Here is a 54,260-nt window from a genome sequence, read left to right as displayed (position 1 = left end):
ATGGGGGAGAACAAAGGTAGCTGGTGGGGTGGTGAGTGCTGAACCACATCAAGAGGTGCTGTTGGTCTTCATCAGCCAAATGAGGGTCTCCTAAATCACCTGGCAGAGTGACCAGGGAAGATCAGGGAAGAATGACCAGTGCTCGTCTCTGTCTGTGGCCTCCTTCCGTTAGATCCTCTTAGAGGAGATGGAGTGCGCAGCAGCTCACCACCTCTTTATTCACAGAGGGAGCTGTGGCCACCATCTCACAGCTCCAGACCTTTACAGGAAGCCCCACCAGTGTCAGAGATGAACCGCTGAGGTGGGGGTGGCATTGCCAGGGGATGCTGAGGATGGAAAATCTAGTTGACAGTGCCTGTGCTGGAGATGCCACCGGCCCTCCAAGACTTGGAGGCTCTCCCTGGAGACACAGATATACTGGAGGTGGCCTCTCAGCCCCACTAAGCTCATTTGTTCCTGTTCTCTCCCACAGATCCCTTTGACTTTGCTGACAAAGACCATGGCCTGGTTCTCACCCGGGAAGACATCAAGAAGCAGGGGCTGCACTTGATTGAAAGCAAGATGAAAAGTGGCAAGAGGAAGTAGTGGTCACTCCCCCAGAGCTCCTGATGCCTCAGACCCCCCTCTGTGCCATTTTCCCAGCATGTTTAATAGAGCAGAGCTTTTTCATCCCTCCCAGGCTTGTGGTAAGGCTGGAAGGGGGCAATCTGGGAGGTGGTCTTGTCCTGCTGCCCTCACCTGCTGCTCACCCTGCAGAGCTGGGGACATGCTGTGGTGGGAACAGCTTTCCCCCCGGAGCAAAGCCATGGGCAGGCTGGCTTTCTTCACCCTTGATTCTGTAGGGCCAGTTCCACCGTGGGGCCTCTGCCCCCCACCCCAAAAGGCTATGCAGAGAGTCAAGGCCACGCACTGGTGGGACAAGAACAAACAGGTAGAGACACCTAGGCATGCATGCAGGTGCCCAAGAAGGCAGCATGCCTTGAAGTCATGCACTGAAGCATGGAAGAAAGCTGCCTGTGATTGATTTAATCCCATGGTGGCTCCTTGCAGGAGGCTGGGTGGTGGCATGGCAATGATGGATGGGGACACGGCAGCTCAGGAGGGTTAGTACCACCTACAAAGAGTCCCAGAGCTGCAAAGCACCACGTCACACTTCTGTTTTTTTTTTTTTTTTTTTTTTTGTTTTTTTTTTTTGTGAGGTTCCAGAGTAGGAGCTGACCTAGCCACTGGGTTAGATTTAATGGGATTTTACTAGTCAAAAGGCCACCATGCATGGACCTGTTTGTAAGATGTTCTCACTGTCCCATGGGTCTGAGGCAGCTGGAGGGAAGCATACAGGTGGTGGGACAGCCTGGGTGGGCATGGCACCTCTGGACAGGTGCATGGGAAAGGAGGGGCAGATCCTGCCTCGAGAAGGAGGAACCAAACATCAGATGAAGCCCCTAGACTGGAGCTGTCCAACCTCTTCTTGGACCTCTTGTGCCTTTTCCCTCCCCCGTTGCTTGCACACACATCATTCAGCCCCTGCTGACAGCCCTGAACTCCAGGCATCAGCTCTGGGCTGCAGGGAGGTGCCTGGAGATGGCTTCGAACCCAGTGGGACCTGGAGAGCAGAGGATGCCCTGCCAAGTGGTGGTGGGTCGTAGGCACCTGGCCCTACCAGGACACATCATCTCTGCAAGCAAAGGCACACATAAAACAATGCTGCAAATAGATGGTGCTGTTTCCCCAAATACAGCCAGCACCAAGGGCTTCTGGCAGGGACCTGTAGTCCCTTCTGGTGACCCAGAATCTGGTGACACCACATCCCAGCCCACAGGGGGACAGCGGCACTGTCATTTCCACGTGGTGCCTGCACTTGGTGCTGACATCACTTGTGATTTCATTGCTGTGCAGAAGGGAATGACTTGTTTTGCTGAGCCTCCCAGGGGACAGGCAGGTCAGACCAAGTGTTCTTGGTGGGTTTTGTGAGACTGCAGTTATAGAGAATATATTGCAAAAAGCACAGTCTATTTTGCCTTTAAAAGGAAGCTCCAGAAATAGCACAAGTTGCCAGTGAAGGCATCTAATGGAGCTTTTCAGAATCAATAGCCACATAGGCACGCACTTCTGCATAATTACACCTGCCCTGTTCTCACGTGCTCACCACAGCCAGGGTCTGTGGTTTGGGGTCTGGACCAAAAAATAGTCTGCAATCTAGGGGCCAAGCAAGCGGCAGGGATGGATGGTGCTGGATCACTGAAACCATGTCCACGATCTCCACACCCAGGGGTCTGAAGAGCTTTAGCCAGGCTGTACTGGTGGGCTCTATTCAAATAGAGAATTAGGAAGCCAAATACTTGCACAACAGCCCCAACTTGAGCAGAAAACGTTTCTGCTTTTTGTGTAGGGCCCTGTCTCCAGAGCCCAGCAGGCTGGTGTTGAGATTGGTCCGCACCCCACAACACTGGGGTGACACAGCTGCAGTGGTGGCATTGTTGATGAGAAATCACGGAAAATCCACCCACCCGTGGGCTTTTGTGCAAAGCGTCCATTCCTTCTCTCTTTCAAGGCCGTGTAAGTGGCTGCCCAGCAGTTTTAACTACAATGGGGCTTCAGGAACCAACAGGAACTCCAGTGTTTGTTTTACAAGGTCTAGCACAGCACAAGTATGGAACATTAATTCTGTCTCAGCTGGCTTAGAAGCAGCACCTCCAGGAAACGTCTGTTAGACAGCAGGCACCCCGCCACTCAATAAATGGGAGTGGTTTGAAGCTATTTGGTAAAAATAACTTAAACGGATACTTCAGAATTATGCACATAGCTGCTGGGGGTGCTTTCCTCTCAAGAAGCTCCTGATAGCCTCAGGTCCTCCTCAAGGAACTTCCCCCTCCACCCCCCCAGCCGTAGCTCCCCCAGAAATAGGTGTACATCTATTAAATGGGTGCTGCAGGAGGAAGCAAAGGCTTCCACCTCTCCTCTTGCCAGAAACACCAGGACAAGAGGCGATGAGCCCATGGACATCTGCCAAAGCCTCAGGCAGCTGAGCAATGCCCCTCTTGGTGGTTATACCACTGAACCCAAGACCCAAAACGAGGTACTGAACAGTCAGGAATGTCCCAGTTCCAGGTGATCTGGTAGCCTGGAAGCTGAGGAGGAGAGGAGCAAACTGTAAGTGTTTTGTAAAAGTGAAGGGTGGCTTTTTAGAGCACAGTGATGGTGCTTTGTCCCTTGCACTCAGTCCTGATGCACAAAGGAGCAGGAAAGGGCACTGGAAAGCTCTGGAGAAGATCTCCCATAGCCTGACACATTTCCTCTCCCTCCTCTTCAGCCTCCAAAAGGTATCTGGTGAGGGGCAGAGCCATACCACTCAGCTAGGCCAGGGCCTTCCTTCAGTTGGGTTTAGTGCTGAGGAAGAGGATTCAAGCTCTTGCTCTGGTTTTTCTATTCTGGATGTGAGAAAGAAAGAAACCACAGAACATGTTGAACACTTCTTCATTTTCTGGAGAACCGGGGCTGTGTCCCGCCCTGAGGAGTGCGAGGCGGTTCTGGGGTGTGACGGCACGCTGCGGCTGCAGGGCTACTGAAACCACCAGGTCTGGAGAGGAACTTACAGAGGCAACCAGACTCATCACCAGCATCTGTTGGCTGTGTTCAGATGCAGCATCCCAGACCTTTATCACAGCCGAAAAATAAGGGGAAGGCATGTGGTGCTTGCAAGCCAGCAGCTTGTAGGCACGGAGACAGACCTCAGTGCCACCATGGATGGAGCTGGAGATGGGCTGGGCACAGATTGGACAGGTGGATCCCAGCCCCCCAATTTTAAACCCCTTCTGCCAAAGCAAAGGTGCGAGAGGGAGTGGGAAGGAACCAGAGCAGTGGCTTAGTTTCTGGGTTCAAGATCTGGATGCCCCAGGGCACTGTCCCCACCCCACAGAGGCCATGGGGCAGGAGAACCACGCAGGGGTGCTCCTGGGGGGACAATGTGCCCACCTGGCCACTGGGAGGGAAGGGCTGGTGCTGGCAGGGGGTCCAGCAGGCATGGAGATAACACAGCCCTGGAAGGAGCAGAGAGATTTCCTCTGCCTCCCTGAGAAACGTTTCCTCCCACCACAATTATTGCCAAAGGGCTGGAGAGCTCCAGCATGATTGTCTGCAGGCGGTGCCAGTGCTTGTGAGGGACCTAAAATAGGACATCAGAGAATGCACATCAGAGAATTCACCACACTAAAATATCTCTGCCCTGGAAACACTTGTGGGAAGGCTGGGTTTTGGGTGGGATTGTTTTTTCTTTCAAGGATGTGATCAAAATCAGATGGAATGAAGCAGAACCGAGGGTAGGCACAGGCTGGAGCTGTTATCAGAGCCTGAGCACTGGGGTTTTCCTGCTGAGGATGCCAGCAAAGAGCCGGGGCAAAGGGCGCAAGGCCAAGTCAGCTGGTTTGGGGCCACAAGAGGCTGTGCTGGCTGCCCTGGGCAGGGCCACCAGGGCAGGGCTGCTGGGGAGCTGCAGGAGGCAAGTTCCTGCATCCAGAGGAACTCAAGCACTTCTCCCTTTCCCTTTCGTGTTATAACGACTGCCATTTATGAAGATGACTTTTGAACTTTTTTGACTTTTTTGCCTCCTGAGTAGTGACGTGATGGCTTCCCCCTGCATCAGGTGTCGGTGGGGTCGCGGTGCACCCTGCAGCTCCTGCTCCATGGCAGGGAGGCTCTGGCCCGTGGCCCCTCTTGCTCCTGGCTGGTGCTGCCTGGGGTAGCCCAAGGTGGCCCCAAAGAGCACGATAAGAGGGGAGAGATCAATCTTGGCAGCACCAAGCATGTATCCAGGACACTGTCACCATCCAGGAGGAATTGCTCCGTTGTGCACCCCTCCTGCAGCACCAGAGCCTCGTGCCCTACAGAGCGGGTTTGCATCACCTGGGGCTTTGCTCCCAAAGACCCCTGTGGGGATACAGCAGGCGCAGCAAGGGTGTGGCACAGGCTGGGGTCTGGCACCATTTGGGGCAGTATTGGTGGGGAATGTGCCACACTCTGTGACTCAGGTGGTCTGAAAACTGCAAGCAAGGAGGAGAGTGGCTGCCAGAACCTCAGCCCTGACCCCATCTGCGTGGTCCCACCTTGGGGCAGGAGTGGCTGGTGCATGCCCCAGCCCTGGCCAGGCTGAGGATGACCAGAAGCAGCCAAAGGACCTGCAGCAGCTGAGGAACAGCAACAAACATCCAAAGGCAGAACCTCTGCCTGGGCTTCTCCCCCAGCTGGACCACAGAGCTGAGTCCCACCTGTGGGGAATCTGGGGAAAAGCCCACCCAAGCTCTCACCCATCTCCCCTGCTAGTAGCTGTGGTCCTTGGGGTGCAGATACAGAGGCAGGAGGGTCTGGATGGCAATGGAGCATGGCTGGGGACAGGGCTTGGAGCAGACCAGAGTGGGGACACCCAGCAAGGGTCCTCCATGCACCAGGCAGAGGGGTCTAGAGAGAAACCTGCTCACACTGAAGCCAAACTGGCATAACTGGTCACGCGTGCTCATAGGGGTGATCCAGCCACCATGTGCCATGGGGGCAGCGGGGCAGAGCAGGCCATGTGGGGTAGATGCCCCCAGCTCAGGCCCCAGGGGGTCCCAGAAATGCCTGGTGCCAGCAGCACCCACAGCACAGTGTGAGAGGGGGATGAGCCAGCACTGGGCACTGGTCTTTGTGTCCTGGAGAGCTTGGGCAGCTTCCCACCCCCCGTCTGGGTGCCCTGTGTCTGCTTCAGCAGCATGGGGGTGGCAGAAATCCCCCTGAAATCCATTCTGACACCTTTCCAAGGAAAAAGAAGCCAGGAGTGAGAGGCCATCCTCATCATCCTGATGCCTCGCCTACCCGCACGCAGCCCATGGAAGCGAGACGTGGTTGCAGACAAGCCAGGTCAGCCGTATTTATTGAGAACATTTGTGGAGGGGTTAAAAATATTTCCACTAGCTCTATAAGAATTTATAAACCTATACTCTTTGTATACTTTAATAAATGCATCTATGACTGTCATGCAAAGGTAGGTACTTCTGTAAGAAAATAGCAAGATAAAAAAAGGAAAGCGCTAACACAGCCTGCAGGTCCTTGCTCACGGGGCGGTGACAGAGGGAGCCCTCAGGCTGCAGTCGATATGGGGACACGGGTGGTACCCACCAGGCACTGCCCCAGCAGCCTGGGACACCTCCAACCACACCGTGGGGGCTCAAACCCACCCTGAGAGGGTGGCCAGGGCCCTGGCAGGGAGGGAACATGGCCCTGTGCCCCAGTTGTGTCCCCACCCCGCAGCCTGGCCGTCCCCTTCAGCCTTTCCCCACTGCCCACGGGGAAGCAGGGAGCTGGGGGGGCTCCCCTGGGGCCAGCTCTCTGCCTGCGAGCAGCACAGGCAGGGACGTCCTGGGAGGAGGGGGGGCACGGGGACACAAGAGACAAGCGAGCGGCACCAGGGGCCGAAATGGCAGCGAGGGACGATGCTCTTGCCAAGGGCAGGGATGGCGATTATTGCTCTATAGGGCCAACATCAGGGGGAGGGGGGAAGGTCTCTGCTCATGGGGATTTAGGGTTCAAGGGATTTTCTACAGGGACAGTGATGCCCCAAGGCTCCTTGTGCACCAACTGGGGATACTCCCGTTGGACGATGCTCACTGGGGAGAGGGAACGTGCCCAGGACATGGGGCTGGGCACCATCAAGCTTCAGGCCCTTCTCTGCTGGCACAGAGGTGCCACAGGCCCAAGTGGTGTCTGTCCCTCCAGCCCCTCAGTGCCCCGCTGTCCCCCTGCTGTCACATTTTCCCTTCTGTTCCCAAGGTGGGAACCAGCAGTGGGGCGGCCCCTGTTTTGTAGGGCTGGGACTGTCCCCTCCTTTCATCCTCTTTTACACTGAGCAGACAGCCCTAGGTGACACAGGGACAAGAGCCACAAGGCGGGGAGCTGGGTGGTGGCGGCCTCCTGGGAGACACCCGGGGCTGGGGCGACAGAGGGGGAACCGAAGCACTGGGGACAAAGCTGCACCGGGGGGCGCAGGGGTGGCCGGGACAGGGCTTGGGGGACCCCTGGGCTGGGCACCCCGTCCCCTCGCGGTGCCCAGGTCCATAAGGCGATACCGCAGCAGCTTAAGGTGAGAGGTGTTGTTGGTACCGAGTCTCGCAGCTTGGCTGGGATGGAGCGTGATGTAAACATCTCTGATCCGCGTGGCACACGGCCGGAGGACGAGGAGGAGGGGGCTAGTGGGAGTCCTTCATCTGCTTCTGGATCTTCTGCAGCATCTCCTGCATGCGCCGCAGCTGGGACAGAGCAAAGGGGTGACAACCAGGGAGGTGGCACCTCTGTGGGCTTCCCCCAGCCACATCACCTCCCCTGCACACAGATTTGGGTCGAGCATCCCAAGCAGGTCTGGATCATCAAGAGATGTGTTTTGTGGAGAAAACCTCTGATTCCCCTCAAATGCTTCCCCAGCTCACCTGCAGGATGTACCCTGCTGGGTCTGGGGGCAGAGCAGGGGGACAGCAGGATGCTCGGGGGGCCCTGTGCTCACCTCCTCGTCCTTCTCCCGGATGAGCTTCTCCGTCTCCGAATCGGGCACCGGGGGGATGACAGGGATGGGGAAATCTGTCCCGCTCTCCCGCGTCAGTTTGCTGTGGGGCAGAGAGAGGAGATGAGGTTGTTCCTATCCCCACCTCCAGAACCGAACCCTCCTCCCCCGACTCAGAAAATATCTCCCAGACCCATACAAGAGCTGGGGCCAACCAAAGGGGACGGTGCTGGCCCCCTGGTGTCCCCTAGCCCCTGAAGACAGCCGGGCTGTGCCACAGCCCCTGCTCCCAGCAGCACTGCGCTGCTTTCCCAGAGCATCATCCGGGAAAGGCACTCATGGTACAGCGCATCCTGCCCGCGGCCACCCCATCGCAGCGGGCTGGATCGATGGCTTCTCCCATGGCAAGGACACGGGGAGGGACCAGCTCTGGTGGCTGGGTCCCTGCGGGAGCCACGCGCTGCCCCAGCAGGAGACCACGTGGCTGTGACACCGCTGCCGCTCGCAGCAGTCACGCGTGTCACCTCGTGCCCCTGGTGCAGGGACATGCGGGAGCCGTGCTGGCTGTGGCAGAGCTGATGTGTGGGGAGGTTGCCCCTGGTGCTGGGGTAGTGCAGGCATGCAAAGGCAGGGGATGGTTTCTGGTTGAGTTTTGCTCTGTTTGGGAGATCCCCGCCTGTGCTCCTGACAGTGGCAGGGGGAATTCTGGAGCCACAGGGATGGTGGTGAGCTCCAGCCCCAGCCCCAGCAGTGAGACGAGGTTGGAGCTGGCACCAGGCACAGGCCAAGCGGCTTCACCAGCCCTGGGCACCCACCTGAGGGACCTTCTTAAAACAGGCACCCACACCCCGAGCTAGCATCACCCCAGTTTGGCGTTGCCTCCCTTTGGCTGGGAAAGCTGGGTGCCACCAGATGGGGACACAGCGGGGCCGTGGCAAACACGAGCGCCTGCAGACCCCTTGGGCACTGCTGGAGGTGGGTGCTTGGGTGACAGTGCCGGGCAGGGTCCCTGCAACCCCACCATGCCTGGGTGAGGTGGGTGGCCCCAGTGACACAGATCTGCAGGGGAACTGCATCCTCCCAGTGCTGTGGGCACTGCCAGCACCATGCCCCTGCCATGGGAAGCTTGACAGTGGGCAACTAGATGCTGATCTGGGCAATGGGCAGGTGGTCTGGGGCTGGCTGTCCCCAGGAGCCCCCCAGGTACTTTCCTGCAGGGCCCTTGCAGGCACAGAAGGACCAAGACAGCATTGGGTACCAGCAAGCACTTTATAGAGGGGCTGGGGGACGCAGGCAGCGGTGGCAGCAGGGGACGAGCACGTCCCTGGCTCAGTCTGCAGAGCAGTCGGCGCAGCACAGCCGCAGCGTGGAGGGCTGCCTCCTTCTCCCACAGCATGCATGGAGAGACGAGCTTAGGGCACCCATTGTCACCACCAGCCGTCCCCGACTGCCACCCGTGACCACCCCCCCAGCCAAGGACAAGCCACCCGCCAAGCCCCCACACTGCGCCGGCAAGGGCTCTGCAGCCAGCTCCGTGGGGCACCTGCTTTTTGGGGTCACCCCTGGAATTCTGGGGATTCTGAAGGGGATGCAAGTACCACGAGTCTGGTGGGCATTGAGGGCAGAGCCTTGGCACCAGCTGCTTGCTCTGCTCTGGCCCCAGAGCCCGTGGGGACAAAGGGTCCCCACCAACCCCTCCAGCCAGCAAGGAAAGGGCCACCCCAATGCCACCCCAGGGAGAAGAGAGGCTGCCCCATCCCTCCCCACAGCCCAGCCCCACTCCCAGCCCCGTACTTGCGGTTCCTCTCCTTCACCACCATGCGGGTCATGCTCTGGATGCACTGCGTGCGGTAGTTCTCGTAGTGGGTCTCCCGCGTCACGTCCTTCAGGTCCTGCATGTGTGTCCTCACCAGCATGGTGCGCAGCTTCACGAAGTCGCAGTGGGACGGGTTCTCCACTGCAGGGGAGCCGGGGGTCAGGGGGCCCCACCAGCCCCCCCCCTCCCCAAACCCGCCAGCGTGGGGACCACAGCATGGAGAAGGGGTGCGCAATGGTTGGACTGTGCCCTTAGGCGCATGCTCTAAAATTTTGGGCACACCTGTGCGGTGCCAGGAGTTGGACTTGATGATCCTTACGGGTCCATTCCAACTCGGGATATTCTATGATTCTATGACTCTATGTCCCCGTCCCTGCAGGGACAGGTCCCCCCATGCCGTTACCTTCCACGATGCCCCAGGGGTAGAGGCGCCCGCGGACGCGCCGGCCCTTGGCCTCCACGACCGTGTTGCTGCCGATGACAGCGAAGGGGATGCTCTCCTGCAGGAGGATGGCGAGGGTTATAGCAGGGCTCGGTCCAAATCCCCCCACCCACATCTCCCCGGCCGTATCCAGCACAGCTCTGCCAAGATGCCCCGGAGCCCTGGCTGTGGGGTGGTGGAGCTCGCAGCAGGGTTTCTCCATCCCACTGAGCTGCAGGTGGCAGCAGCTCAGGGAGGCGTCCAGCCCCGTGCCATACATCCCAAACGCACTGTGCCTGGCACCAGGGATGGTGTGCTCCCCACGGCCCTGGGGCTGCAGGGGTCCAACCCACCTTCAGCGCCTGGTCCTGCAGCTTGAACTCCTCATCCTCGTCTGAGTCACACTCCGGGAACTGGTAGATGCGGATCCCGTAGTGGTCGATCTCCTCACGGATCTGCGCACACAGTCCGGGTGAAGACTGGTCTCTGCCCCTTGGAAAGGGGGTGAGGAAGCGCCACGGGCAGGGCACACACCCGGTGTCCCCCAGGGACCAGCCACACACCCAGCAAACCTTTCTCCCACAGGAGGGGGGCAGGATGTCACGGACACCCCTACCCCCCAGAGAGAGGACCCTGGGGACCATCAGTACTGGGGGTCACGGGGGATGCTCCACGGCAAAGCCCAGGCAGGGAATGGGAAGGACCACCAGGCAAGAGGGGACCACAGCCCCCGGATGTGAGGGGACAGCCCCAGGCAGGATCAGCTCCCCCTCACCTTGTTCTTCATGCGCTCCACCTCAGAGGGTGTCAGGGTGTCCGCCTTGGCCAGCACAGGCACAATGTTCACCCGCTGGTGCAGGGCTCGCATGAACTCCACGTCCAGGGGCCGGAGGCTGCAGGGGAGCTCTGTGAGCCCCCAGTCCCTTCTCTGACCCCCCGGTGCTGCTGAGAGCCCCAGGTGGGCAGGGAAGGGGGGGTGATGCTCCTACCCATGGCCGAAGGGCGAGATGAAGTAGATGCAGCAGTGGACGCGGTTGTCCTGGATGTTTTTCCTGTTCAGGCCACTCTCATCACGGAAATACTGCTCGAACTGCTGGTCGATGTAGTCAGCCACCGGCTTCCAGCTGGGGGAACAGGAGGGCTGGCAGCAGGGGTAACCACTGGAGCCCCCATGGGCTTTCCCCAGTCCCAACCCCAACATCCCCGGGCCCAACACCTCTTCCCAGGGCTCAGCGTCCCGAGGACGGGGGCTGCACAAACCACAGCACCGTGGGGCGTCCCTGCCTCGGAGCCGCTCGCACCCACAGCAGCACTCCCTGTCCCCAGGGCCACCCCAGCACACCCACGTCCCTCTCCCCGCACCACTCGGTGTTGTTGACGGCGTCCCCGAAGCCCGGCGTGTCCACAATGGTCAGGCGCAGCTTGACGCCCTTCTCCTCAATGTCCACCACGTGCTTGGTGATCTCCACTGTCTGCGTGATGCGCTCTGCGAGGGCAGGAGAAACGGGGATGGTGCGGGCACCCCGGGTGAGGGGCAGGGACGAGCAGGATGCACTCATCTCCGCACACGGTGGGCACAGCCGTGGTGGCACCACGCTCACCCTTCCCCAGTGGCCATGCCATCACCTCCTGTGACAGCATCTGTCCAGCACCAAGCAGGGCACCCACCCCAGCTCAGCCCCAGCCTGCAGCCACTGCTCTCCCTGTGCTAGAACAGAGCCTGGGGTCACATCCAACCCCTGGGGGCACAGGATGCCTCCCAGCTCCCAGTGTCCCCACGCTTCTGGTCACCTTGTCCTCCAAACCCAAGCACTTCACTGCCCACAGCTGCTTTTGGCTTTTGAACTCAGAAGGAGTTCAAAAAGAGGAGTTCTCAAAAAGGAGTTCACAGGAGCCCTCCTTCTGTGAACACAGCCAGGGCAGCGTGAGGATGAGGAAGGTGGGCTGCCGGAGCATCACCTTGGGAGTATTTTCAGCTCCCTGCACCCCTGTGTGACTCCACAGCCCCACCACTGTGTGTTTTAATAACCCTTTACCCCCAGCCCCCCTGCACACACCGTGTCTCTGCATCCCCATGCCCCAGGGATGCTCTCATCACTCTGTGTGTGTGCGGCTGCGTGTGTTCATTTAGGCTGAAAATTGCTCCTGGCAACCCAAACAAACCCAATAACCCCCCCGGACCGCGGGGATCTGGACCTTTCGGGCTATTTTTAATTAGCGTGGCCACCACAGCTGAAGTGGAGCCGTCCACGTGGCACCGTGTCCCGGACCCCGACTGTCCCCAGCCCAACAAGCCAGGCTTTGTTCCCCCTCTGCTTTGCAGCCCAGGACAAAGCCTGGTGGGGGGGGGCACCGTGCTGGGGGACCCCGCTGCCTTGGCAAAGCATCGCGCCTGCTTCTGCCTTTGGGGAAGCCCAGAAGGGACAAACGCGGGTGTGAGGGACCGGAGGAGCCCAGCTGGGTGCAGAGAGGAGCTGCCAGCCCCTGGGGGTGGGGCACAGATGGAGATGTCCCTCCAAACCCATCTGCATCCCCTCCCCGCAGCATCGGGGTGTTCACGGCTGCTGCCCAGTGCCCGGTGCGGGCTGATCTTACCTTCAGCATTCAGGAACTTGCGGTCCCTGTACATGTCCGTCAGAAAGAGGCTGTTGACAAGGGTGGATTTCCCCAGCCCAGACTCCCCTGGGGCGATGGGGAGCAGTGAGGGGACGCCCAGGTCACCGTCCCCACGCCAGCCACCGCGCCAGGCCCCTACCTGCCACCATGAGCGTGAAGTCGAAGCCCTTCTTCACCGACTTGCGATGGACCTGGTTGGGGAGCGTGGCAAACCCCACGTACTCCTTGTCATCCTGCAGGGAGAGGGGATGTGGAACAGGGGACGCTGCTTTCCCCACCGGGGCTGTGCCCCCCCAGGCAATCCAAGGGGTCCCCTTGGGCTCACTGGGCAGGCACATCCTCTGGGGACAAAGGGACACCCCTTTGCCCCCCCTCCCAGCCCGCCCACAGCCCAGGGACCCACCGCACCTCGGAGGAGTCGTAGGGGTCCAGCTGCCCCCAGGGGCTGCGCGGCCGGGAGGGGCTGGGCGGCGGGGGGGCCGTGATGAGCTGCTGGGCATCCAGGGGCCGAGGACGAGAGAAGGGCCGCGCGTCCCTGTCATCGGCGGGCTCCTCGGCGGGGACCCTGCCACAGAGGGGGTGGCCGGGCTCCCGCCTGCCCTCGGGGGGCTCCACTTTGCGGGGGGTGTCGGTGGGGGGGCAGTCCCGGAGGAACTGGGTGAGCTCGGCCTCCTCCGAGTCCTCCTTCAGGAAGCGCTTGATCTGGGGGGGGAAAAGGGGTGAGGAAGGAGGGGACGCCCGCAGCGGCACCGCTCAGCATCAGGACCCCCAAACCTCCACAGCCAGCCTCATGCACCCCCAAGGCGCGGGTGGGGGGAAACCTTGGGAAAAAAAAGAAGAGGGGGACAACAGTGGCAGCCCCAGGACAGGCGTGGGGGGAGCATGGGGACAGCAGGGTCCATGCACCCCGCGGCGCGGGCGCTTACAGCTTGTTGCATGGGGGGGTCGGACGGCTCCTGGCGCTCCGGGGGGCAGGGATGGGGACTGTCCCCCCTGGCCCAGGGGGGGAGCTGGGCACCCCCACGCTCCTTGGGGTCTTCTGGGCTTGGCAGAGCCCCCGCATGCGCCATGGCCTGCAGGGAGCATGGGGAAGGAAGGAGGGGGGGAGAAGAGAGATGAGAGGCAACAGCCACGGAGCTGGGGGGCAAACAGGGGTCTGCTCGTGGGCTCCCCATGGAAACTGCCTCGGGAATCCCAACCCACAGGGGGACTCCCAGACTGGGGGCAAGGCTGAGCCCCCACCCTGCACAGTGGCACCGAGGTGAGAGCCCCCCATGGGGACACGTGTGTCCCCCTGCACCCCGTGTCCCCGTGGAGGGCGGCTGTGCTGGAGGCCAGGCGAGAGGTGCCGGGTGAGCAGGCTGGAAACGAGGTCACGCTGCTGCTCTGCCCGGCACCCCCACGGCCACCAGGATGGGGGATGGCAGTGCCAGGCTGGTGGCACCGTATGTCTCCCCCTCATCCCCCTCCCTGTCCCCGTCCCCAGCGGGTCAATAGCACTCGCCAGGTCCCTGACACCGCAGCATCCTCCCCTTGTCAGTGTGCTCAGCACACCCTGCCCAGCTGGGGACAGGTGCCCACTGCCACCGAGCATTTCCAGCCCCACTGCCCCAGCTCTGTCCCATGGGGCTGCAACCCTTTGGGGCCAAGCCCCCCACACCCCAGCACAGGGAAGCTCCGCAAAGCTGGATCGCATCCTCCCTGCAGTGAGCGTGTCCCTGGGGACATCGGCTGTGGCACCTCCTCCAGCCCCCCTCCAGCTGGGTGTGGGGCTCCCCCCATGTCCCCCACCCATGTCTGCCCCCTCTCCCCCGATGCTCCCCCCGTACCTCCTGCAGAGGCTGCAGCTCAGGGCCGGTGGCCATGGCCGAGCCGGTGTCACCGCGGCTGGGAGATGCTGCGAGTGGCACCGGCTGCGCCGAGGCTCAGAGAGGAACAGGAGCACATTAGCATAACTCCACCCTGTGCAGGCACCGGGGCACCCAGGCACAGCCCTCCTGGGTGCGGTGGGGCAGGGGCAGCGTGGGGGGCACAAGACGGGAGCCTCCAGGCACAGGGAGCAGAGTGAGCCCAGCTCCTGGCCAGCTACAGAGCAGGAGAGCAGCTCTGGGAGGTGTCAGGGACCAGCGAAGCGTCACTGGCCAGGGAGGGGACAGGCAGACAGGGGGAAATGGGGCTGCCTGAGCCCCCCAGCCCTTGGGCTGAGCATGCAGCTTGGAGGACGTTCATCCCAAGAGAAACAGCTCCATCCCCAGAGAAACACGGCTCAGCTGCCGGTGTTCAACCTCAAGGGTTAACCAAAGCATTAACGGCCCATGGAGGAGCCGGAGGCAGCGGCCGAGCTGTCAGTGCTGGGGGGTCTCCCCCCTCAGCCCGACGGTGATTCGCCTTGATGCATGTCAAGATGCATCGAAGCAGCTCAGGCGCGGAGCCGGGCAGGCTTCACTTGCCTGAGCTACCCAGGGAAGTGCTAAAAAGCCCCAGAGCACTGCCCTGTGCCATGGAGGGAGCTGGGAGATGAAGCGCGAGGGGCCAGCAGAGGCTGATGGTCCTGTGCTGGGCCCCCGCACCCCATAACCCATAAATCCAGCACGGGCTCTCAGGCTGAGCCCTGGCAGCGCACACAGCACCAGTGCCGCTGCTCCCTGACTGTCCCACGCTGGCGCCCACCTGCAAGCTGGGATTTATGTGTGCCGTGTCCTGTAAGCGGATTACACACCCCGCTGCACATGCGAGTCGCTGCCGGCTGCCCTGTCCCCGCCTGTCACCCTGCATCACACCATCCCGCACGGTGACAGCTCGAGGGTGCCACGGGGTGAGGTTGGCGGGGCACTGGGGCAGCACAGCCTGAGCTGCGGAGCCACCGTTGGCATCTCCACGCCTGGTTGCTCCCCGCAGCCTCCCCCGGCTGCTGCAGGGAGGCTTCGCACCCAGGACGTGGGTGAGGGCTGCCAGGGCACCTGCAGCATCCCCAGCCCCACGTCCCCAGGGGCAGCACTGCACCCTGTCCCCACGGGGATGGGAAGAAGTGTCCCAGCCAGGTGCTGTCCCCACAGCTGTGCCCCACCTGAAGGTGACATCCCAATGTGCCACCCACGGCACTGCACACACCACAGCTGGGTGTCCAAGGCAGACGGGGCCACAGATGCCCTCATCCCCACCACGTGCCACCCCCTCCACTCCCCAGCATCCACATCCCCTGGTTCTCCCCACGCACTGCACTGCAGCGAGAGGCTTCCCCTCCCCGTAACCACCCCCCACCAAAGCTCGGTTTTCCAAGGAGCAGCCCGGGGGGCTCGGCTGTCCCAGCGCCCCTTCCCTGGGGCAGCCAGCACCTGGGCTGCTCATGCTGCGACCTGCCTGCTGCCGCCCTCTTGTAATCGGAGTTTCTCGCTCCCGGCTCCCACCCCATCAGTGCCGTCCCTGTTGGGAAACCAAGTCCCCGAGCTGCGTCGCTCAGCCTGAGCAGCCTGGGAAGGCTGTGGGGGAGCAGAAAACACATGTTGCTGGGACCTGCAGGGCTGGAGCACCCCTGAATGTGTGTGGGGGAACCATGGGTGAGGAGCAGGTTGCTGGGCACCCTACAAACAGGGCGCAGGGTCAGGCGTGGTACCAGGCCTGGGCAGGGTGGCCATGCAGGGTGGCCATGCACACAAGAGAAGAGCTTCCCAGTGCGCCCCTCGGTGCGGGAGCTGCAGCCCCTTCCCTTCGGGGCACCTTTTAGGAGCAGGTTGAGTTACTTGAGGGGGGACCCAGGCTGACAGCGTGCACGGCAGCACCCCGGGTGCTGCAGCCTGCAAGTGACAGCGGGGCCTGCCCGGACTGGAATGGGGGCAGCGTTTCGACGCATGCCATTAACCACAGGAACAGCCACCGAGCAAACGAGATGATTCGGGGCACTGAGAGCCTAAAGCGGCTCCGACACAGGCGGGAGCAGCCTGCCCGCGGGGGACAGGGGTGTCCCTTGGGTCCATCCATCCCCAAAGCCAACTCGGGGGCTTCTGGGGACGGCGCTCCCCAGGAGCGGTGCCGCCACGCTCTGCCGGCCGCCCTCTCGTCTGCTTTCGCCGTGTCCCGCTCCCAGGAATGCGCCGCTCCCGTTCCCACGGCGGCCGCTCGGGGCGGATCGGTCCCACCGGGGGTCCCTCCGTGGGCACCGCGGCCCCCTGGGGACCCCGCGGGGGGGATGCGCGGGGCCGGGGCGCAGGACGGGGCGCGGCGGGGGCCGGGGCCGGGGCCGGGCGGGCTCCTGGCGGCTCCGCACCTCGCCGGGACCCCGCTCCGAGCGGCCCCGCGGGAGGGTCCGGCCCGGCCGGCAGCGCCGCGGGCACCGCAACCGCGAGCGGCTGCCGGGAACCGGCCGAAGGCCCCGGTAAGGGAGGGGGGAGCACAGAGCCAGCCGCTGCCTCCCCCCCGTCCCTTACGGCGGTGCCCGGGATGGGGGCCGCAGATGGGGGGCGCAGGTGCCGCTTTCCGGGGATGGGGTAGGAATGGGGCGCCCCGATGCCACGGTGTGGGGGGCGATGTGCAGCTCCCCCCCCACCCCCTCCGTGCCCCCCGGCCCCGGGCAGGTGCGGCCGCGCTGTGCCCCCCCCGGCCCCGCTGCGGCACCGGCGCTCCCAGCCCGCTCCGCCCCCGCGGCGCCGTCACCTTCACGGAGGGCACCGGCAGCGGGCAGGGGGCCCCGTGCGGCCCCCTCCCTGGCCCCGGCCCCGGCCCCGGCCCCCCCCGGCCTTACCATGGCTACCGGGCGCCGTCCGGGAGCGGCGGCTGCCGAGCGGCACGGCCGGGCCCCGCCGCCGGGATGAGCAGAAATAGCAGCGGCGGGGGCGGGGCGGGGCGGGGCGGCACCGGGCACCGCCACCGGCATCGGCACCGGCATCGGCACCGGCATCGGGCACCGGAAAACGGGCACTGGCAGCACCAGCAGCAGCACTGGGCACCGGCACCGGCATCGCACTGGTATCAGCATCAGCACTGGTATCAGCATTGGCACCAGCACTGATACCAGTATCAGCACTGACTTCAGCACCAGGCACTGGCACTGGTACCAATGCTGGCACCAACACCAGGCACTTGCATCAGCACCAGCACTGGGAACTGGGATCTGTGCACCAACCCTGCTACAGGGCATCGGACACCAGTACCAGCGCCAGCATCAATACCAGGCACTGGGAACTGTGAGCCAGCGCCAGCACCATGCACAGCACACCGACAGCATGGACTGGGCATCAGCACCACGTACTGGGCACAGGGCAGCAGAACCAGGCACTGGCACCAGTACCAGGCATTGCCCAACTGGTACCAAGCACTGGGCAGGAGGCACTGAGCGCTGGGGAACACTCACTGGTCACTGCACGCCAGCTACAGGGTACTGGCCACTGGGTACCAGCACCGGTACCAGTCTGCATACTGGGAGCTGTACATCTGTCGCTGGGAGCTGGCACCACACATCACACACCAGGCACCAGGCACTGGATCCCGTGGCTCTGCCTTGCAAAATCACAGCCTGCTCTGTGCTGTCCCTGTCCCTGTCCCTGTCCCTGTCCCTCTCCCTGTCCCTGTCCCTGTCCCTGTCCCTGTCCCTGTCCCTGTCCCTGTCCCTTTCCCAAAACAGTGCTGGGGTTGGAGGCAGCTGCTTTTGGGGACATTCCCGGCCATGGGACCCTGCAGTGAGTGCTGGTGGCACGTGGCTGTGTCCCTCCTGTCCCCATGGAGGGCAGGGGAGGACACTGGCACAAGACAGCGGCCAGGGCATCATGGGGTGCTTGTGTTCCCGGCCGTGAAAGGGGCAGCGGGGGGCTTGGCCAGCAGCAGCTGGAGGCAAAGCCGGAGCCAGCCCCAAGCAAAGGCTGGGACCATCTCGCTCCCACAGCTCTGCCCCCAGCACCGTCAATGCTCAGAGCCTCATCCCCTCCATGCCGCGGGGCCACGGCCAGATGGCTCCGTGCACCGTGCTCGCTTTATTCCTGTAAACAGCCCACGGAGGCGCCATCAGGCACGTGGGAGCCTGAGCAGCACCCGGGCCCCGTCCATCTGGGGCAGCGGGCAGCGGGTAGGAGTGGGGCAGGGGCAGGCAGGGGCAGGTAGGGGAGGATGGATGCTTAAATCCCTAATCCCCGCAGCAGTGCTTTCCTCTGAGAGGCAGCATTACTGGGGATTACTCACTTACACGTTCCAGGAGCTCATCCCTGTCTCCCGGTGCCCTTCAAGGAGCAGCTGCTCCCATGGGGGGGCACTGAGCCAGGCACTGCTGTGATGAGCTGGCTGTGCTCAGCCAGGCCAGCAGGAGATGTGTGCAGCCTCCAGCAGTGGGAATTTGGCCAGGGCCTCGCTCAAGGAGCCCGGTGCCTGGCAGGGGCTGTGGGATGTGGCTGCAGAGCTGCAGCCCGGGCTTTAAATAGAGCATTAAAAGCTGAAGGGATCAGCTGCGGAGTGGGAGGGGGATGCAGGGGGGCAAGCCCAGGCTACGTCGTGGCAGCTGGAGCTAAAGGGGGTCACGCTCTGTCCGTGCCTGGCTGAGGAAGCGTGCTGAGTGTGCCCAACACAGCCACATCACAGCAGGGAATGGGGCCTTTTGGGTTGTCCTGTGCATTTTCCCTGTGAGAGCAGGGCAGCTCTGGGATGCAGCAGTGGTGTCCCCATCCCTAGGGGTGCTGCACTGGCTGACCTGGGCCAGCTGCGTTTTTCTTGGTGGGGAATGAACCAGGAGGAGCAGCAGTGACATGGAGGGAAGCTGGCGGTCCCCAAGGCACCCTGAGCACCCCGGCCTCCCTCGCCCCGGCCAGCAGCAGCAGCCGGGTGCTGGCTGGGAAGGGAAGCTGCAGCGAGCCTCTACCAGGGGCCAGCGCTCTATAATTATCATGGGAGGCTGAGTTATTTTGGGAAGAGGCTATGCGCTGCCAAAGCTTTTATTCCTCCAAACCAAAACAAGATGGAAAGAGCCCATCCCAGGATGCTGCATCCGGCGGGCGCGGGGCCGTTAACCCCTTGCCTGCCCGCTCCCCCCCCCACCCACACCCTCCTCTCTGCTCCCATTCCCCCAGCACCGCACCGAGACGGGTCCTTGGCTCCTCGGTGGGCTTCCCAAGGGGGAGCTGCCCCCAGCCCACCCGTGCACAGCACATGGGGCCAGGGCTGAGTGCCCACACCACAGGGTCAGCCCCCTCCTCTCACAGTGGCAGGTTCAGAGGCTGCGAAGCCGCTCACAGCATCCTCCGTGAGAACCACTATTTTTAGCTATTTTGGTTGCAACGGGTCCATTTTTTGGGGCCTCGCCAGCACGGAGGCTCGGCAGAGGAATGCCTGCCGGGGTCACCACCTAGCCATCCCTGAGGGCTCAAAGCAAACTTCCCAGCGCTTCCCACAGGACACAGCCTTGGAAAGACGCCGACACGTGCCCTCGGCACTTTGCAGCCTCAGAAGACCCCCTGAGACAGCCAAGCAACTTCCAGGCTGGGAGCAAACTCATTTTTCCCAGCGTGAGGAGGATGAGCCACATTGTGCACCCCGGGGTGCCACCCAAGTGCCTGGGTCACCCCCTGTGCTGGATCCCTGCAGGCAGCCAGCAGTCCCTGAAACGCTGCACCAGGGTCTCGCAGACACCCAAACCCACACACCAGCATCTCCGCATCCTTGTGCCAAGCCCCTCAGGCTGCCCCTCTGGACCAGGGTATGGAGGCCTCCAGGGGGCTCAGGCATGGGCCTTCCCACACTTCATCACATGCCATCGGCCCCCAAAAACCCTTTGCAAAGTGTTCAGCAGATGGTGCTGACCCCTTCCCTCCCCAGCCTGGGGACGCGGTGGCAGTGGGGAATTGGCAGCACCCGCTGTCACCTCAGCCAGGCCATCACTTACCTCCACGTCTGGAGCCACAGCCAGAGAGGGGTCAGCACCGGAGCAGGCAGAGGACAACAGCCAGAGCAAGGAAAAGCAAGTTTTTCCATCAGTAGCGGCTGAGGATTTCTAGGGCTCCTTGGATGTTCCCCCAGCTCCCCCCAGACCCCCCACTCAGGCCAGGGCCAGCACAGGGCACGGTTCGGGTGGCACAGTGTGTCGGTGTGTCCCTGCTGCAGAGAGGGGCAGGGCAAGGGTGGCAGCAGCGTGGTGGGGAAGCTCAAATGGCAGCGGAGGGGGCCCTGCTGCCTGCCCAGGCCTGGTGGCCAAGGGACCTGAGCTTATACAGTTGGGATCGAAACGCTGTGTTTACATAGGCCCTACACAAACTGCCACAAGGGGCCGGCCTCACCTTTCAGGGACCAGAGGTGGTCGGTGTGCCTCCCGTCGGCCAGATCTGCAATGGAGAGGAAGGGCAGTGAGTGATAGCTCCAGCTAACACTGGTGACCACTGCCCCCATGCAATGTCCCCTCCGTGGTGTCCCCAGGCTGTGCCCTGGCTGGATCCCTGTCCCCAGTGGAGGGGACAAGGACATCCTTGACGTCCTTCCTGGGGCCCTTCTTGCTGCATTCACAACTCCCTCCTGCTCCAACCGCAGCAGGTTCAGCCCAAACTCACCCATGAAGAAGGTCCTAAATCCAGAGGCCTCTGGCTCCCTGCCTGCCATGTCCCCATCATTGGTGTCACAGCCAGAGGGGAAGCTCTTGGGCATCACCTCCTGTGGGACAGCGGTGGCAGGGGCTCTGCCGCATGGTGCCAGCTCAGCCACATCCTCACTGAAGCCACCTCTGCCCGCTGTGACCTCCGTGATGGCACCTAGCTCCAAGGAGCCAAGCTCAGTGGCATTCGGCCTCATCGATGGGGACATGGGGCGCAGGGCCACCTGCTGCTCCGAGTGCACCAGGGGCCACCAAGCCGAGTCGGGGTCAGGCTTGGGCAGGGCCCTGGCAGTGGGGACATCCCTGGCGAGCACCAGGGGCGGGGGGACAGCTGGGCCCTGGCGGTCCCTACCAGGGGCATGGGTGTCCTCGGGGGAGTGCTCAGTGGGGCGTGGGAGCACGGGCACGGGTTTGGTCTGGGTGCCCTTGTCCCTCTTGAGAGGTGGCGGCGGGGAAGGTGCCATGGGCCAGGAGCCCCCGTGGGCCACCTCCGCCTCCACCACTCGCCGCAGCCGCTTGGCCATGCGGTGCAGGGCGCAGTGGTACTCCTCCTGCTCCTCGGCACGGGCCTCTGCCCTCTGCACCCCCCTGCTCTCCCGCAGGGCTGAGGCCCCCATGCCGGGCTGGGCTGGTGGGGGCTCCAGGGGCGAGGAGCCCAGCGTGGTGCCAGGCTCCGGGGAGGCCCGGTGCAGCACGCACCGGTAGCTGGATTCGTCCCTGGGTTGTTGCGGGGCCCTGTGGGATGGCTTGGTGTTGGTGATGGCTGCGGGGCTGCGTGGTGCCGGTGGTGGGGACGGGGAGCTGCTGGTGGGGTGGGCAGCACGGGGGGCTCGCTGCGGGGCTGGGGGTGCGGGCAGCTGGGTCTTCACATCGACCCATGGGGGTGGCAAAACCTCCGTGCTGGGCTCGGTCTGGGTCATCTGGTCCCTAAGAACAGCCCTGCTGCGGCGGCGCTGGGGCCGGGCCGGGGCCCTGCGAGTGTCCTGCGGGGGGCAGCCCCCAGCTGGTGGCTCTGCCTGGGACAAGTTGCTTGTCATGGGGGTGACTGAGTGGCTGCCGCTTTGTCCCTGCCCTGGTCCAGGCTGCGGCCGGCCGCTGGCCCTTGCTTGTACTCCCACCCGCCGGGCACCGAGGGGACTCTGTAGGGCCACCAGCAAGCGGCTCGATGTCACCGGCTGCACCAGGCACATCCCGCTCTGCAGCTCCATCACCGTGCAGGGCAAGCAGCTGCGGGGGGGCTCAGGGACCCGTGGGGATGGGGTGGAGGCGCTGCCAGGCTGGGGGGCAGCAGCCGAGGGGTCCCGCGGGGTGTCACTGTCTGGCGGCAGCAGAGGGTTTGGGGCCATGGGGCTGCGCAGGGCACGGCCGCGGCTTGGCTGAGATCGGTCCCCAGGGAGGAGGGCACGCACGAGCCCGGCTGCCCGCGGCGATGGTGTCCTGTGCCCGGAGTGGAGAAGCGGCGCAGCGTGATGTCACCAAGGGCACCGGGCGCTCCTGTTCCTTCACCAGGGTGACAAGAGCACGGGGGTGGTGCAGGACCTGGCTGGGGGTGCACTCAGGCTGCTCCATGGGGTGCAGCCACCATCTCCCCCAACTCCCCCAGGTGCCCCTTTAGCAAAGGAGTGGCCAGGGACACAGCAGAGGGGACAGGCTGCTGGCGTGGCCCTGAAGGCCCTGACTCCGGGCAGCACTGGAGCAATAAACCACGAGGTTTTCCTTGTGATGCACATGGATCCAGCCTGGATCTGATTCCCTTTTCCTTATGGCTGTGCAGTCTCATTGCCTGGCTGCAGCATTGCCTAGGGCCACCCCGTTGTCACCACCCCATCCCCTCCATCTCCCCCCATGCTGCTTGCAGACACAAAACCTGGGAGTTGAGGTCTTCTCCAGCCAAAGCTCGAAACCCTCCCAGGGCAGGGATGCCCACGTAGCTGGGGACCTGTTCCAGGGTGGCTGCACCCCACGGCCACAGGATAGCTGAGGCTGGCAGGGACCTGGGGATGTCATTTGTTCCAGCCCCTGCTCCTGTAGGGCCACCCATGGCAGGGTGCCCAGGACCACCTCCAGGTGGCTTTTGAAGATCCCCAAGGATGAGATGCCACCTCCTCTCCTTCCCCCAGGCAGGATGTGGCCCCATGCCCACGCCGCAGCCTGCCCCTGTCCCCTCAGGCGGTCATGGCACACCCTGGTTTGATGATGGTGGCCCTCGGGGATGTTTCTCCAGCTGGTGCCCGCAGATAAGGAGAAGCCTTCGGGAAGCCGAGTGTGGCTGAGGCAGTGACACGGAAGCAGCCGTCACTGCCCTGGACACACGCCAAAGCCAACCGAAAGCTGGGCTGGGAAGGCAGCGAGGATGCGGGGACACACAGGGCCACCACTGCCTGCACTGGACTGTGCGTGGCCACCTCGCCTCGCGCTGCTCGTGGAGCTCGGCACTGCGGAGAGCAGGGGCAGCGCACGGCCAGCCCTGGGGCATGGGGGCAGGGAAATATGGCTCAGGGGTCCTGGGGGGCAGGAGGAGGGCCCCCCTGGCAGGGGCAGCCCCTGTGCAAGCGAGCGAGTCCCAAGCAGGCCGGGCAGCGAGCGGGGAAGGATTTATTGACCGAGGGCCGGGGTACATCACAGTTTGAGTTCCCTTCCCGCCTCCGGAGAGGACGTCGCGTTTGACTTCCCGGGCAAAGTGCGCGGAGAGGCTTCACAGTTTCATCCTTCGGTAAAGCAGAACTGAGGCAGTGACAAATGGCAAACTACGTCGTATGAAAAAATAATACAAACTCTTCTCTTTAAATATCTTACAGAAAATGAACCTGAATAAAGAGCATGAAAAGCACCGCACGGAGCGGCCCCCTCGTGTTGGCCCTCGAGGGGATCGAGACGTCCCCGTGCCCACGGGCGCACAGAGACCTGGCTCAGCCCAGGGGCCCCCCGGGGACGTGGTGGTGGTCACGGCACAGCGCAGGCAGCAGGGACGGGGAGAGCGCTGTGGGGACGTGGGGAGTGCTGCGTGCCCATCCCCACGCTGCAGGTACCGCTTGCTGTGCCCGCAGGGACGGGGCGGGAGCAGCGTCAGTGGGGACAGCCGGGGCATCACTATGAGGATGCCCAACGGTGGGGAGGTGGGGGGGGGACAGGGACCGCGCCCCCCACCACTCATTGAGGAACGGGGACGCCCCTACTGTGTTGCAGTGCAAGTTCACGGAAACCCAAGGCACCTCCGCGAGGACGCGGGTGTGGGACAGGGGAGCCCCCGGGCGTGCAAAGCGGGGGGCCGTGTGGTCACCAAGTGAGCAGAGGGGGGGATGTCCCCCCCACCCCTCGCTCCTGGGGGGCCAGGGCTATGTACGGGGGGCCGTGCAGGCTGTGCTGCCCGGGGAGAGCCAGCTCCCAGGGATGGGGCGCGAGCACAGGGGACACGAGGGTGGCTCCGGGGCCGGCCCCGGGCCAGAGGAGATGCTGGCTGCGGCTCCCATCTCAGCAGCTTAGACGGGGTGCAGGTGGGGGGCTCTGTCGGGGAGCTCAGGGTGGGGGGGCAGCCCCCCCTCTCCCCTCCGGTGCGTCTCCCAAAAGGCTCGGGTGAGCTGCTCCAGCTGCGAGCTCAGCGGCAGGTGGATGTCCAGGTGCATGCGCAGGGTTTCCAGCCACTGCTCCAGCTTGCCAAAGGACGGCCTGAGGAGAGAGGGACTTGTGGCACGTGGTGTGCCACCCCCCGTGCCGGCAGCCCCCCCGGCCACACGAGCACCCCGATGTCCCCAAGCTAGGGGTCACAGGGCACCAGCACTCACCGCTTCTCGGGGTCCAGGTCGCAGCAGCAGACAGCGATGGGGAAGAAGCTGGGGGGGCAGGAGGGGGGGCAGTAGCGGTCCAGGAAGCCCCGGACGTTGAGGCCGAAGTCGGTTGTGCGGGGCAGGTAGTCGGGGTCGGCGCTGACCCGGCCGATGATCTGTGGAGGGAGCGAGGGAGGAGAGATGGGCACCAGCGGGGACAGCGTGGCGGCACTGGGGACAACACGGGGGCAGCAGCACTCACCTCGCAGAGGACGATGCCAAAGGAGAAGATGTCCACCTTCTCATCATAGCTCCTCCCTGAAGGGATGGATGGGTCAGGTGACACTGCATGTCCTGTCTGTCCCCAGGTGTCCCCTTCCTGGGGACGAACCCCAGCTGTCCCCGTGCCCCCCACACCGCTCACCGTTGATCATCTCAGGAGCCATCCAGTACGGGTTGCCCACCACCGTGTAGCGCTTCTTGCGATCCGGCTTCTTCAGGTTCTTGAGATGCTCGGGCTGGTTCTTCTCATCCACCATGAGCCGTGCCAGCCCGAAATCGGCCACCACCACGCTCTTGTTCTGGGTGGAGGGAGGGGGGTGAGGCGTGGGGCCAGCCCCATGGGGCCACCCAGGGCCGAGCCCCTGTGCCGGGCTGGTGGCACAGGCACGGCGAGCCTTACCTCGCGCACCAGGCAGTTGTGGGAGTTGAGGTCGCGGTGGATGATGTTCATGGAGTGGAGGTAGGCCTGGGGGAAGGACGGGATGAGGGCAGGTGTGGGGAGCACTCTACCCCCACACGCACCCAGCCCACGGAGCCACCCCTTCAGCGGCACCGTCCCCAGGGGCTGCTCACCATGCCAGCAGCGATGTCCTTGGCGAAGCTGACCCGCTGGCTCCAGGGGTAGTGGCTGTCCTGTGGGAAGAGGGGAACGGGGAGGGGTCCTGCCCTGCCGCGGGGTGGGGGCGTGAAGCTGCTCCCTGACCTGCTCCCCCCAACACTCACCATGCTCTTGATGAGGCCCCGCAAGGTGCCCCCCTTGATGTACTCGGTGATGAAGTTGAGCCTCTTCTCCTTGTAGAGCACCCCGATGAACTTCAGCACATTGGGGTGCTCCAGGCAGCGCATCACCTTCACCTGGGGGTGCGGCACCCGTCAGGCACACCACACCCCCCGGGACACCCCAGTGCTCCCCAGGCAGACCCTGCGCTAATTGCCCTGGATTGAATGGGCATGGAGCTGCCTGGCCATCCCCACACCCCCTCCCAGCCCTGTCGCAGCACCACCCCTGTGGGATGCACCACACCAGCATGGGGAAGGACAGCCCCATCCCTTGTCCCCCCCAGCCCAGGGAGCCGCGTGCCACTCACCTCTTTGAGGAAGGTCCTCTGCGTCTCCTCGTCGAAGCGGATCAGCTCCTTCATGACCATCACCTCGCCCGTCTCCCTGTGCGTCACCTGGCAGAGGGCAGGCGCTGAGTCGCTGGCTCCCACCTCTGGGGACACCCCCAGGACACATCGCCCATGTCCTCCCCCCACAGCAGGGCCGGGGCAGATGAGACCACCAAGCTCATGACACCGGTGGCTGCCCACAGCCGGCAGGGGCTCTCTGCTTGGGAAGGGTGCCGCCGGTGTCCCCCCCTCGGTGACACACCTTGATGGCCTGGCCGAAGCAGCCCTTGCCCAGCACCTCGCCGTGGATCAGGTCGGAGGGGCGGAAGATGCGGTGGGCGCGGGAGACGACACGCAGCGACTCGGAGCGGCCGATGTCCTTGCGCTGGGAGGCGGGCGAGCCCACTGAGCTGGAGCCCGGTGACTTGTCTGTGCTGCAGCTCCTCCTGCGGGACAGACAGACGGACGGACGCGGGGTCACCCTGGTGTTAGCACGGCTGGGGATGGATCACGGGATGGGGACGCGCGGCGGCCTTACATGACGGTGCGCTGGCGCATGGCACCGAGCTCCCCGCAGGGCGTGGGGGCCGGGGAGCGCAGGGGGCTGCGCAGGTCGGGGAGGGGGCTGCACGCCAGCGCTGACTCGCGGGCCAGGGGCTCGTGGGGGTCATGCTCGATGGTCAGCTGGAGCAGGCGGCTGGTCTCCTGGATCAGCAGGTCAATCTGGGGGCACAGAGGACACGGGGGTGGCATGGGGGCACCCCGCGGGATGGCCGTGCTGGGGGGTGCGGGGGCAGCGTACCTCGTCCAGCGGCACGTGGCCGATGGGCGTGCCGTTGATCTCCAGGATGCGGTCACCCACGTGGATGGAGTTCTTCACGTCAGGGCTGATGCAGTCCGGGTCCACCCTGCGGGGCCAGTGTGCGGCAGGGGGTCAGCCCCTGTGGCTGTGTCCCTGCTGGCTGGGGACACACTGAGCGGCCCTGTTGGTCACCCCTTGTGGCATGGTGCCCACAGGTCACCCTGAGCACATGGGGACACACTGACATGTTACCCACAGGTCACCCCACAGGGGACACCTGACATGGTATCCCCAGGTCACCTCGAGCACGTGGGGACACGCTGAGGTAGCACCCACAGCCCTGCTGGCAGAAGGGCGAACACCAGCACAGCGCCCCACACCACCCTGCTGGCTGGGGACATGCCGGCACAGCGTCCACAAGCCACCCCAGCTGACAGGGACATGCCACCACCGTCCCCACCCTGCACAGACAGGACCCCACAGTCACATCTATCCTTCACTCTCCCACGCCAACAAGGCCCTGCAGCGGGCAGCTCCCACCGGCTGAAGGGACCCGACCCCCAGGAGCAAGGGTGTGACACGGCGCCGCGGTGACGGGGCTACGCACTCTCGGACACGGACGGTGCGCGAATGCTCGGCGCCGCAGCCCTGGGTGCCACAGTGCTGGTCGATGGAGACGGAGAAGCCACGCTTGCCGTCGGAGCAGGCGGGGATGGAGACGAGGGTGACGGTGTGCGGGATGCGGGAGCCCGGCGAGTCGGGCAGGATCTGCTCGATGACCGGCGTCACCACCATCTGGTAATAGCAGTGCCCGCTGCGGGGCCGAGAGGAGAGGGGTGGGCATGGGGGGGGACACGCACACGGGGACCCGCCAGCCCTGCCCGCTGCGGCTGCTACCTACCAGTACAGCTTGGAGCGCTCCACCAGCGCGTAAGTGTCCCCGTCCCCGATGAACGTGTGGCAGTTGAGGCAGCTGAAGCACTCGGGGTGGTACTTCTGCTCCCCGGCCACCTGCAGGCAGGCTCCGTCAGCACGCGGCACCCTCGGGTGCCACCCCCGGCCTCCTCCCCGCGCAATGGGGAACTCCGGCGGCCGCGAGGACCCACGCGGAGAGCGCCGTGGGCGAGGGTCCCCGCAGCCTTACCATGACGAGCCCCTTGGTGATCTGCTCGGCGCAGCCGTGGCACAGCTCCCCGAAGCGCGCCCAGTAGTCCTTCTTGCAGTACAGCCGCCCATCCTTCTCGTAGTACTGGTGGGACAGCGACGCCCCGCACTCGCAGCACCTGCGGTGGGGACCGGGGGGGGTCGCATGGGGACACCGCGGGGTGACAGCCCCACGGCGAGTCCCTTCCCCTGGCTGCCAGCGCAAGCTGTGTCCGTGTGTCCGTGTGTCCGCCTGTCTGTCTGCCACCCACCCGCTGCCGGTCCCGGTGCCACCGGGGTCCCGCGGGCCCTGCTGACGGTCACGGCCCCGACGTGACTCAGGACGCGGCCGCCCCCGCTATTTATGGGGCGCGGGGGGGGGGGGGGGGGGGGGCAGCCAAAAGGGGGGACCCCAAAATCCGGGGCCGGATGGGAAGGGCCCCGCGGGGCCAGCAGGACGGGGGCTGCGGGGCTGGGGGGGGTGCGGTGCCGGGGGGTTGTTGGGGGGGGGGTACGGGGGGGGCGATGCCGCAGTGCCCCCCCCCCCGGGGACAGGAGCAACACCAGCGCGGCGTGACGTCACGGCGCGGAATTTCCCCACCCCATGACGTCACCGCGCGAGGACTCCACGGCGGCCCCGCCCCTTTAACCCCCGCGCTGCCGCCGCCCGCTGCGCCCCGACGGGGCGGCCGATGGGTGACACGGGGGAGGGGGGGGCCACAAACGCCGCCGCCGCCCCGCAGCCCCCTTTTACCCCCGCCGCCGCCGCCAGTCCCGTCCCGCCCCGCCCCGTCCCGTCCCGTCCCGTTCCCCCCCGCAGGCCGCGGGGAGAGGCCGCAGGCTGCCGGAAACCCGCCTGCCCCGGGGCGCGGGGGGGGCCGGATCCAGCTGCAGCCCCCGCAGCGCGGGTTGCGCTGGGGCTGGTGGCCGCCCGCCTGTCCCTCTGTCCCTCTGTCCGTCTGTCCGTCTGTCCGCCACAGCCTCGGGGTGCGGGGTGCGAGCACCGGGGAGGGAGGGGGGGGATCAGGAGCCCCCCGGGGCTGCAGAGGAGCGCGGGTCCCATCCCGCCCCCCCCGTCCCACCCCCCCTTACTTGGCTCCGGCGCTCAGCGCCCGGCTCTTCCTCAGCACCGCCGCCAGCATCCTCGGCACGGGTCGGCACCGGGCGGCACGGCCCAGCCCGGCACGGCCACACCGAGCCCCCCCCCGGCCCGGGCCGCCCCCCCCCACGGCCCGGCCTCCTCCCGTCGCCTCCCGCTGCTCGAGGCTCGGGGAGGGCGCGACAAAGAGGAAGCGGGGAGGGCCGGTGGCGGTGACATCAGCCCGCGGCCCCTCCGCACCCCCCGGGAGGGAAGGGGGGGGCAGGAAGCCGGGCCGGGACCCCGCGGGACGCCGCAGGGGGGGCAGAGCCCCGGCCGCCCGCTGTCAGCTCGGTGCCGCCCCCGCGGGTCCCACCTGAAGCAGTCGGCGTGCCAGTCGGCGTTCAGCGCCTGCAGGTACTGCCCGTCGTAGATGCCCTGCCCGCAGCTTGCACACACCGGCAGGTCGGTCCCTGGGGGACAGGGCTGTCACCCGGCCGCCGGCCCCAGCCCGGGCACGGCCACGCCACGGGCTCGCAGCTCCGGCCGCCTGCGCCACCCCCCTGTGCCCGCAGGGACCGAAGCCACCCCCGGTTCCCAATCGATGGATCCATCGATCCCCGGGCTTCGTAACGGGGACAAGGTCACTGTGCTCGTGTCCCCAGCATGGGGGGATGTGGGGACAGGGCTGAGCACGGGGCAGGGTTTGACCTCTGCCACCAGGACGTGGGCAGAGTCCCCGTCCCCTCGGCAGAGGGCCGGCTGGGACACTGCCCCCTGGTCTCCCCCAGAGGCAGTGCCAAGGGGACCAGTGCACGTCCCCGGGGTGCTGGGTGGCTCCAGGGGCTGGTGGTGCAGGGGACACATGGGGACATCGGGACACAGGCCCCATGGGGCTGGCAGGGCATCAGGGACATGGAGGGGCACAGGGCAACGGGGAAGGGGGACAGAGGGAAGCAGGAGTCGGGGAGGGAGTGTGGGGCAGGCGGGGGATGCCGGTGGGGCAGGAGGGGTGACCCTGGGGTGGGAGGGTGCAGGGGGAGTGTGGGGGTCCTCACAAGGGACACTGGGTGGGATGGGGACGCAGGGGGTGCGGGAGTGCCTGGTGCAAGGGGATGGGGGAGGCTTTGGGCAGCAGAGGGGTGCAGGGAGGAAGGGGTGGGGTGATGTGGGTGTGGGGAATGTCGGGGTGTCCAGTGGTCAGGGGGATGTGGGGAGACTGGGGGGCCCAGCAGGTCGCAGCTGCAGGACAGATGTTTGGGGTGCACAGAGCGGGGACATTGGGGATGCCTGAGTGCTTGTGGTGGGCAGGCAGGGGGGCACGGGTGGGGAGGGATCTGGGGGCACACGCTGGGGTGCAGGATGGTGCCAGGGGGATGAAGGGGTGAATGAGGCGTGCAGAGGGGGAAAGGGGGCAAAGGTGTGCTGGGTGGGTGCAGGAGGGGATGAAGGGGGGGGACAAGGGGAGTCTACAAAAGAACGAAGGGCTGCAGGATGCGAGGAACAGAAGATGCTTGCACGGATACAGAGGGATGCAGGATGGGTGCTGGAGGATGTAATGGGGAAGACGGGGTGCTGGATGGGTGCAGAGAGGGAGGTGGGGGGGGTGAAGGGGGTGTGGAAGGAGCTGAAGGGGTGCGGGATAGAAGGGGTGCAGTGGATCCAAGTTACATGCAGGGATACAGGCGTGCAGGATGGGTGCTGGGGGATGCAGGTGCACGCAGGGATGCAGAGGGGCGCGGGAGCAGCGTGGGGATGCAGGACAGGGAGAGGGCTGCCTGCAGAGGCACCAGGGGCGCAGGATGGGTGCAGGAGGATGCAGGGGGTGTACAGAGGGTGCTGGGGCACGGGGCAGCCAGGGTGCAGGAGCATCACAGGATGCACGCAAGGATGCAAAGGGCGATGAGGAAGATGACGGCACTGGAAGGGATGCAGGGGAAGGGTGCAAAATGGAACAGGGCACAGGGACAGGGGAGGATGGGGGCCTGCAGGGTGGCATGGGGCGCACTGGGGGGTGCGGGGCTCAGGGCAGGAAGGTGCAGGACGGGGAGGGCTGCAGGGGCACCGGGAGAGTGGGTCTGATGGGGGCGCGAGGAGTCCAAGGGGTCCAGAGTGGATGTGAGGCGCAGCCGGGATGTCGGGGTGCAGGGAAGGATGCAGGCTGGGTGGGGGATGAGGGGTGAGCTGGGGGTGCAGGGGGGAGTCAGGCTGGAGGGGGCTGATGGGGGTGCAGGCTGGGTAGGGGTGCAGTAGGGGATGCGGGGGTACAGGGGGAGATATGGGGGTGCAGGGGCTGCCTTGGGGGATGTGGAGGTGCAGGGGGAGATATGGGGGTGCAGTAGGGAGATGTGGGGGTGCAGGGGGAGATATGGGGGTGCAGTAGGGAGATGTGGGGGTGCAGGGGGAGATATGGGGGCGCATTAGGGGGATGTGGGGGTGCAGGGGAGCACAGACTAGATACGGGGTGCATGCAGGATGTAGGGATGCCGGAGGGACACAGGCTGGATTGTGGATTGGGGGCGTGGGGGGGATGCAGGGGGAGATGTGGGGGTGCAGCCTGCATGGGGGCGTAGGGGAAGAGATCGGGGCGCAGGGAGAACGTCTGGGGGCAGCTGGGGCTGCAGACGTAGGGCTGCGGGCTGCGATGGGGAATGAAGGGGACCACGCAGGGGTGCAGGAGGGGTGCGGGCTGCACGGGGCACGCGGGGGAAGATTTCGGGGGGGGAGGGGGGGCGCGGGGAGGGCCGCGGGGGTGACCGGGGAGACGTGGGGGGGGGGGGGGGGCGGCAGGAGGATGGGGAGGGGGCGATGCGGGAGCGCGGGGGGCCGCGGGCCGGATGGGGGCCGCGGGGAGGCCGTGGGGGGGCAGCGCGGGGCCGGGGGGGCGGCGGGGGCCGGCGGAAGCGCTGAGTCAGGCGGGGCCGGGGTCACGCACCTTCCTCCTCCCCCATGGGCTCGTCCCTCCAGGTGCAGCACAGCAGCATCAACCTCATGCGGCCCCGCCGCACGGCGCCGCGACAGGCCCGGCCCGGCCCCGCCGCACCGCGCCCCGGCCCCGCGGCCCCGGCCCCGCGGCCCCGGTCCCGGTCCCGGCCCCGCCGCTGCGGCTCCGGCTGCGGCTGCGGCTCCGGCGGCACCGGCGGCAGGGGACGGGCCGGGGGCGCAGGGCGCCGGCGCGGGGGCGGGGAGGGGCGGGGCCTGGGCAGGGGGCGGGGCCGGGGGCGGGGCTTGGGGGGGGTGGCGGGGGTCGCCGTGGGCCCGGGGGGGCGTCCGCGGGTGTCCGCGGCAGGCAGGGGGTGACCCGCGGTGCCCGGGATGCCCCCGTGGAGCTGGGCACGGGCGTCCCCTGGTGCCTGGGGGTCACCGAGGGGCCCGGGGGGGTGTGACGGGGCCGGCAGGGGGTGTCCCCCGGTGTCACCTCGGGGAAGGGCAGGGCTGTCCCCGCAGGTGTCCCTCTGGGGCTGGTCTGTCACCGTGGGTCGAGGCACGCATTTCCCCTGCGCCCCCGGGCTGTTCCCACGTGCCACCCCCGGGGTCCCCAGGCTATCGGCACGGAGCAGGGCAGGGCTGTCCCCCCGTGTCCCGAGGCTGTCGCCCCGTCTCAGGGCATGGACACCCCCCTGGGGGCCCGGGATGTCCCCGCACATGTCCCCGGTGTCACCACGGAGGGTGTCAGGGGGACGCAGAAGCAGGACGGAGGCAGAATCCTTTAAAAACTTGTCCTTTATTAGTCTGTTGGCAGCGATTCCCCCTGCGTAGGGCGTCCCACCCAGTTATATCAAAGTGAGTAACATGAAGGGAGCCGGGGGGGTCGCAGGGCGGCGGGGACAAGCCCCCCCACGTTGTCCCCTGCCGCCGGGACCCCCTCCCTCCCTCCCTCCTTCCCCCCCCGGTGCCCCTCGTGCCCCCCCCCAGCCTGCCCCCCCCCCGGGTCAGCTCTCGCCACCCACCCCGGGGGGCAGCACCGGGGCAGGGGGTGTCGGGGGGGTCCCAGGCCCCCCCGCAGGGAGCGATAGCACCAAGGGGGACAGCTGCTCCCCGCAGTTTATTCCGCGCTCCCTGGGGGGGTCGGGGGGAGAATTCCCGGGGTGGGGGCAGGCCCCGGCGCTGCTGCCGCACCGTGGGGTCCCTCCCGGGAGTGTGGGGCCGGGGGGCCAGGGGGGTCTCAGCTGGGCTGGGGATTTACATTCTGGACCATGCAGTAGCACCAAAGTTCATGAGGTTATCGGTGGGGCGGGCGGTTACTTCCGCTTCCTCCCGCAGTATTTCCCTTGTGCGCAGCCGACTCCACCTGGGTTGGGGGGGGGGACACCGGGTCAGCCCCCCCGGGCCCCGGCAGGGGGCTTGGAAGCCGGGCAGGGGTGGCGGGGGACCCGGCGGCGCTCACCTCTAAAGCCCAGGGCCCCGAGGGCTCCTCCGAAGGTCTTGGGGGGCTTCCCTGCGGGGACAAGACGGAGAGGGTGAGCGGGGTGGGGGGCTCCACGGGTGCCCCCTGGGGAGGTGACCCCCCGCCCGCTGTCCCCAACCCGCCCGGCTGGGGCGCACTCACCGCCAAATCCCAGCTGGCCGCCGACCCCACCTGAAAGCACAGCAAAGCCTCAGTGATGCTCGGCCCCGTGCCCCCCAGCCCAGCCCAGCCCCACTCCCCGTGGCCGTGTCCTCGTGCCCTGCGGCTGCGTGTGTCCCCACGGGCAGGGCACGCAGGGGAAGGTACCTGGAAATATCGGTGACACGCCAAAGCCGGGAACTCCGGGCCCTGGGGAAAAAGTGACAGCCGGTGACAGCGCTGCCACCCCAGCCCTGCGTGGCCGCAGTGTCCCCAAGCCTGCAGCAAGCTGGGCGTGAGCTGCCCCAAGAGCCCCCGCGCCCAGCAGCACCCCTGGGTGCCCACCCCGCTTCAGCGCACCCCGCGAGGCTGTTGCGTGCCCGGCGGGGTGGGGACAGCGAGTGGGGCAGTGCGGTCGGTGACAGGGTCCCACCCTGGCCCCTGGCCCCGGCACTCACCTGGCAGCCCCCCAGCACCAAAACCTGCGGGAAGGGAGAGCCCTGGTGAGGGTGGCGGCCGTGGGGACAGGGATGTCACCCCGCTGGCCAGGGCTGTCCCCGCTCCTTACCTGGCTTGGGTGGTTTTCCAGCAGCTCCTGGATACAAGAGCCCTGCAGCAGCAAAGGTGGGTGTCAGTGCAGCCCCCCACCAGCCCAGAGGGTCCCCGGGTGTCTCCACGTATTGGGGACACTGCTGTACCATCTCCTGTCCCCACAGCCTGGGACACGCTGGGGCTGGGGCCCTTGGTAGCTGCTTGGTGGGGGCCGTCCCCTCCCATTGTACCCCTGGCAGGCAGCAGGCACAGACGGGGCACGGTGACAGCGGGGAGGGGACACGCTGTGGGACCGCAGAGTGGCCCCGGCTCCCTCAGGGTGGGACAGCACCCAGCTGGGCACTGCTCCCCCAAATCCCAGCCCATGGGGTCACGGCCAGGAGGGGACAGAAGTGGCCCTGAATCTCCTGCATTCCCCTGATGCCCCTTCCTTCTCAGCACCCTGCACAGACCCCTCTGTGGGACCCTCAGTGCCGAGCCCACCAGCACCACTCACCAGCACCAAGGCCACCAGCACCAAGGCCACCAACTCCGAGGCCACCAACTCCGAGGCCACCTGTGGTGAGGAGCCTGGGTGAGCACTCCCAGGGGACCATGGGGACGCAGCGTGGGGCTGTGGGGTCTGTGCCCAGGGATTTGGCCTGGGGTGGGAGGTGGGGACCAGGGACACCGGGCACGGCAGCACTGGCTTTGCCATCATTCCTGGCTCACATGGTGGGGGGATTTGCAGGGAGCATCGCAGCTCCAGCACCAGCCCGGGGTCCAACTTGCTGCTCACCCAGCCCCACACAAGCCCAGACCTTCCTGATGCAGCCCCATGCCCTGGGGGAGCACCCCCTGCCCGCACAGCACCTACCTGGGATGCCACCAACCCCTGGGACTCCAGCTCCGGGAACGCCTGTCGGAGAGAGGCAGTGAGACCACGTCCCCACAGCCTGCACAGGGAGCTCGGGGGAGGCAGTGAACACCCAGGGGTGGCCCTGGCACCCTTCCCACCTCCCCCAGCACAGAAAGACCTGGAGGCCTTCTGCTTGGTGCCTTGCTGCAGGCAGTGCAGAGCGGGAGGAAAATGTCCCCGGGGTGACTGGGGTGGGAAGAAGCCACCGTACCGGGTGGCACTCTGCACCCAGGGGTGACAGCGTGCCACCCCCCCATGCCCAGGGCTGTGCAGGGCATGTGGGGACATGAAGAGGGGCCAGCACCCCGATATCAACACGGGGTGCCCAAGGGGGAGCAGGCTGGGGACGGGTGGCAGCGATACGTACCGAACTTGGGAGGCTTAGCACCTGGCTGCACCCCTACTTGGGGGATGCCTGCAAAGCAAAAAAGGGCACCGCGTTTAGGACAGGCACCCCCGTGCCCCCCATCCCACCCACCCCCCACATCTGGGTGCAGTGCTGCCCTCACCTGCCCCGGGGAGAACGCCGGCACCGGGTACCCCCACGCCCGGCACCAACCCAGGGACGCCGCCAACGCCGGGTGTCACTCCTGGCACACCGGGACCACCGGGCACCACGCCTGGTACCCCTCCGACACCGGCACCTGCAGGAGAGGGGGTGAGGACACAGCCCAGGGCTGCATGGGGCTGGGCAATGCCGTGCCGGCATACGCTAGCCCTGCGTGGAGATGTACTCACCGTACTTGGCTGCCTTGGCTGCTGCTTTTGCTGCTGCCGCCGGACCTCCGACTCCTGGGACAGCGAGACAAGGGTCAGCATCCCTGGGGGGAGCCTCCCCAGCAGTGCTGGGCAAAGCCCATCTCTGCCACCTTGGCATCCACCAACAGATGGCCCCGAGCTGACGGAGACCACCGAGGGAGTCCGAGGTGTCCGTCCTGCCCCAGCCCTGTCCCAGTGCCAGCCCAGCTGCCATCACCACCTGCCTTACCTGGGACACCTCCAACGCCGGGGGCCAGGCCACCCACACCAGGAACCAAGCCACCTACACCAGGAGCCAGGCCACCCACACCAGGAGCCAGGCCACCTATGCCAGGAGCCAGGCCACCTGCCCCTGCAAGAAGAAGGAGAAGGACTGGGGCTCCAGCTCAGGAAGAGAGACGGGGGCTGCGAGAGGTCTGGGATGGACAGAGGTGCAGGTGGGAGGGCGGTGGGAGAGATGGTGGGAAGGATGGTGGATGGATGGAGGAGTGGGTAGTGGGTGGATGGGTGGGTGGGTGGGTGGGTGGGTGGATGGATGGATGGATGGATGGATGGATGGATGGATGGATGGATGGATGGAGTGGGTAGTGGATGGATGGGTGGGTGGTGAGGTGAATGGAGGGAATGAGATGTGCATGGGTGGGTGGATGGAGGTGAGGTGCGGGTGGATGGATGAGGGGATGAGGGGACGGTGGTGCGGATGTGTGAGTAGAATGTAGGATGGATGGATGAATGTATGAGAAGGCACACGGATGATGGACCTAGGAGCCTCCATGCAGACCAGCTCTCTGAAGAGCATCCCCTGACGCAGCCAGGACCTCATCCCACGCGCAGAGTTCTCACCCCTCACCCCGACTCATGGGGACCCCATGCAGTGCCTCAGCCCCAGCTGGGGAAGCAGCCTGGAGCGGGGAGGTGGCAGGAGGCAGGGCGTGCGGGGTAACCCCGGAGTGAGCCCGTCTTACCATACTTGGCTGCTTTGGCAGCCGCTTTGGCAGCAGCGGCGGCATCAGGGACGGCTCCTGGGGGAGAGGGGAAGAGTGAGGGGCAGTGACGGCCTGCAGTGGCCACGCCAGTGCCTACTGGCCAGCAGCACTGCAGGCATCCCTGAGCATCCCTTAGAGAGCATCTCACCGGGTACCAGACCAGGCACACCGACTCCAGGAACACCAACGCCAGGAACACCAACTCCAGGAACGCCAACGCCGGGAACGCCAACTCCAGGTACTCCAACTCCAGGTACTCCAACTCCGGGAACACCGGCTCCAGGCACACCAGCTCCTGTTACACCAACTCTCGTTACACCAACCCTCAGCACACCAGCCCCGGGCAGGTGCCCTGATCCTGCAGAGAGGACCAGGGATGCGTCCGAGCCCCACGCCCCAGCCATTTGTAACACCTCTCCCTCCTTCCATCCCAGCACAAAGGACGAAGGTCTCTCACCAAATGCGGCCGCTTTCGCTGCAGCCTTCGCTGCGGCAGCAGCTGCTGGGCCACCCACTGTGGGGACAGAAGGAAGGGTGTCAGGGGGAGCAGAGAGGCCAGCACCACGCTGTCCCCTTGTGTCCCCAGCCCCTTCGCTCACCTCCGACACCAGGCACCACGCCAGGGACACCAGCCACGCCAGGGACACCAGGCACGCCGGGGACACCAGCAACGCCGGGCACACCGGGCACGCCGCCGATGCCAGGAACACCAACACCAGGAACACCAACGCCGGCTCCTGCAGGCAGCAAGAGGAGAGAATTTGGAGTGGCTGAGCCATGGGACAAGGAGGAAGGTCTGCCCTTGCCATCATGCCATGGGGGGAAGCACCCCGTGCCTCATCCCTGCAGGCGGCTGGGACACGCGCCTGGTGCTGGGTCACCCAAGAAGCTAGGAATTCACCAGCACAGGGAACGATGCCACGGGGGGCTCCAGATGATCCTCGGCATGAGGAGATGGAGCCTTTCGGCCCAAAAGGGCACAGAGAAGTGGCTGGTGGCCCCCAGTAGCCACCTGGAAGTGCTGGGATTCAGGGAGAAGCTCAGCAATGAAAAGCTCACTGGTGTGTGAGAGCAGGGGCCAAGAAGATTGCCAATTTTCTCCCTAAATCCTATCCACTTATTGCTTTTTTTTTTTTTTTTTTTTTTCATCCTGAATGATGCAGAAAACAAATGAAAGAAATGGCCAACAATGGTCTAGCCCTCCACTGTGCCTGCTCTCCGAGCCCAGCCTCCCAGCTTCACTGCTGTGCAAGGTGCTGGGGTGTCAGCCCCTGCTGGGACCCGCAGTCCTGCTAGACCAAATCAGGTGTGCTTGCCGGATCCCACTGTTTTTTTGGAACGAAACCAAAAATTTCAGACGAGAACCAAACAAAGTCAGTTTGTTCTCATCCATTCACCCCCATGAAACACCAGTAGCATCACGGCCTGCAGAAACCTGGGGAGGGACAGAGGCAGGGGACAAAGGCGAGCCCAGGCAGAGCAGCTGGGAAGCCAGGCTGGGCACATCCAGCGCCTGGATGCTTCCCCATAAAGATCCACCAGGAGTGATCTCCAGGGCAAAGCCACCTGCCTGGTGGCACCCCAAGTCCCACAGAGGCATCCCCAGGATAATGGAGTGGATGGGGGTCTCCTTGCCCCCTACGGTACTTACCATACTTAGCTGCCTTTGCTGCTGCTGCTGCTGCTGGCGTTCCAACTCCTGAGGACAGGAGAGAGAGGGACCCTGAGCCACCTGCCCCCGTGCCACCCGCCGTGGGGACAACACTCACAGAAACAGTCACCTGCCACCCCGGGGATACCTCCGACACCGGGCACCAAGCTGGGGACACCACCAGGCACAACACCAACACCGGGCACGAGGCCTGGCACACCGCCGACACCAGGCAGCACCCCTGCACCTGGAGGGAAGCAGAGCAGTCAGAGCACCCCAAAATGCACCATGCTGCCGGCCCCAGAGCATGTGGCTATGGACCCCTCAAGCAAAGCCAGAAGCTGGAGCATCAGCGGGCTCAGCACCTCCCAGAATGTCTGCTAAGGGACCAGTGCCCACACGTGCATCCTCCAGGGCTGGGGTGCCCAAGCTGGGGCTCCCACTTGCCCAGCAGGCACGGGCATGGGGTGGGCTTCCAGGAACAGCAAATCCCCCTGGCAGCAGATGTTCTCTGGCTGCTGTGCTGCTCTCCACCGAGCCCTGGGATGCTTCCACTCCTGGGTGTGCGATGGCCCCGCCGCTCGCACGCACCCGGGCAGGGGATTCCCAGCTCCCAGCCTGGGAGCCCACATGGCCGCTCGGGAGCTGGTGGCAGCTGGCGGGACCCCGAGGTCCCCCAAGGACGGGCTCGTAAATCCCAGCTGCTCCCGGGGCTGACGCATTTCCTCTGGATGCTCCAATGAGCGCGTGCTTGCTCCTGCGAAACCGGCTCCCTCTGCCAACAAGGGGAGCAGCGAGCATGCGATCTGCAGAGCCCAGCTTGTCCCTCTGCTCATGAGCCATGCCTCGCTGCAGACGCCCTCCCAGCGGGACTGCAGGAACTGTCACAGCCTGGACCTGCCACGTCCCCACGTCCTCCAGCGCAGGCAGCGGAGGCTTTGCAATGCCAAGCTGCTGCAAGAAGGGGGAAAGCCCCCCTGCAGCCTTACGGGGGTGTTGCAGCCCGCAATGGCTCAGCAGAAGGGATCAACTCGCCCCAAGCATGGGCACGCAGATGCTGGAGCCATGCGGGAGCCTGGGCTGGGCGAGCATCCCAGAGGGCAGCACCCTGTGAAGCCACGCCAGCGCTGCTCAGCCCTGCCGAGAGCAGGGACTCACCGTAGGCTCCTGCCTTTGCTGCTGCCTTCGCTGCTGCCGCTGCAGCTGCCGGCCCTCCGACTGCCGGTGTAGCAGAATAGAGTCAGGGGTGTGGGACGGGGGGGGGACATCGGCATCCGCACCCCGGGGCTGAGCCCAGCCTCACCTCCAACTCCTGGGACAACGCCGACGCCCGGCACCACGCCGCCAACCCCTGGGATGCCACCAGCCCCGGGCAGGACACCGGCTCCTGAGGGGGGAAAAGAGGATGTCAGCGTGGGAAGGGGACACCACCGGCCTCCCTCAGCCTGGGAGGGGGACAGCAGCCACCCGGGCGGGGACACAGGCACTGTCTGTGCCCACGGAGCACAACAGTGTACTAGGTGTACAGGGTACTCACCGTACTTAGCTGCCGCTTTCGCTGCTGCTGCCTGTGCTCCAACTCCTGGGGAAGGACATGAGGAGATGCTGAGGGCCTGTGGCCATCCCAGCACAGCCTTCCCAGTCCTGGGGACTGGTGCCTCCCACCAGCAGCTGCCCCCTCTCCTTAGCAAGGTGACACAGCCCACCCCAGGCTGTTCCTAGCCCCTCTCTGGCCACCCTGGGGCCACCAGACAATGCTGCGTATCCCGTCCAGTGACTGCTGAAGCTAAGGGGGTGCTTGCTCTCTCTGCCATACTCTGCGGGTCCCTGCCACCCCACAGGACTGCTGGGGAAGGGGCCGTACCTGTCCCAGTGGGGTACCCAGCCTTTCCAGCACCAAGTCCTGCTCCTATCCCACCAGGTCCGAGACCTGCAAACACAAAGAGAAAACACAGCAAGGTCAGGATCTGGCCCTCAAGAGGGGGGGCGAGGCAGACAGCAGCTCCAACCCCACATCTGGGGACATGCTGGGGACACCCGAGCCAGCCCCAGGCTGGAGATGCCACCTCAAACCTCCCTGAACAGAGCTGGCTGCAGCACACGATATATCCTAGCCAGCATGAGCCAAGAGCTGCTGGCCCCATGGCACGGGATGCCCAGCGTGGGGGGTGCCCGTGGGCACCACCCCATCCCTGTCCTTCTGCCCTGCCCGCGTCCCCACCCAGCGTGGGTCGCTTTGCCCCGGGTCAGGGTGCTCCTCACACAGCCCAGACTCTGTGAGCAGCTACGACCGTGGAGCAAGGGCTATGAGCACTCACCATAGGGCAGCTTACCAGTGCTGTAGGGCAATCCATAGCCACCTGGAGAGGAGAGAAGGCGGCTGGTTAGCACCTGGCTGCTGGTGGCTGTGCCCCCTCTGCCCCGCAGTGTAGCCCCTCTTTGCCAGCTGGCTGTGCAACGCGAGCCCTCAGCACCGGGGCTCCTTACAAGTCAGGAAAATCTTTTTTGGGGTGCGCCCCCACCTCGTGACGGGACCTCCCGGAGGTGCCCCTCTCCACAGCAGCTCCAGAAGTGAGCCCCATGCTGAGGGCTGCAGCACGCAGAGCTGGTTTCCAACATGAGCGTGTGTTTGCCAGAGCCTCCCGTGACCCTGTTTCGGCAGGGGGCCCCCCAGGAGCCCCGCGGCGAGAGCTGTACCCAGCTGGCTGCGCCAAGGCCGGCTCCAAACGCGAGGCTTTAATTGGAATCAGGGCTTGGGAGCCTCCGCTGAAACGTGACCTCATTAGGAGGTCGGCAAGAAGGGACGGCGGGGGATTACGAGAAGGAACATCGCGGCCGGGGAGATGGCTCCTTGTGAAAGAGCGGCGTCCCATGCGTGGGACAGCGCGGGGATCCCCGCCTCTCTGCATGGCAGTGGCCACAGCCTGAGGAGCAGGGACAAGCTGCTGTGTCCCTTCTGGTGGCAGCTGGGGCCGCACACGGCAGGGGTGCCCCGCGGACACCCAGCTCCCCAGCCACGGGCAGGGCCGGCGCCTGTGGCCAGGATGCTCGTGAGAAGGCGTCCCTCCAGGCATCCCCTCCCACAGCCACATGTGCGCACCGCATTTCCCCCCACACCCCCGGCAGCCCTTTCCACCGGGTGCCACACAAGGCTGGATGGGCTCTGCATCCGGCAGCTGTGTCCGGGGTCCCCAGGGGCACCCAGTGCCACCAGCGCCTCGCTTGCCCCAGAGCCGCCTGGCACTGACTGGGTGACACCCGTGGAGGTGGCACCAAAGGTCCAAGCCCTTGGAGCTCCAGGGGTTTTGCTGGTCCAACCCCAGCTCCGCAGAGCCACTGCCACCCACCCGGATGGTGCTCACCCCCTTGGCACCAGCACGAGGACAGCCACCAGCATCACCAGTGCCGATGGACGCAGCGGCTGGCATGGGAACCGATTTTCCCAGCCCTGAGACCACCTTGGTGTGGCTGGGCACTGGGGCACCATTCCCTTCTCTACGACACCAGGTGGGACCCTGATTTCAGCCACAGCATCAGCCTGCACCCCCAGAAAGTGGGGTGGCCTTGGGGACCCCTCCTGAGTCAGAGCAGCCCAGAGCGGGAGCTGCCTGGGGCATTTTCAGCAATCCCTCCAGAAAGGAGACTTTCCTCTGAACATGTCATTTTCAGTGCTCGCCCCTCATCCCCTCTTGCCCTGTGCTCGCCAGCTCCGGCATGCAGTGCAGGGGACACGGGGGACACAGGGACGTGTCACACATCTTCCAGCAGCTCCCAATCCCACCTGCAGCATTGCCCTGCTCAAACCAAGAGCTGTGACAGCCGGCCCAGTGTGTCCCCAAGCTGCTGGGGAGTAACAAGGTGGGATCCTGGGGGGGACAGCACCTGAAACCGGGCTGGGGGACAGCACCGCTATCCTACTGCACCCTACAAGGGGTGGCACCACCACCGCCACTGCCGGCCTTGCAGCCACAGGGACAGGGGTCCCCAGGGAGGGAGAGGGGTGACGCAGCCACTCGCTGCTGGTGGGGCTCCCTCCTCCGATTTAGGCACGGCGGCTCCCCAGAAAGTGGGTCAGCCCCGTCTGGGCTGCAGGCCACTGGCAGGGCCGCCGGGACGTGGCCAGGTGCCCGCACCAGGCACCCCATGAAAGGCAGTCTGGGGCCGGGCGGCCAGACGGCATCCGATCTCCGCGGGGCTGGGTCACCCTAACGAGCGTAACGAGCCTCTGCGGGAGGAAGCGGGCGCTGGCCAAGTATTTCTGCTGCCGCTCGCAGCCGTGGGCCCTGGCGGGGGAAGCCGGCAGAGCTGCTGGGTCTGGCGCCCGTGGTGGGGAGGGGTGTGTGCCCCAGGGTGGGCTCCACCCCAGGATAAAGCCCATAAAGCCCGTGGACCTACTCTCACTCTGGCACCCCAGGGATGTGGATCCCTGGCCAGATCTGGCTTCCTGCCCTGGATGTCACTGCGGTGGGCCTGTCAGCTGCTGGCGTCCCCGGACAGGCTGTGTCACCTCATCCCTGCTGCCTGGCACTGCCATCCTGCTGCTGTCCCTGCCGGGCACGGCTGGCTGGGGACAGGCAGGTCTGGCACCCAGCGCGGGGACAGGTGACAGATGCCACTGGAGCAGCACAGGCTGGGAAAGGGGTGCTGAGCACCCCTGGGCTGGGGCTGAGCATCGTCTCTGCAGGCAGTGAGGAGGGAGACCTGCCTTGTGCTCCGTCCCCACTGCCAGCCTGCTGGTGGTGGCCTTGGTTAGCGGTCCCCAAGAGGGGACGTTCAGCCTGGGTGAGCGTCTGGTGATGCCCAGCACATCCCCTGGCCCCCAGGAGCCACAGGAAGCAGAGGATTCCTGGAAAGATGTGCCTGGTGCCAGGAGGGGGCTGTGGAGCCAGCCTGGGATGGCCTTGCCCAGCGCACATCCCCAGAGCACGCCTGCTTGTCCCCGGCACACCTGGCAGCCAGCGGAAGGCACAGCATCACCCTGGGGCCGGGAGCAGGAGCAGCGGCAGCCCTGGGCAGGATCTGCCCTGGGGGCTGTGGGCAGCAGCTGGAATCGCCCGCCCAGCAGTGCCCGGCTCCGTCCTGCTGTCCCCTACCAGCGCCAGCACTGCCGGGTCCGGGGGACCCAGGGCCACCGGGGCTCAGCCCGGGGCAGTGAGGACGTGGGGTCCCCCTGGCACTGCTCGGGGCCCTCACCCGCACCCCTGCTGGCTGTGGCCGCTTACCTGGGAGCTTGGGAGCTTTGATGGGATACCCCAGAGGGACTCCGGGCTGCTGGCCTCCAAAGCCTCCCAGTCCTGCAAAGCCAACAGCAGACGCTCACCTGGAGCCCTTGCCCAGGCTGCCACCAGACCTTGCGAGAGGGGGGTGCCCGCGGCACCCCGGGTCCCCGGCCACGGCTTGGGAAGCCCCTGAGGCACCTTTTGGTGTGAGGAGGCCACAGCAGTGATGGAGAAGCTTGGAAAGGAAGAGAAGGACAGGCGGGAAAGAGGGGACACTCACCAGGGATTCCTGCGAAGGCTCCTGCTCCTGGGGAGAAACACAAATGTCCCCGTGAGTCATGGGGCCAGTCCCCAGGGCTCCACAACAGCCCGTGACATCCTGCCTGGTCAGCCCGGGGGGTGGCCCACGGACAGCCCTGGACCCTGCCGTGCGCGGAGGAGCAGGGACGTACCTGGACCTTTCGCCTTGACGCCGGTGCCGGTGGGAACGCCAGGCAGCACCCCTACGCCAGGGAAGCGGACACCTGGGATGGAGCAGAGGGGACGGGTGAGCGTGGTGGGGCCTCTTGGTGTTACTGGTACCCCAGACCCACGATCTCTGGCTGGGTGCAAGGGAAAAACCCTCCAGACCTTGCTCCTGCCATGACCCAACCGCCCCCACCACCCAAATCCTTGCCAGCCTGCCCGGCTCAGCACTCTGCACCCAGCACCGGCGCAGCCAGAGAGGACGTGCTCCCCGCAGCCAGACCCAGCTGGGAGGCACCCGAGCCCCCCCCAGGCTGGAGGTGGGGTCCTGCCCCCCCCAGCCCTCACCCTCCAGAGGCAACCAGGGAAAAAAACGGAAAAACTGAGCTGCTTCGGTTTTGCTTGTTTGTATTTTTCTCTCCAGCCCCCCCCTCCCCCCCCCCTTTTACAAATGTCTTTCATTATAACTCACGCATTTTCAGACATGGAAAGACATTCCTGACCAGCAACAACACACTTCCCATTCTGACAATGTCGAAACATCTTGTTTTCACAAGTTTTCCTCCCCAGATTGCTTTGCAGTGAGGAATTCCTGCCCCCGCCACCCGTCTCCTCCCTCCACAGCCCTTGGCCAGGCGAGCTGCCCCCGCGTGGCCCACGCCAGCTCCGCTCTGTGTCCCGTGCTGGTGCCCCTTGCTGCCACAGGCCCCTGCCTCTGGCACCATAAAGATGTCACTTTAGGAAAAGTGACAGCTGGGCAGGCTGATAGTGGTGTCCCAGTGGGACTGAGCACACCGGGACAGGGACATGGGGCCAGGGCACAGCTGGCCATGAGAGCACCGATGCCAGCTAGGAGGGTCGGGCACTGGGGTGTTGCCTTGGGATGGGGACCCCCTTGGAGATTGGGGTGCTGCTGTGGGATAGGAAAACCCCAAGAGGTTGGGGTGCCACGTTTGGGTGGGCTTTGCCTTGCAGGCTGGGGTGCCACCGTGGGATGGGAACCCCCTCAAGGGATGGGTGCTGCTGTTGCATGGGGCTTCCCTTGAAAGCTGGAGTGTTGCCACAGGATGTGGACCCCATCGGATGTAGGGATGATACAAAGGGATGGGGCCACCCTTGCAGGCTGGGTTACTGTCCTTTGATGGGGACCCACTCAGATGATGTTCCCATGGGTGTTCCCATGGGATAAGGACCCCCTCGGAGGTCAGGGTGCTGCTGCAGGATGGGGACCCCAGCTCACCTGCACCAGGGAGCACGCCACCACCTGGGAAGGCTCCAGGGATGCCAGCACCTGCAGGATGAGAAAGGCAGCGGTGAGCCCCCAGCCAGAGCCGTTCCCCAACCACCACCAGCCCCTCCTGGGCCGTGCACCCACCTGGTACTTTGGGGGGCTTCCCTGCCGCGCCGACCCCAGGTTGTACCCCTCCTGGGGGCACTACAGCACCTGCCGGTGGCAGAGAGCCCTGAGAACCCACTCAGCACTGCCACGGGCTAGGGGTACAGGGACAGGGCGTTTCCTACCTGCGGAGACCCCAAGGCCTCCAGGAACACCAACTCCACCCACGCCACCAAGACCAGCACCTGGGGACATTGGGAAAAAGAAGGGCACAGAGTGAGATGCCACCTTTGGGCTGTGGGTGGTTGGAGAGGTGCCAAAGGAAGGGATGGCCCCAGGGGACACCCCAAGGAGCACTGGAGATGTGTCCCCCAGGTTTGGACAAGGGACCCAGTCCCAGGACAGGGGGCTTCATGCTCCTGGTGGCTCCAGCTTGACCAAAGCCCCTTTCTCAGCACAAGAACAGGCGCCAGGTGGTGCTGGCAGAGAGAGCAACATCTCCTGCTTGCAGCCCCCCATCCTCAGGAAAGGCTGGGCATAGAGGGGGCCCCCAGAGCCCTGAGGATGCCCAAGCCCAGTGTTGCCCCCCAGCATCACAGCAGGCACCCTGAGCACTCACCAGCTTTCGCAGCAGCCTTAAGAGCGGCTGCGGATGCAGCACCTGGGAAGATGCCCCCGGGGAAGCCACCTCCTGGGAGCAGACCTGCAGCACCTGCGAGGGGAGAAGGGGCAGGGTGAGCCCGGGGAGCAAGAAGGTGCCTGCACCCCCAGGCTGCGGTGGCGGTGAGGGGTGGCGAGCTGGCATGAGGCAGTGCAAGGCAGTGTTAGGTGACATCTGCGTGGGGACAGCTCTGCGGTGCCAGCCTGGCTTGTGCCCTGCACTTCTTCTCCCTACATCCCCTCCAAAACCTGCTCCCTTCTGCTCCCCTGCCACCCAGGCACCCCGTGGTGTCTTGGACTGCTGTGTGTGCCACGCAGGGGCACTGCCACCCTGCTGCCAACCCCGTGGGGACACAGGGCCCTCTCCCCTGTTGCTTCATGGGGCTGCCCAGCCTGGCCACATGGGAGGAAGTGGTGGAGGAGCCACCTCATTGCCCTACAGCTGATGGGGATGGGCCACCCGCAGTCCATGGGGAGGTTCTCTGGGGACACTGCACTGGGGACAGTTCTTGTCCATGCTCACCTGGCTGGAGGCCAAGAGGGCCAAGTCCCCCGAGGCCACCGACCCCTGGAAAGAGAAGCGGGCTGAGGGAGGCTGGGGGGTGCAGAAGCACCCGCACGGGGACAGGGAAGGGGCTGGGGTGCTGCCGTCCTTGCCCATCCCAGTCCCACGCAGCTCCAGCATCCAGCTGTGAGCTTCCTCTGCCAGCCACCCCAATGCTTGCTCCCTGTGCAAAGCAGGGAGGACAGGACCCGGCCATCGTGCTGCATGGGGATGTGCACAGGATGGTTCCCCACCAGGAAAAGCTGAGTGGGGGGTCCCCATTTGCACCATCCTGGCAGGACAGATTGCTCCTGGTCTCGCCTCGCTTGCTGGTGCTCCCAGCCCACCACAGCCCCAGGGAAGGGCATGGGGGATGGGGACAGGACCCGGCCACGGTGGCATGGGGCACGTGTCCCCATCCGATCACTGCTGCTGTCCCTTCCCACTCCGCTCCGCCTCGCCCGCCCCCCACCCCGCCAGGCCATGAGGGGACGGAGCCGAAATGTTTCAGGCTGAGGAATGAGTCCCTCCGGCTGGGCCAGCGCTGCCTTCCAACATCTGGGGCTAATCAGTGCTCGCTCCCTCCAGGCGCAAATTCCACTGCCTTTGGCTCACGGCGCGGACACCGCTCCGGCTGGGGCTTCGCGGCTGCACCGCGTTTGGTTTTAATTACGCCGAAATAAAGGGCCTTGTTTTTCTTTCCACGAGCTGAAATCTGAGTAAACGGAGGTTGCAGGCCCCCGCCTGGGGCTGGCGCTCCTGCGGCGCGGAGCTGGGCCGAGGAGGCCGGCGCACCCTGCCCCAGGCACAGCAGTCCCCATCTGAGAGCATCTCCCCCTGGGCTACGGGGCTCTGGACGTCTCCACCAGCACCAAACCAAGCAGTCTGTGCTGCCCTAGCACCTCCCAGCTGTGCCTGGCAGTCTGTGACCTGCCCCAGGATTGGAGTCCCCCAAAAGGCCCAGTGCTGTGCGTCCTTCTGCCTGCATCCCCTCCCAGTCCTAGTGGTGGCCCTGCCTGTCCCCTCCTCTCTGGGCCAGACGAACCCCAGCAAAAGCTGCCCAGCCATGAGTGCAGGCAGGCAGGGGACACCTGAAGACCAGGGCTTGGGAACAGTTGTGGAGGAGGTGGCAGCACGCTGAAGCTGGGGACAAGGATGAAGGCGCATGGAGCCCTTGGGGCTGTTGAGAGCTTGGTGAGCACAGCAGGGCAGCGCGGAAAGCGTGGGCAGCTGCCAGGGAACATCCTGTCCCCACGGCCTCTTCCTGCACCCTGGCTGCTGGCACAGTCGGCGAGAGAGGAAGGAAAGGTTTCTTACCTGGTTTGAGAGGTTTTCCTCCAGCCCCGAGCCCTGGGGGAGAGTGAGGGAGGGTGGTCAGATGTGCCCCTCCCTGCAGCGTGTCCCCTCTGCAGGCATCCCGGGATGGGGACACAGGGTGGGACAGGCTGAGCCTCTGCCCTGCCACCCCCTCCCCGCCCCAGAGAAGGGTCCCCGGCACTTACCTGCTCCCAAACCTCCAACCCCAGCACCTGCAAGCAATGACACAGGCTTAGCACCCACTCCTGCAAGCTCCCACCCAGCCCTGCCCACGCTGAGGGTCTGGGGACACAAGCAGATGGGGTGTCCTCTGTGGTGTCCCCAGGACTTTAGCCAGAGCACTAGGGACAGGCTGTCACCCTGGGCCTTTGCCCCTTGTGGCCAGGGCTGTGGAGATGCCAGCCCTGGGCTGGGGACCCCAGGGCTGATACAGCCCTGTCCCTATGCTGTGGTGCTTCAGCTGCCCAGGGCAGGGTGTCCCAGCACCCTGGTCCTGCTCTGCTGGGCTCAGAGGTGCCCTGGGTGCCCACCCAAGGGCCTGCCCATCCCTGTGATGCCCCCACACTGCCCAGGTCCCCTTACCTGGGAAAAAGCCTCCTCCTGGGACTCCCCCTCCCGGGATAGCACCAGGAACCCCTGCAAGAGAAGAGACCCTCGCTAAAACCCCCACAGGGATTTGTGTGTCCAGCTGGACTGGGGGGGCACCCCCTGGGATGGGTGCAGCTCTGTCCAGATGAGGCAGGATGCACAGCCCCAGGGCAAGAGCCGAGGGCAGCTCCCTGCCTTTCCTTGCACACCTCAATTTCTCCAGCAATACGGTGGTGATGGGGTCTGGAGCTGCCCCAGGGTCTGACGGGGTGGCAGCAGGATTTGGCCCTACACCATGGGGGGAGAGTGGGGGGGATCCAGCTCTGCTGCCCAAACCCCATCCCATCACCCAGCCAGTGCCGTCTCCAGAACCACCTCCTGGCAGCTGTGTCCCTCTGTCCGCCCCTGTGCAGTGAGAAGCTCCCAGGCCCCTCTGCTTTCCAGGGCAGGCAGCAGTGGTGCTCAAACACTGCAGTGATGCTTTTTGGGGTGCTTGGCTTAGCCCCTGCTCTGTCTCCTGCAGGACAGCGTGCGGCAGATCAATGGTCCCTGCTCCATCGTGACAATGGAAGGGGTGGAGACAGGGTTTGGGGAACAAGGACGCAGTGCAGGGGATATTTTGCTTCTGGCAGGGCTTTCTGGCACTGGGGGGCTTGCAAAGGGATTTGTGGTGGGGCTGGCAGGGCTGCAGGGGACTCTTAATGGAGCTGGCAGGAGGATTTGGGGGTTTCTGAAGGTTACAGTGGCCGGAGGGCACCCGGCACCCCCCGAAGCTGGGTGCAGGCAGTGGCACAGCCCTGGGACAGGTGGCAGCTGGGTGGCAGAGCTGGCACCCAGCAGGGGGGGCACCCAGTGCTGCACATGGAGCACCCTGCATGGCAGGGACAAGGGCGTCCCCTGCACCCTGCTCATGAGTGCCCTCCACCACACGGAGCACCAGAGACAGAGCCCCCTCCCTGCCTCACGGGGACAGGTGCTCATCTGGGGGGGCACACAGGCACAGGTGAGGCATCGGGACACGCGCACCCCCATCAGGATGCACGCACAGGCGAAGGACGAATGTCAGGACACACACGAGGAGGACATGTGCCACTGTCCCCACGCACATCAGGGGACACGTCGGGCTCAGAGCCTCCCCCAGCAGCACCCCCATGGGCGCACACACACACACACACACACACACACACACACACACACGGCGTGTTGCCCAGCCGATGTGCCCCAGTGTTGCCAAGCAGCGGGATTTGGCCTCGCGTATCCCCAAACCATGGGCTCGGGGCACGAGCCCGTTCCCATCACAGCTGGCCTCCCCGGAGCGCAGCGGCCGCGCTCGGTCATCGCTCTCCCCGCTGACCGGCCGGCTTGCCCCGCCGCCCCAGCCCAGCCCAGCCCAGCCGGGTGGCAGCCGGCCAGGGCTTACGGAGCAGCTCCCTTTCCCGGCACATTCCCCCGCCTGCCCCCTCCCCCCCCACCAGCTTGGAAAAACAAAGCCCAGCTCCTTTGCCTGTTCCCAAACATCATCCGCACATCGCCCAGCCTCCCTGGCCCGCCTTGCCGGGAGGGGATGGCCACAGCCAGCTGCGTGGACGCTCTGCGCAGCGTCCCCAGGAGCAGTCCCCATGGCCAGGCTGCACCCTGCTGCCGGCAGGGGGGATGCTGGGCACCCTGGGGAGCCCCCGGCCCCCTGCCCCATTGCTGCCTGGAGGAGCCCCCCAGAGAAGCTGGGAGGAGGCTGTGCAGCTCACAGTCCTCACAGGGTGTGCGGGGACATAAAGGCCCATGGGACACCTGCCCTGGGACTCCCCAGGGGGCTTGCAGAGGCCGTGCTCAGCCCTGCATGCCTCTCCCATCTCAGCTCCACACAGTCCCAGCGCCTCATGGCCATGCGTGTTCTGGAGGGTTAAAGAGGAGGTGCTTGTTTTCGGGGGTTCACCAGCCCCCTCCAGGTCAGGTCAGGAGGTGGATGGGGACCACCTGCCTTGACACGAGCCAGGATGGCTGTGTGGGTCTGGGGGAGATGAGGCTGTTGCTCAGGAGCTCTGCAGGATGCTGCTCCCAGCCAGTTCTGACACCAAACTCGGTCAGCTCCACGCTCTAGCCGGACCCACACACCCTGAGATGCTGCACCAGGGCTACGGGGATGGCTCCAGGGCTGTGCCACCACAGCTGCACTTGTCCCATACCCTGCAGGGAGGAGGCAAGTGCTGCCCATCAACTGGCTCGGGGTCAGATCCTGGCATGGGGGTCTTCTGCCCTCTCCTTGGCACATCAGAGATGGAGAAACTGAGTCACAGCCCTGCTGGGGCTGAAGGTCCCTGCTCTGTGTTTGCTCCTGGTCAGGGGCTGCTGGCAGGCTGGGAAGGGAGGGTTTCTCCCACATCCTCTTTTTTCCCCACAGGGCTAGGGCTTGACTGGACCCTGCACCCCAGGGCTCTATTTCCAACGCTTTCCAAGAATTTGCATCTGAATGTACAGCCCTGGCTGCAGCACTCATGGAGGTGCTTCAGAACCTGGAGTGGGGCGTTGTTTATAGAAAATAGGCTTTTTCTTCCATATTTCTGTACTGTTTGGTCACTACTACAGCTGCACTATTTCAGCCTGACCACTACTTCTATTATTCCATTTCCACTACCTGCAGCGTTACTTGCAGATTCCAGTCCAAGTGAGAAATGCAGATGGTTTCTGTATTCTACAGCTTATTTCCTCCCACATCCAAGAGGGGGCTGAGGACCCACAGCAGGACGGACATGCACAGCCTGGGCTCCACTGCAGCTCAGCCCCTTGCCCCGTGTCCTCAGCCCCGCGCCTCCATAGACCCCCCCGTCCTCTTCCCGCGGGAGGCTCAGCGCTCAACTGAGGCAGACGTTTCCCTCTTGCTGTGTGCTTTTTTGGGAGAATGGGTTTTGGAAACACGCAGTCTCCAGGCAACTTTGAAGTCGTGCCGTGTCCCGAGCCCACTGGTAGCAGCTCGGGAGGCCAGGCGGGAGCGAGAGCTAACGGGAGAGCGGGAGGCAGCCTCCAGAGCCTGGCTCCCATCCAGCCCCCGAGCCTCAGCTTTCATAGCTTTCATCTCCGGGTGCCTGCGGACAGCCTGCACCCTGCGGCTCCTGCAAAGGGAGCAGCCTCGCCAGGCTGCTGCGGCGGCGGGGAGGGGAGATGCCATCGCATCTGGGACGGTCCCCAGCACACACGGTGACACAGACTGGGATCTGACAAACCCTCCTGGTGGCCTTGCCTGGGCCAGGCCTGGTGGAGATGAAGGTAGCACGGGATGACTTTTGTACCCATTGCCAGCACCTCTTTGCCCAGCCCAGCTGCTCCTGTGCCCCTGAGCCTGCAGGGCTGGGACCCCCATGTGCCTCTGTCATCCCTGGGGTGTCACTCCCCAGGAAGCACTGAAGGATGGGTGCCCCCCTCCAAACGCCACACTTGGCACCTCTTACAGCAGCTTCCCCGTGCAGCAGCCTGAATCCAGCCCATGGGCCATGCATGCCCCCATGAACAACCCTGCAGTCCAGAGGGGTGCAGAGCAGCAGGGGCTGAGCCCAATCCACTGCTGGGAGCCTCCCAAATGCCACCAACTCACCCCCTTGACTGAGCTCCCTCCGGGTGGGTGCACCCCCACCACCCTTGTGGGTGCCACTGGCCATGCCCCTGTCCCAGCTCGGCCCCCAAGGCTGGTTGAGCAGAGCTGAGCCTGTCCGGTGCAAAGCAGCACTCCAGGCTGCAGGGACATCGGTCACTCCTCCACGGGGAAATGTTCTCCAGTGTCCCCGGCAGCCCTGGGACCACCTCCAATACCCACTCCTCAGGGAGCTGCTTCCCAAAGCAGCAACCACCCCTGCAGCCAGAGTCTGGAGTGGGGGCCAGCAGCCCCAGATGCTGTGGGATCTGACCCTGGGGCCAAAGTCACTGAGACTGCCCCAAATGGCAACTTCGTGAGAGCTGGTGAGCAAAGCCACCGTGGTTAAGCAAAGCCAGCACAGAGCATCACTGCCAGGCACGGAGAGTGGCCAGGACTGAGCTGCATCCCATCAGGGATGGCTCCTGGGTCCCAAGCTACTCAGGATCAGGCACTGACAGCAGCTCGGCTCCATGGGTGCTGGCTCGGCACTGCTGGGGGTGACGCTGTGCACATGGCAGGGGACAGGCCAGCCGGGGGCCAGGGTCCTGGGAGCAGAGCAGGGCGCTGGTGGACGGAGCTGCTGGCTGCCGACAGCAGCCCCGAGGGTTCTGCCTTGGGTGGCTCAGCACTGGCACTGCCCTCCCCTGCCCATGGGATCCTGCCTTGTCCCCACTCTGCTGGCCCCATGCAATGGCTCTGGCACTGTCCCCATCGCTGCTGCTGCCTCTGCCCCTTTAGCCATTGCATTTTCCCCGGGCAGGCAGACAGGCACTGTCCCCCTTCAACCCAGCCCCAGCAGAGGTGCCTGTCCCACCCCGAAGCACGCCGTCCCCACCTCGCGGCCCTTTGCCCAGTTTTGCCCTTGTGGGCAGCTCCAAGTCTGTGCTGGGAGCAGCTCTCCCCGGGCTGTCCCACGGGCAGGCACCTGCTGCGTGAGCTGCTCCGGCTCCCTCCCGCAGTGCAGCGGGACACGGGGGGCTCCCTGGCACACGGTGGCTTTTGTCCCCTGCCCTGGCACATGCACGTGCATGTGTGTGTGCCAGAGGTGCCACGCAGCTGCTGCGGCCAGTGCTGCCCAGCCGGGGTCTGGGTGGCACTGGGGACACACACAGCCACCCCGACACCGGTGACACAAGCACAAGAGGATGGCGCAGGGGCCAGACCAGGCACCGTAGTCCTGGGCCATGGTGCTCTGCAGCGGTGCCCAACTGCGGGCTTTGCCACGGCCACCACGCAGCAGCTTGCACGCATGGGCTGCGGGATGCACACACACACACACACACACACACACCCAGCCCACACCGGGATATACACCGGGAGGGCGATGGGGGTCAGCCCCCCGGCCCCTGGCACTTGCAGTGCCCACCGTGCCTGCACATCCCCAGTGCCCAGATGCGGTGCCTGGGAGCCCCCTCGGAAAGTGCTTGGCAGTGCTGCCCCGGAGAGCTGTGCGTCCCCCCGGGTGCCATCCCACCCTGCCTGGGCATGGCATGCGGGGAGCAAGGAGCCCTCCAGGGAGGTGGCACCCAGGCGGGCTGCCCTGCCGCCCCCGGTTGTCCCCAAGGCAGGGCAGGGACTGCTCGTCCCTCCTCAACCGGGGCAGGATGGGGAGGTCCGGGCAGAGCCTCCCCGTGCTAAGGGGAAGGAGCCTTTTCTTTCCTTACCTCCTTGCTGGGAAGCCGGGAGGATGGAGAAGAGGAGGAGGACTCCGGGAAGGAGGGGTGCAGCTGCCTGCTTTGCCATCTCTTGAAGCAATGCCCCCGTGCTCTCGCAGTCAGTGTGTTTTATCCCAGAGCTGCTTAATTGTTGCTTCCAAGGATGTGAGGGGAAGGGGGGGTGTGGGGGTTGGAAGGAGGGAGGGGAAAAGGAACGAGAGAAGGGGGGAGAGAGGCACAGGACACTACGTCATGACGAAAGGGCAAACACACAAGCCTCTCCAGGCTATTGGGCTGTATTTTTTTTTTCCTTTTTCTTTCCTTTTTTTTTTTTTTTTTTTTTTTTTTT

General features: G+C 65.0%; 4 protein-coding genes across 15 annotated transcripts in view; 1 reads left to right on the top strand and 3 right to left on the bottom strand.

The window, feature by feature from the left end:
- CCDC183 (coiled-coil domain containing 183) overlaps nt 1-585 on the top strand; it is a gene marked incomplete at both ends in the record, with an annotated part of 5,078 nt that extends 4,493 nt beyond the window's left edge. The window contains one exon of the mRNA XM_084299924.1: nt 473-585. Within this exon, the coding sequence (XP_084156050.1) occupies nt 473-585 (113 nt within the window). The remainder of the gene's footprint in view (nt 1-472) is intronic.
- Nucleotides 586-7,214: 6,629 nt separating this feature from the next.
- Nucleotides 7,215-14,240, bottom strand: SEPTIN4 (septin 4; the record flags this gene model as incomplete). The annotated part of the gene is made up of 12 exons (XM_084299434.1): nt 7,215-7,274; nt 7,526-7,625; nt 9,317-9,479; nt 9,742-9,838; nt 10,113-10,214; nt 10,535-10,652; nt 10,749-10,883; nt 11,122-11,245; nt 12,355-12,441; nt 12,515-12,608; nt 12,784-13,077; nt 14,205-14,240. The coding sequence occupies 12 exons, from the start codon at nt 14,238-14,240 to the stop codon at nt 7,215-7,217; spliced, it is 1,410 nt and encodes a 469-aa protein (XP_084155560.1).
- A 10,171-nt stretch (nt 14,241-24,411) lies between these two features.
- Nucleotides 24,412-32,109, bottom strand: LIMK1 (LIM domain kinase 1; the record flags this gene model as incomplete). Its single annotated transcript, XM_084299923.1, has 16 exons — nt 32,046-32,109; nt 29,487-29,583; nt 28,034-28,172; nt 27,791-27,900; nt 27,497-27,703; nt 26,890-26,995; nt 26,626-26,810; nt 26,350-26,533; nt 26,067-26,153; nt 25,702-25,833; nt 25,552-25,611; nt 25,379-25,444; nt 25,121-25,277; nt 24,959-25,014; nt 24,715-24,872; nt 24,412-24,598 (listed from the first exon to the last, which is right to left on the bottom strand). The coding sequence occupies exons 1-16, from the start codon at nt 32,101-32,103 to the stop codon at nt 24,412-24,414; spliced, it is 1,989 nt and encodes a 662-aa protein (XP_084156049.1). The 5' UTR covers nt 32,104-32,109.
- Nucleotides 32,110-33,034: 925 nt separating this feature from the next.
- On the bottom strand, nt 33,035-54,032 carry ELN (elastin). 12 transcript variants are annotated; one of them, XM_084299405.1, is made up of 35 exons: nt 53,921-54,032; nt 48,626-48,679; nt 48,229-48,255; nt 48,044-48,076; nt 46,706-46,750; nt 46,142-46,234; nt 45,708-45,767; nt 45,562-45,630; nt 45,427-45,477; nt 44,174-44,245; nt 44,002-44,028; nt 43,725-43,796; nt 40,821-40,862; nt 40,367-40,432; nt 40,040-40,084; nt 39,806-39,889; nt 39,661-39,720; nt 38,633-38,749; nt 38,503-38,550; nt 37,451-37,588; nt 37,309-37,365; nt 37,000-37,146; nt 36,831-36,887; nt 36,095-36,217; nt 35,845-35,898; nt 35,616-35,750; nt 35,474-35,521; nt 35,065-35,106; nt 34,705-34,764; nt 34,225-34,266; nt 34,115-34,138; nt 33,825-33,866; nt 33,660-33,689; nt 33,498-33,548; nt 33,035-33,401 (listed from the first exon to the last, which is right to left on the bottom strand). In XM_084299405.1, the coding sequence occupies exons 1-35, from the start codon at nt 53,997-53,999 to the stop codon at nt 33,352-33,354; spliced, it is 2,244 nt and encodes a 747-aa protein (XP_084155531.1). In that variant the 5' UTR covers nt 54,000-54,032; the 3' UTR covers nt 33,035-33,351. The 12 variants fall into 12 exon arrangements, with proteins under 12 accessions (XP_084155531.1, XP_084155536.1, XP_084155535.1 ...); XM_084299410.1 differs by having other exon boundaries at nt 40,836-40,862; XM_084299409.1 differs by having other exon boundaries at nt 45,562-45,621.
- Nucleotides 54,033-54,260: the final 228 nt, after the last annotated feature.

Source organism: Netta rufina (assembly GCF_964035555.1).
Source record: "Netta rufina genome assembly, chromosome: 21".
Classification (NCBI taxonomy): Eukaryota; Metazoa; Chordata; class Aves; order Anseriformes; family Anatidae; genus Netta; species Netta rufina.
Note: the sequence above shows the minus strand (reverse complement) of the source record. Positions and strands in the feature narration are given on the sequence as shown.

What these genes read in the sequence shown, in the direction of transcription:
- ELN (XM_084299405.1), bottom strand. Translation starts at nt 53,999, where the DNA reads ATGGCAAAGCAGGCAGCTGCACCCCTCCTTCCCGGAGTCCTCCTCCTC. An exon ending in CCCGGCTTCCCAGCAAGGAG is followed by an intron (nt 48,680 to 53,920) that starts GTAAGGAAAGAA and finishes CTTCTCTTGCAG; the next exon opens with GGGTTCCTGGTGCTATCCCG. An exon ending in AGGGGTTGGTGGCATCCCAG is followed by an intron (nt 34,765 to 35,064) that starts GTAGGTGCTGTG and finishes TCCTCACCACAG; the next exon opens with GTGGCCTCGGAGTTGGTGGC.